General features: G+C 36.7%; 3 protein-coding genes and 2 non-coding genes across 5 annotated transcripts; all 5 read left to right on the forward strand.

The window, feature by feature from the left end:
- Nucleotides 1-12247: 12247 nt before the first annotated feature.
- LOC111878830 (uncharacterized) lies at nt 12248-12868 on the forward strand. Its single transcript, XM_023875322.1, has 2 exons — nt 12248-12258; nt 12346-12868. The coding sequence occupies exons 1-2, from the start codon at nt 12248-12250 to the stop codon at nt 12866-12868; spliced, it is 534 nt and encodes a 177-aa protein (XP_023731090.1).
- On the forward strand, nt 12865-13323 carry LOC111878831 (uncharacterized). Its single transcript, XM_023875323.1, has one exon. It carries the CDS (start codon nt 12865-12867, stop codon nt 13321-13323), a length of 459 nt encoding a protein of 152 aa, XP_023731091.1.
- A 4077-nt stretch (nt 13324-17400) lies between these two features.
- TRNAF-GAA (transfer RNA phenylalanine (anticodon GAA)) lies at nt 17401-17473 on the forward strand. Its single transcript has one exon. It is a non-coding gene; the product is annotated as a tRNA-Phe (tRNA).
- A 6012-nt stretch (nt 17474-23485) lies between these two features.
- On the forward strand, nt 23486-23558 carry TRNAF-GAA (transfer RNA phenylalanine (anticodon GAA)). The gene has a single exon. It is a non-coding gene; the product is annotated as a tRNA-Phe (tRNA).
- Nucleotides 23559-26032: 2474 nt separating this feature from the next.
- Nucleotides 26033-30412, forward strand: LOC111878832 (UDP-glucose flavonoid 3-O-glucosyltransferase 7). Its single transcript, XM_023875324.2, has 5 exons — nt 26033-26167; nt 26239-26500; nt 26660-26725; nt 27109-27128; nt 29945-30412. Exons 1-5 carry the CDS (start codon nt 26033-26035, stop codon nt 30410-30412), a joined length of 951 nt encoding a protein of 316 aa, XP_023731092.2.
- The last annotated feature ends 41677 nt before the right edge of the window (nt 30413-72089 follow it).

The raw sequence follows: 72089 nt of genomic DNA on the forward strand, positions 1-72089 counted from the left end.
AGTCTTGGTCGTGGATCTAGTGGCATGCATGAGTTATAGTCCCATTATGGAAAGAGAAATGGTGTTTTGAGAACAAAGTGACCTCTACAGCCATGCAAAGGCATAAAGGTCTCGACTTTATGGGTTAAGTCGTATAAAAGGAGTCGGATCTGGAGTTTGGACGAAAGTCTTAACAGATTAAGGTCTGAATGAATGGGATAAGGGAACTGGGTGTTACGCTGGGCGTAATCCCAGTACGCGCGGCGTAGAGTGTCGCGTACCCCGATTATGTGGAAGCTCCGGGTACGCCCAGCGTACATGTTGGTACGCGCAGCGTAACCCGGAGAGGGTTGACTTTTGTTGACTTTTAGGGTTAGGTCAACTCTAGTGTATTTGAGCCAAGCAGGGGGTAAAATGGTCTTTTACCCTTCCTAAGAGTGTTTAGAGAGTTTGGTCTAGCCTTGGGAAATTATGTTGATGACGAGTGTATATTTCATATGATTAGGCGGAGGCTAGGTCCTATTCACCGAGTTCGAAGTTTTCCGAGTCACCGAGTTACGCGAGGTGAGTCTTCTCACTATACGTTACCTTGAGTGGTATTCTAAGTTGACTAGAGGGTCTTATGTGCTATGTATGAGATTATGTGTTATATTAGAGATTGCATGCTATGTGTTATTGTATGCTGTATGATTATATAGACCGAAGTGGAGGGTTCAACGATTCAGACCGGGCCAGAGGGCCCAATGAGCTATGACTGGACCGGAGGGTCCGACAAGCTGCGGGACTGGAGGGTCCCGCTGAGACATCTTGACCAGAGGGTCGGGTTTAGCCTCGAGTGGCGTATTTGTGGTATGTGGTATTTTGGGGAACTCACTAAGCATTTATGCGTACAGTTTTTGTGTTTGATGTCTTAGGTACCAGCGAGGACCGTGGGAAGGCGACGACTTGACTCGTACACACCCACACCGATGGAGTTCACATTAGAGAGATCTTGGGATTTGTTTTGAAAACACTGTTGTTTTGGATTTGAGATTATGATATGATATACATTTTGTGGTTTAAAAATTAAAAATTAAATTGTAAATTTTACGTTGTTACATTATTAGAGTAAGGAAAAGAGGATTTCCCAACCGAATTGACGGAAATAACAACACCATTTCCAACCATAATGAATTTTGAATTGCAAGGCATTAAGGATTGCATTATACCTTTGTTGAAAGACATGTGTGAGGTAGCTCCAGAATCCATGTAGAAGTGATTATCTATAGGCGGTTGCATGAACATTGATTGAAAAACTGAAGCTAGATCCGTGTATGTTTAACTTCCAAGTTGAGAGGCGTAACCACCAAAGGCTGATGTAGAGGGATGTTGTTGAGATTGTGGATGTTGTACTTGAAATGTGCCATAGTAAGGAGAGGGTTGGACGGGCGAAAACTGATGATTTGTGCCAACATAGTGCAACGGGGGTTGCTAGACTAAGGCAACAGCAAAACTACTGGACCGAGGCAGCAATGAAACTGCCAAGTTGTGGCTGTTGGTAACCAAATTGAGGTGGATGTGACTATTGAGAAGCGACAAAAGCTGGAGGTGCACCTGTGTTGCTGTAGGCTACTGGCGAAGCTCCAAGAAGCCCTTGGTGTTGTGGAAGCAATAATCCAAAAGCAGGTTGAGCTCCAAAATGTGCTTGATTGAAACCCGGTGAAGCTTGATTTCCTGAAAAGAGTTAGAACTTAGAGACACGTTAGCATCCCCCCCCCCCCCTTTGGATACTCCCCATCCAGTATTTTTACCCTGATTATATATATTTTTTGATTTCCCATGGGACATAGTGGAGGAGTATAGAGCAGCTGACGTTGTGATGGGTGCATCATTTGTTGATTTTGTTTTCACATCCCTGGACTAATGAATAAGCAACATATTATTTGCTTCAAGAAAATATGGGAACGACTTCGTGTTGGTTATCACATCAACAATATTGTGATAAGATGGAGGAAGCTAACGAAGAATTTGCATTACTAGTTCCACTTCATCAACGTTGGAGTCACAGTCCGCAAGAGCATTAACCAAGTTTTTGAGAGCATGGCAGAATTTTGTGATTGAGTTGGAGCCTTTCTTGGTGTTGCGAAATTGCTCTTGAAGTTGGAGCATGCGGGACATCTTATTGTTGAGAAAGAATTCTTGTAGTTTGTCCCAAAGGTCATTTGAAGTATAATCATCACTAGAGATGATTTGAAGTAGGCTTGTATCACATGTGGTATAAAACAATAACTTGATTTTGGAATCAATAGCATGCCAATCCTCATTAACATCACCTTGTGGTTTAGATTTATCCGTTATGTGACCATGGACCTTTGCACCTTTGCACATATCAAGAAAAATTATCTTCCAAAGTTTTTATTTGGACCCATCAGCTGACATTTTAAAGCTAAACTGAGAGTAAACACTGGTTAGGCCAAACACCAATTGTGCAGCTGTGGGCGTGACAGTGCTGCTACTACCCATGAGAACCACGATTATAAAATTAATTAAAATTTTATAGTAAAAACTCAAAATTATTAATCAATTATTTCATATAAATTATTTTAAATAAATTATTAATTAAGAGATATTTTTTAGTCATATAAAATTATAATCGTTGATTTAAATAAATACATGAAATTATATCACCTTATAATATAGATTAATAAATTTTATTTTTTATTTTAATATTATTAATTAAATATAATTAGAATGTGAAATTTAAAATGAAGAATCATTTATTAATTTAATATAATAGTTTTTTGTTTTTATTTCGTCTTATTTTCCAATTTCTTGTGTAAATAACTTTTGAAAAGTTGTTCTAAATATTTGTTAAATTGATTGGAACATGACATTTTGCTCCCAGCCTCCCAATTCTTATTCAGTAAGCAATAATTAATATTTATAATTAAATGTTTTCATTTATAACTAAATTATGAGAAGCTACTACATAGAAGTAAATAAATTTGCAGCTTTTTAACATACTCCAAAATAAAAGATATTCAAACTATAGCATAGATCTTTTCGGTTATACCGAATGGCTTTTTCTACGATTGTTCTTGAAATGCCGCTATCCCCTATCCTAATAAAACAGTATAATTTATCCTACGTGTCATTTTATCAGCGCTCTACGTATCAAAGTGAATTTCCGAAGTTACCCTTATCTATTATAAACCTCCTGCATTTCGTCTTCTTCGTCCGATTTAAGATTATCTTTTTTTTGAATTTGAATTTGAATAACAATCCAAATAATCCAGGTATCAAATTATATTGACGATCGGTGAGCAGAAAAACCGTCTCCTTCGTCCCGGCCGTTAAAACTCCCTCTTCTTTCAATCTCAGTCGTAATAACTCAAGAACTTCAGTTAATCGGAGGTTCAACCATTTTCAGCTCCTTCTATCCACGTTCCTCTTTCTTCTTCCACAAAGCACGGTTCTCTTCCACAGTTATGTAATTTCCCTTGCCAGCGGTTCTCTATATAAGAGTTCGATTTCATTCTAATTGCTTAAGTCGTTTCAACATTTGCTTTAATTGCTTAAGCCTACGATAATATGGACCACAAATAAATTAAAAACGTTTTTCCGTTCGAAGGAAATCTATCCAAGGTATGTTTTAATTCATGTTTTCACAAATTTCTAAGTTTGTTTTTTTTACATTTGAATTAGAATTTCAGAACTATGATAGTAGATTGAATCGTTAATTTGATTGTAATTTGATTGAATCAGAACTCTGTACCCATGTGAAGCTATTTATAGGATGAACATCCTTAGAGATTCAATGGGAAATGAATCGTTGATTGTAATCTCTATGATCAACGATGACTAGGAATTGACCAAACAGATGGACGACACCCACCCATGTAGTTTGTTCAATTGTCCTTTCACTGTGATGATGTTCATGTCTTTTTGCCTATAAATATATGCAAACCAATTTTCCCTTCACGTTTTTCTTCTTTGAGATTCGACATTACACGTAATTGATTTGGGGGTATTTACATATAGCTCGATTCTCATCTTCTTCCACTGTTCTCTTTGGATTCAGTTTTTGCAAGCAGAGTACCATCATACACCAACATTGTGACCAACATCAGTTAGATAATGCTTTCTGAGAACCACATCAAACACCATTATGCAATTACTGGTTCTTGCACAATCTCTTCATTTCGTTTTGTGGATTCCCACATTCTCATGGGTATGGCTTCCCTTATCTCTAAAAATCATCCCCCCAAGATCAACGATCTCTATCTCTATGTCCTTCAGCACACACGTTTGCTCATTGTTTTCTAACTAGTTTGATTTGGTTTGTTTGTTGGAGCTTTTCAAGCTTAATATTTACTAAATTTCTTCTTCTTAAATGATTTTATGTTATATCAATTATTTTTCAATATGGGTGTATTTCAATCGAATTATAGAGGTTGCTAGGGGAGGATTTCATGGGAAGGACTCTAAAAATTGGATTGTAGAAGATCTTAACATGCTCAAAGAAAGTGCACATAAAGTGTTTGTCGAAATGCCCAAGAGAAGGTAATATTTTTAATTTAGTTGGTTCTTGGTCATGTTTTAGTTACCGTTTTCTAAGAAAAATTTATAAGAGCCTCTTTTGTATTGGGTTATATTAGGTGTTTTAAATGTTTGGTAGCTTCTAAAGAGGGATAGTTCTTGGTAAGGATCTCTCTATATCTTATAAACTGCCACTTTTTTGGATAATATATAAATTAAAAGGACTTGTCTTGCAGATGCATGAGACTATCGAAGAAATCAGAAATAATCTTATTAATATGTCAAAATTGTTTATGTTTTTTTAGCTTTTAAAACTTCATCAGTTAATGATTAATGGTACAGGTAGTAGTAGAAGCACTAGAAATTGAAGCTCTTTATTTTTATGTGAGGCGAAGTCCAGTGCCTAATGCATATACTTTAGCCATTAATGGTAAAAAGCCATTTGTTGTTGTTCATACAAGCCGGGTGGAGCTTCTTTCAAGAAAGGGGGAGTTTGGTTTTTGTTAATTATTATTGTTCTTGATTCTTTTTTACTTTTACTTTTTTAATAAATTTTTCATTTCTTTCTTGATTATTGTAGGCTTCAATGAAGTATGCAGGTTCTCATGATAATTCCTCTGAGGTTAGTTCGTCCTTATTTTTCTTACGTATATGGACATTTTCATTAGCATTTTACAAAAAATATGATAATGTGGTAACTGACAAAAGATTGCAACTTTTTTCCTATCTACAATGCACATTAAACAAAGTTTAACCACACATTGGTTACAGGTGAGATCTCTTTTTTCACAGTTGACAATGAGAAGAATGTTGGTATTGAACAATGCAAAAGAATTCAACATGTGTCAAACATATGCCTATGCCTGAAGTTGTGTAGTGGTGTTGATTATGATGGCATGTGCGGAATTAGGAAAGATCTAGTGATTCATTATACAAATTCAAGAACACAAGGGGTAAATAAATCTTTGTAAGATCTTATTAGATCTAGAAAGATTATACAAATGGGTTTGTATACAATTTCACTTTCTAGTCTAACACTCCAAAATGGACTCTTACATTCTTACATAATGGGAGTCACTCACTTCCTATTTATAGGAAAGACTCAACCCATTTACACATACAAAGAGGAAAGCCTAAACACTACATCCAAGCATGACTTTGCACCCTAACATTCTCCCCCTCAAAGTTAGGATTGGATGTCCGACTTCAATCTCCAACGAGCTAGCGCGATCAAGACCAAACTCCCCCTCGAAGTAACACCGGTCTTCAAATCCTCAAATGAATATTCGACAAACCCGAGAAGCTTCGAATACCTATCATTCTCCCCCTTTTTATAATCAAAAAATGATTATAAAACCCACTAAGGATGAGAAGCGCCCGAGGAATAGTCTTCACAATACTTCCCCTTGATGTGTACCAAAAATGAATCACCAAAAATCTTGCACGGAAAAACAATCACGAAAAGCCACAAAAAATTTTCAATTTATGAAAAGTTTTCACTTTTTGGGTGAAAGTTGCAAGATTTTTCAAAATCTGGGTAGATATTGTCACTTCCTGAAATTTGCAGGGACCCGTTGCGCCAAAAACAATCAAATATGCGAAACTGCAAGGACCAGAACTGAAAATTCTGCATTTTTTCAGCTTTTATTACCCATATGCGAAGTTGGGTATTTGTTGCCAAAAATGCGAAACTGCAGGTACTCGTTTTGAAATTTTCTGCATGTTCTTCAAACTTGCGAAGTTGGGCTACTTTTGTCATTTCGTGGAAAAATCAGGGGTCAAATCTGAAACTTTTTGCTTTCTTCCCCACTCATTAAACTGTAAAAGACTTCGCACAAAATTTCATTTTGTTCGCATTTTGACTCCAAAATTGAACAAAACATCAAATGCGAACTCCATTCACACCAATGCGAATCTGAGTTTGATTCACACAAATGCGAATATGGTTTGGCTTCACATCAAAAAATCAACTGTATCACCAAAAGCGAAATCCAATCCATAAATGCGAACACGATCCATATCTTTGACTCCAAGCTTGCGAAATCAAAAACAATTAACCAGATGCGAACACAACTGTTTTGATCTCATATGCTAACTGATCTCAAATGCGAACCCAACAATTTTGTTATCTGATTTGTTAACTCCATTCTACACCAAAATCACTCCCAATTTCTTCGTTATCATCCAAGCCAAATATGCGAACTTGATTCACATTACCATTCGATTCTAACACAAACAATGTTGGTTCCAAACCACGATTCTTGACATCTCGTTCCATACTCCCAGACCCTTCGCACATTGAAATCAAATTCGCCATATCTATTCACGAAATTTATTTCCAGTAACGTGCGAATCCGTTCACCATTACCAAACTTTCTATTCTTCAATCATCACAAAAACAATTCGAAATCAATTACTCCAAAATCACGAACCAATGAACTTCAGTTCTAAGCAATATACCAACACCGACCCATCACAATTGATTTTCACTTCATCAAATCCTTCATTTTTGATTAATCGATTCAAAGTTCACCTTCAAGCCTTAACTTCACATCGATCAACTCTTGCATTAACGTTGCTTTTTATTTACCACAAAAAGTTTAATTTCCAAGTCTCGTTCAATATGCGAACATGACCTATTCACAGTGTTTGTTCATCACGAAGACAACTCATCCAAATTCGAAATTAACCTCAAAATTGAACTTGATTTCGGCATCCACAACCTCTGTTCAACTTGTATCAACTGATTTCAACTTTCAATTCAGCGATTCATCAATTGAACATCGTCATTGACTTTTTATCAGTTTGACTTTTTAAAGTCAAAGATCAACAAACAAGAAATCGATGATTCAATCAACAAATTTCGGATCAAAACTTATTCAAACAACTGTTCTTCATCGATTACAAGTGTTCTTGATCAACAATTTCATCAAAATCAAATAACCAGTTTCCGATTTCATCACGTTGACTTGATCATAATCGATTTATGTGATTGAACACAATATATAGAATCGATTCACAAGTTGAATTCAACAATAAAAACAAATCATTGATCGACATCGATCCAAAGAAAGAAGGAAAAAATTATCGAGAAATTGAGAAGAGCGTTCAAACGTAGTAGATTGAGAAGCAAGAACAGATGCACGTACAACCATTTTAAGCGTGTGACTAAACCATACGCTGGAATCGAATTTGGGCTCACACAAATAGCGTGAACAGTACCGAATCAATGTAGACTCAAGATGTTTGGATCAAAGTTTTGGACTAGACTCTACAAATGAATCATGAACGGTAACAAGATTTGAAATATTTTGGGCTTGAAATTTCATCGGATGAATAGTAAAAGAAATAGGTGTTTGGGCTTTATGAACAGTGAAAGTTTCGAACAATTGGATCAAAAATTGATGTTTAGTAAATCAAAATTTAATGAAAATTTTGATTTTAGTTTTGGTATTTGATCTAAAAAAATATTGGATCTTCAATGGGGTTGAAACGGATTAGATCTAATGAGGCAAATCGATCAAAAATGAAAAACGTAAAGTACGAATCGAAATCATGGACGTTTTGGAATCCATTTGAGAATTTGAGATACCTTTTTGACGAATCGAGATCCATTTTCAACGAACGAATCAAATTTGGAAGATCTTGGTTCTTTTGTCGGAATGAGAAAATCTCTAAATCGAACATTGTACCACCCATTATGCGAGATGTATAACTCGTTCTTCGTGTTCTTCAACGATCCAAGAACATCTTCAAAAGAACCACCAACACTTTTGGGTTTTGACTTCAAATTCAATGCAACCTTTGGAGATTGTTGCTTTGGAACCCAAATTTGCTTCACGGATTTTGGCTTCACAACATATGACGATTTTTGTGAGTAAACCCGCTTGTTCTTCCGATTCATCTTCTTCTTCTTTTTCTTTCTCATCTTTTTGCATCTTGAAGACTTGACTTCATGAACAAACCCACTTTCAACAACATGAATATTTTGAGTTTGAATCAAATCTTTTGGAGTTTGATATTTGTGAATTTCTTGAATCACCGGCTTCCGATAAGGAATCATTCCTTCAAACGAATCACAAGAACACAAAATATCATCGGTTTGAACTCCAATCGAGCAAAAAACTTTTTCATCATGAGAATCAACTTGAACTCCTTTTTCTTGAACATCAAGAACATCACATTGAACTCCATTGTTTTGAACTTCTTTTCCTTGAACATCATGAACACGATGAACATCATCAAGAACATGTTCTTGAGCTTCACAACAATTTGCATAATATTCAAGTCTATTTCTTCCCGGTTTACAATTAGCAAGAAGAATTCCTTTTATGACTTCACCATTCCTCTTATTTCTTCGTCTTTCTTGATATGTTGTAATCAATCGATCAAACAAATCTTTGTTTTGATAAATTGGATAACCAATGAAATCTCCCTTTCCATCCCTTTCTCCATTTGACATAAGTGCATCTTCACTTTGCAATCCAACAGTCAATTAATAAACAATGCATTCAAAAGAAGTGTATACGTATAGAAAACTTTCATTCCGAACCAACCATTGCTCCATAATTGCTTCTTTTCTTTTGAATCAAATGTTATGAACTTGAGTTTTCTAGAGAGAGAAAGTGTAAATCAAGGAGATCTCTAGAGAGAGAAAGTGAATATGAACCAAATTCTAGTGAGAGAAAGTGGTACAAACAAGTATTCTAGAGAGAGAAAGTCAAATTATGGATCAAATCAAGGAAAAGTTCGACTTCAAGAACACAAAAACACTCTAATCATGAAGATCCATAAGAACATGAAGAATCACCAAATCAAGATAGCCATCAAGGATCAATTCTTGATGAAAATCAAGAACACCCGCTCTGATACCAATTGAAGTGGTGTTGATTATGATGGCATGTGCGGAATTAGAAAGATCTAGTGAATCATCATGTAAAATCAATAACACATGGAGTAAATAAATCTTTGTAAGCTCTTATTAGATCTAAAAAGATTATACAAATGGGTTTGTATACAATTTCTCTTTCTAGTCTAACACTCTAAAATGGACTCTTACATTCTTACATAATGGGAGTCACTCACTTCCTATTTATAGGAAAGACTCAACCCATTTACACATACAAAGAGGAAAGCCTAAACACTACATCCAAGCATGACTTTGCACCCTAACAAGCTGTTTAAAACACATCAGTTGACTAGATCAATAACCGATCTTTGAAAACGCTTGGTTTTTTTTTTGTCTTATGGTCCTTAAACAGTATTTTTTTTATGAATTTGAAAGCTAGCAAGGCAATGCAATGCATAGGGATCCGAGGCCCAAACATCTTCCTTAAAATCTCAGGTTATATAACAGATCTGTAACATTTTCTTCAAGATACATTAATCTTTATATATTATTTTTCTCAAATATCAATGGAACCTATTTTCAACCTCATAAAATTTACATCAATATTAAAAAGTATAATAATAAATATCGTTATGTACCATAAACTGGAATATTTTATTGGTTACTTCGTTTTAACGTATAGTTTGATTATTTGTAAAATAACTAAGATAAGCTAATTTTTGGATAAATCAATGGCATCAATATTCTATACCACATAGATTCATTATTTTTATATTTTTTTATTTAGATGAAAATGTTTTAATGCAAGGATTAAAAATTTAATTTACTTGCTTTGTTTTCTATAACGTCCAACTATCATTTTATTTTTTTTATTCGTAGTTATAAATGTGTGACCGTATCACCCTTTGTTTGACTGTGTGTATTATGAAATGTAATTGATAAACAAGTTAAATGTATGCATAAACAGTTAAACATTAATTGGAGAGATAAAGTGTGATGCCTATTTAAGAAAAAAAAAAATAGAAGTTCAATGCTAAAGTTGGGTAGATTTTTCAAAGTAATAGATTCCTGGTTCTCTTTTTCTCCACATTCAAGGCCTAGCATACGATTCTATCAATTAAATTTAGAATTTAATTTTATAGGTTCTTGCCCTAAGATGGAAATGGATGCCATAATTGTTATTTTGTACATGAGAGGTTGCTTTGACGCTGATTTACCATATGTTTTTTTGTCTAGTTGTTTATAGGAGTTTCTTTGTCTTCTTTATTAATAAAGAGCTCTTTGTAGTTATATTGATATGTGTTACTACTTTTAGTAAAACATGGGTAATAGATAGGTATGATGAGGTTTCTTATATAGTCAGAAATAACAATGTACTACATTTCTATTTGATTTTTTAGTTTTCATTAAATCCTGCATTCAACATTAGACAAATGAAATTATGTTGCTATTTCTTTAATTTTTATTTCTAAAATCTAAGTTATGTTAATTTATCACCCGTGTAGCACACGGGTTTTAACCTAGTTATACATGAAAACTAACCGATATAAACAACAAAATACATTAATGCTGGTGCTTTATCAAGATGAAAAACCTTACATCAATTTCAAATTTACAAATATTAAGACGATTGTTCAACTAAAAAAAGAAAAACAAAAGTTGATAATTTGGTTTGGTTAATTTAAATAAAAGAGAAAGAAGAGTTGATAATGTGTCTTGGTAACCCATCTTCAATACTATTTTTGACTAGTGTAGGTTGCAACAAATGAAATTAGTAGCAAACGTGGTGGCTCAGGCTCGAGTTGGACTCGATTCTCTTAAAAAGATTCGTTGTATGTTCCCAAGATACAACAACCTGAACAATATGGAAACAAATCATGCACAACTTCGTAATCCGCATGTCGTGCCCATGCACAACTTTGTGTGCATGTGGGTAGGAATTGTAGTAAACCATAGACACAAACTTGTATGTTTTTAATGCTTTCAAGCTTATAAATCTTGTTGAGTATGGTCTTTCTATCAATGTGGGACTCATTCCCACATTCATCTCTTTTGGTAAATTTATTCTCAAATACTCATCTTTGATTATCGATATCTCATTCACATATACTCCATTTTGGACATATAATATATCGTTTCAAAGTTCTCATGGAGGAGAACACAAACTCACTTAGAGTTAATTATATATACAACATATGTATATATTTATATATGTCCAAAGTGAGTAAAAATATAAATATTTATCCTAAATTTTCCAACAATACTTGCCTATTTTACAACATAATTAAGGTAATACATTAGTTTTATTAAATTTATAAGAGAGACGGGTGTGGGAAACGGGGGTTCCCGTTATTAGTGACATGGCACCTAATACCGCCGCCATAGCGGGAGGAACACCGCCCCTAGTTGTTATTAGGTGTTATGCTATTACGCGTGATGGCCATAACGGGATGTAGCGTACGTTATTTCTTGTGTTTTTTGCTTCAACGACTATAATTTTGACCGTTTGAAACAAACGGTAACATAAAAAAAATCAAGTTTTATATATACTATCACATAACCTTTATTATTTTTACCTACAAAACACATACTTCTCTACATATTTCTTTCAATATTTCAAAATCAAAATATGGATCAATTTGATCCAGCCCATCCGTACAACAATGATAACGACGAAGACGATTTGTTCGTGAGTATGATGTATCGGTATTATACAGAAGTCTGCTACAGCCAGATCCAGCTCCACTACTCACGCAGTGTGCGGCGTTAAATAGAGATCGTGAGGAAGGGCATAGACGGCTAGTTAACGATTACTTTGCGGAAAATTGTGTCTACCAGCCAAACAATTTCAAAAGAAGATTTTGTTTGCGAAAAAATGTCTTTGAAATGATAGCCAACACTATGGAAGCAAGGTATCGTTTGTTTCAACTTTTATAATTTACAAAATGTCACTTTTAGATAAAATAAATACAATTTTTACATGTTTAATATTTATTTAGGTATGAATTTTTCCAAATGAGATATGATGCTAGAGACAAACGAGGCTTCACAGGGTTTCAAAAATGTGTTGCTACAATTAAACTTATGGCAATGGGGGAGTCGCCCGATTCTGTTGACGATTATATGAGAATGTCTGAGAGGACCGCACGAGAAAGTTTGTATTTATTGGAAAGAGGTGTTGTCGAAACCTTCGGTGACCAATACTTGCGCAAACCTTCGTTTCATGATATGCAACAACTATATGCGGCGCATGAAGAAAGACATGGTTTTCCGGGTATGCTTGGGAGCATTGACTGCACACACTGGAAATTGAGAAATTGCCCCGTGGCATGGAAAGGTCAGTATTCGCGCCGTCATCATGGAACGCCTTCGTTGGTATTAGAGGCTGTTGCTTCACAAGATTTATGGATTTGGCATGCTTTTTACGGGGTTGTTGGTTCTAACAAAGACGTCAACGCGATCAATCACCAATATTTGACGATCTTTTGTCAGGAAAAGCCCCGGATGCTCCTTTCACAATGAATGGAAATGAATATAAGTTTGGGTATTACCTTACAGACGGAATATATCCACAATATTCCACGTTTGTGAAGGCGTTTCGACACCCAATGGATCCAAGGGACAAATATTTCAAGAGACGACAAGAAGGAGCACGTAAGGACGTTGAACGTGCTTTTGGGGTTTTGAAATTAAAATGTCACATAGTTGAACATGCGGCGAGACCTTATGAGTTAGATACTCTGCGATTAATCATGTATGCATGTATCATAATGCATAACATGGTTGTCGAAGATAAAGGATGCAATATTGCAACGTATTCACCTATGGAGCCAAGACATGTGCAATTTCAACCAGGGACATCGAAATATTTACATAGAGTGGTTGATATTCAAGATCAGCAAAAACACAAGCAACTCCGTGAAAACTTGGCGGATTACATCTATGTTGGTCACGAAGATGAAGATGAATGGTTTTAGGCCAAAAAATATAGGTTTTATCATTTTTTTTTTGCTTTTTAAGGTTTTAAATGTTTTTGTGTTTTGTTGTAATTTTTTTAATGTTGTTTTTAATTTAAGTTTTATTAAAATTTTATTTTTACTTTTCAAATATAAATAAATAAATAAAACAAATTCGAAATATAGAAAAAAAAACATAAAAAAAAAGAAAATAATTGGTGTTATCACATGTTATTAGATGTTGCCAATTTCCATCTTGGGTGTTATAACACCCATGTATGAGTAGGATACTGACATGACACCTTTTGGGTATGGTAACATGTAATAATATGTTGCACACACCTAGTAGTCCAAGAAAAATGATATACAAGCTTAATTTTTTATGCAACTAACTACCTCAAATAATTGCTAGATATAATGACGTTGATGCTTTCACCAATAAAGAAAACCAAATACCTCTTAATTTTATGGGATAATGACTTGAAAAGGGTAATGAACTTTTGACTTTTGTCACATTTAGTCACTAAACTTTTTTTCGTTATTTATTTGTCATTGAACTATTGAAACTGTTCACATTTTACCCTTATGAGTTCAATGACTAAATGTGAACAAACTTCCTCTTGTATTATGTTTTAGCAAATTATTTATTTTTGTTAAATTGTAACAACATTTGTTGATAAAGAAATCTATGAAATAAAAAAAAAAACCCTGAAAATATATTTAAAAAAGAACAAAAAACCAAAACCGAAATAAAAAACTAATGGTTTGACATTTTCCAAAATAAAAAATCAAAATTTCCAATCTGATTTTGGTTTTACAAAAAAATGAACCATTCTCACTAATGTGAATTATGACCATTGGTTTGGCATGCAAAATTTGTGACATCCCATGAATATGTAGTTACAACATCGTCTGAACTCGTAATTCATAGTAAGGGGTTAGAGTATCATCACATGAATACGTAGTTACAACATCGCTTGAACTCGTAATTCATCACCTACAGGTTATGGGCCTGCTGGTGTTTCCACTGGGTTGTCTAGAATAGTCCGTGGTCGCCATCTATACTCTGGTAGATGACTACATCGCCACATTGTTGGTTAAGGTTATGGTATCTCCTTTCATCCTACATCACATATTCATCATCATCTATTTACCTAATTATCATCACCTTTCTATCATCACCTATCTCTCATCATTTTGTTTTATCACACACCAACTATTTCATCTACCCATGTTTCATCCGCAACATATTTGTAGATATAAAATAAATATACCGTTTAAATCTTTTAAAACATGTATAAAATCGTTCATCCATCATAGACAACAAGTATTCAAATAATATGCACACATAGCACGTAATTTATATAAAATACTTCATATCTATGTGTAAGATGAAAGTAACTATATATACCACAAAAATCCCATAAATGCTTCCTAACTTCGAACCCCAAGGTTTACTCTACTAAAGCTTCATATTCTCGGCTCTCTGAACCTAGAAGGGTCTAGATCTATCACACCAAAAAGCTCAAGATAGCTCTTCCTCTCACTCTACACACTTAAGCTCACTAGGGTTCTCACTTATTGGAAAGGTAGTCGCAATTGAAGGCCATAAGTGCCTTTAAATATGGCTCGGCCCAAAGATTTTGGGTTTCTGCCAACAGTGCGGACTTGTCGAGTCGCCTCACCGACTCGTCGAGTCCATTCATTAATCCGAGTCATCAGTCGCGACCTTACTCGACGAGTTGAGGCGTCAACTCGTCGAGTCTCTCTTCTTAACTCAAAAGAAAAATAGTTAAATTATGATACCTGGAAATCCGGATGTTACATTTTGTTTTTTTATTTCATAGATTTCTTCATCAACAAATGTTGCTACAATTAAACAAAAATAAATAATTTTGCTAAAACATAATACAATAGGAAGTTTGTTCACATTTAGTCATTGAACTTTTTAGAGGGAAACGAACTTTCGATTTTGTTCACATTTAGTCACTAAACTTTTTTTCGTTATCTATTTGCCACTAAACTATTGAAACTGTTCACATTTTACCCTTATGACCGGTAACAGCCGGTCATAAGGGTAAAATGTGAACAGTTTCAATAGTTCAATGACAAATAGATAACAAAAAAAATTTAGTGACTAAATGTGACAAAAGTCGAAAGTTCGTTACCCTTTCAAGTCATTATCCCTAATTTTATTGTATTAAAGTTCCAAAAAAGGAAAACCAACTCTTTTTTGTGTTCATTCTAAGTTTTTGAAATATCTCATATTGTTGAGGATCTATTCCACCTAAAAAAACATGTAGTTCCATACTAAAATGGGTTCATTGGTAGTTAAATACTTTATAATATGGTATATATAATATAAATGTTCTATATATACCATCTTATAAAAGAAGAATCTTATAAACATCTTTTTAGTTATAAAATCATATTCTTTTTGTCTTCCCACCTATGTATGACAAAACAAAACCCATTTTAAGTTGATAAAGACCACATTCAACCTATTTTTATTTTGAAAGTATACTATAAATGATTTATTAGGAATGACATCTTGAACAATACACAACTATAAAAATTGTTTAACACGACGTTGATATATTATAACCCAAATCAATCTATTTATAAGTAAGGGTGCGTTTAGTTGCGGAAAAATTGGCTGTTTTTCGGAAAAATTTCCAAGAAAAATGAGAATATTGAAAATGCGTTTAATTCATCTATTTTTCTAAAATTTTCACGGAAAATGAAAATTTTCCGTTTTCTAAAATTACAAAGAAGTTGAAATTTTTTGGAAAACCGATAATCATTTTTTTCCACATTTTTCCAATTCAAAATTTTTTCTAAAATATAAACATCCACTCCCACCCCATCCACCTCTACCTACCATCACCTTAACACCCCCAACCCATCATACCCCTACCAACCTACACTCACTCCTAAGCCCCCCCCCCCCCCCCCCACACACACACACCCACCCACCCACCCACATCCCCACAAACACACACACACACAAACCCCCACAAACACACACATGCCCACCGACACACCCACTTCCACCCCCCCCCCCCCCCCACACACACACACACACCACCACCACCCAATACAACAATCACTGACCTACCATCACCATCACCACCACCACCACCCCATCAGTAGCACCACCACCACCACTGTCACAATTGTCGCCGCCACTACCAATGCCTATAATCACCACTACCACCACCACCACCACCATCGTCACCATCATTGACACCACCACTGCCCCCTGCCACTGCCCCCACCACCGCCACCGTCCCCACGCCCATCCTACCACCGCTACCGTTTTCTAAATATGAAAACCAATAGAAAAATACACATCTAAACACGTTTTCTAATTTTCTCAAACTGAAAATGAAAAATGAATAAGTTTTAACTAAACACGTTTTCTAAATTTTCCAATAAAAACCAGAAACGGAAAACGAAATATGAAAAGGGAAAACAAAAAACAGAAAACTGTTTTTTCGTAACTAAACGTAACGTAACGTAAGTTATTTGATTCTCTTTATTTTGTTTTCCTGCATAAGCCTAAAAGTCAAACAGAAAAAGTTGTTTCACAATCATGGGAATCATATATTGTTGCAATCCATTGTACAAAATGTTTAAAAATATGCTGGAAATTGCTTCTGTCGGATGATAAAGATCCCAAAACACATGGCTCCTCATGTTCGAGCAATAGCTAGATGTAGATCACATTATTAACATACATATTATATTTATACTTTTTAAGATATTTGTAATGCCATTATATGATTTATAATAGAAAAACGACTAACAAAAAATGACAATAGCTAGATATCACAAGGCATGAAAAATGACAATAGCTAGATATCACAAGGCATATGGCAGCATGGCACATCGGCATATAGGTTCCCAATCCCACAATAAAATAAAACTTCAAATTCAACCATTTTAGTTTCTTTATTTTGCAAAAATACTTATCGTGGTTTGAGAAAAAAATTAGAGGTGTCAGTCCATTATCCAATTCGGTCCAATAAAAAATAGTTATCTTCCGATTTATTTTGGAATCGTATTTATTATACGCTTTAGTAAAGTAAGCAGTAAGCGGGGATAGCTCAGTTGGGAGAGCGTCAGACTGAAGATCTGAAGGTCAGGTGTTCGATCCACCTTCACCGCATTTTATTATTGTTATTTTTTTTTTGTTATCGGCTGTGTGGCATTGCCGATCGATATACAGTGGCCATGTTGTTAGTAAGCTCACTTGTTACGACATCACACCGACTGCATATATAATCATAAATAAATCTCACGTACTAAATACATAATTTTATTGCGTAAAGATTTGTTTTAACGTTTAGTTGATAATTAAACCATATCATAAAATATTGCGAACCTTTTCAAGTGAAAAATATCATTATCTTAATGAGGGATGATATATAAAATTTAGTCTAAATGAGTTATAAGTATCTTTGAAATGATAAAATGATTCGATAATTTCTAAACTTTTAGAACAAATGCTATTTATACAAACAAATCAGCAAACTTTATTTATACGCTGTTAATGAATTTATTTTTAAGTAAAACGACATATGGTTAGACTTCAATAACTACAACTTCTTTCCTAATAGAGCTGATGGTTTCCTTGATAGATCATATTATCAACGCCCATAATATATTAGGCGTATACCTCAACATTAAAAAAAATATGATTATAAAAAATAATATACTACATATGAACCTATATATTTTAAATATAACTTTAATACGAAACTATTTATAATACTAGGTTACAACCCGTGCAAACCACGGGTAAAAAAATTTATAAAATCTTATTAAATTAATAAGATATAATTTTTATTTAGACTTTTATATTGAATATTTGAAATTAATATATATTTATTTAAATAGCTAATATACGTAATGCAAAAAGACAATCAATCATGGAAATGAAATTGATATACAAAAAATTAAATATAACATAAATGTAATATTAATAAATAAACATGATAAATTACAAATTAAAAACTACAAATTGTTTATAAATTTCTAAAAACTTCCTTATACACATCTTTTTTTTTTATATATAAAACTATCATCCTTATATAAAATTAACAATTTTAATAATTTTTTTATTTTAAACTCTAGATAAGACAACATACAATTGTTCATGTAAAAAAACAGGATTTTTGAAATAAAAACCAACATTTGATAACGACTATCGACTCCTATTAATTATCAATGCAAAACATACAACCAATGGAAATTTTCTTCTTTAAAATTTGAAGAGATTTTTTTTTCTAGAATGACTTAAAGACATTCTTGGAATAAATTTATGTGTGATAACCGCTTTAATAACACATTTAAAAAAAAAAATCAGAAAATCACGGATACAAACCTATTACAAACCATGGTTAAAATTTATTAATTTAGAAAGATAAAACTTAGAAATTCAATTTTCTATAATAATAAAAAATGTTATGAAAAAATAAAAAAAAATATTTGATCTTGCTCTACAATAATGGATTTTGAGCTACATGAAACCCTTCAAATATATGAATGTACATTTTTTTTTAAACTAATGATATGTTTATATATTTAAAGTCAACATTATATAATTACGGAGTTTCTATTTCAGATTTTAATGAAACTAAATAAAATTTATTAACATTACAGTTATTTTTATAAATATTTAAAACTTAAATCATATAATATTAATTAGTAACCTTGTTTATTAATAATTCTTTATACCAAATCTATACTTCTATACTACCTAATACATAAAAATATTTATGTGCTACATGTCATTTTTTTTCAGAATTTATATTTAATAATGTATTCCTATCTCATTCTTTAATTAACTCAAATACAAAAGTAACTTCATTTTCTAAAACATCAACCATATTATTGTGAGCACCATATTTTATTTGCGATTATTTAACCGCTTTCTTATTGGAAAAAGACAAGAATGGGAACCTAGAAAGCATATATATCTTCTTTCATTCTAATAGAGTTGATAATGTTTACTATTACCTATTCAACAAAATTCTCAAAACTCATGTTCAAAGATAAGTTTTTGGGTTGTCATCTCCAAAAAGAAACTGTGTTATTAATTTAGGTTCACAAGATCCTCTTATTTTGTTATCATCAAAAACAAAATTCCAACATTTTACAAACAATAAGGAGTTTTAAGTTAGGATGAGATTCTCATACATACCAGTTAAGTTCATGGAACCAAAACATATGCGCTCTCTAAATTTTTAAAAAATCTGGGCAAATCTAAAAGGAAATTGTAAACGCTCTAATAAAACATCATAATAATAGCTTGCCTCATGAAACAATTCCATTTTTCAACAACTTCAAGTGAGCTTTCAGATTCATCTGCATCAAACAAACGATAAATTATTAAGTTATTGTTGCAATTTCAAAAAAAAAATTGATTTATCAATCAATTACACAAAAGAAACCATCAACAATTCACAATTTATTGTTGCAATTTCAGTTAAAGCTAAAATTGCGTCAAATAATTAAAAAGGGTATATGAGATTAACATTCAAAAAAATTTAGATGAGGTTTCTAATAGATCATTATCAGTTCCATAAGTCCATACCACCCAATTGATGCCATTTGCAGTTTCTATTGATCAAATTTAGTTAATCGAATATCCATACCTACCAATGTCATCACTAAACATAAAGAACATCAAAATTAAACATAAAACGACATTTACATACATGCACACACATAGATGTTGATAGAGAAACTTTAATGATCAATAAAAAAATCCAAATTAATTCAGTCTTTTAGCACTATTTAGGAAGAAGACACAATTACAAATGCTAACCGCTAACCTGGTGTTCCTTTTTATATTTGGTTCTTTCTTTTCGTGGCTGTTGGAAGTTGTGCAAAAAAAAATACTTGCGATTTCTTGTGGCTGATAGCTTGTGTCTTGGGTGAAATACAGAAGATCAAAAGATACATGGAAAATGTGTTATTAGAAGTATATATGCATCATATCTAAGCCTTAGCCAGCTTGTCTTCAAATTTGGAGAAGATTACATGTTGATTTCTTGTATCTACATCGATTGAAAAAAGGGTTTTTGAAAGTAAATCAATAAATTTGTCCATGATTTTTCGAGATACAGAAGATCAAAAGAAATATACTATTATTTTTATGAATGAACATTTAAAAGCATGTGGAGGTAGATCATCCACACGGACACGGAGCAATAGATACGTATATGAAAATCGATTTGAGTTAATAACTGCTCATCATGATTAAAAAAAAACAGTTAAGGGGAATTCAAATTTAAAATATTGAATCCTACAAATCAGGACCGGACCTGATAAGGAAACAACTAAGGTAAAAAAATTAGGAAGACAATTAACATCGGATTTAATGTATTGGGAAGCAAGGTTAAAATAGGTATTTTACTTTGAATGAAATGAATGCTTTTGAAGGGACATGTGGCAAATTAGTTTTGTTTATTAGATAGGGAGATTATCACCGCAATGCATATTATCTATCAATAATAATATTTACGCCACAAAACTTGAACAGCAAAACATAATCTCATGTTCAACGTGATAATATAACTAACATCAATAATACATTAATAATATCTAATAGTACAGTCAAAATAAAGCATACATATAATAATACAAATGTCATATGTGAATATCGTATTATTGTAGATGAACTTTAATAAATCTTATTTGGCATAGAAAATACAATATAAAAAATTCCACATGATATAAAAAATAAATAACAATAGGTTTTGTTTCATGTATTATTTTCAGATAATAGAAACAAAAACTATTGATCCTTTTTATACTAATAAAATATATACATACGTAGGAAAACAAAAACTTATGAGAAGTTTATAACTATTGTAATAATTATCATTAATTTAGAAAATTAAAAAAGGCATAGGTTTCAAATCCATATGGTTTGTTATAACACTTTATCTCTAATCATATGATTTTGGTATAGAAAATACAATATAGGAGATTTCGCATGGTAGATTAAAAAAAATAACAATAAATTTTGTTTCATATTATTTTTAAACAATAGAAACAAAAACTATTGATCCTTTTTATACTAATAAAATATATACATAAGTATGAATATAAAAACTTATTAGAAGTTTATAAATATTGTAATAATTGTCATTAATATAGGAAATATGATAAGTCATAGGTTTCAAATCGATATAGTTTGAGATAACAATTTATTTTTAACCACATGATTTTGAATAAACTTCTTTATAATAGATAATAGATTTATCCTTTTTCAGGTAGTTGTAATCTCATTACATGATTTAATAGAAAAATGACTAATGAAAAAAATCCAATGTCCCTTCCAGAGTCAGGCAAAATCTCTTTTTGTTTTTATTTCGTCTTATTTCCAGTTTCGTATCATATATCATCATATGTAAATAAGTTTTGAAAAAGTTATTCTAAATATTTGTTAAATTTATTAGAACATGACATTTTGCTCCTAGGCTCCTAGCCTCTCAATTCTTATTCGGTAAGCAATAATTAACTTTTATAATGGAGTATATATTTTCATTTATAACTAAATTATGAATAGTTAATACGTAGGAGTAAATATGCCGTTTTTTAACATACTCCAAAATAAAACATATTCAAACCAGAGTAAATTACACGAATGGTCCCTATGATTTAAGGTAATTTGTACGTTTGGTCCCTAATTAATTTTTTAACTCGGAAGGTTCTATTATTTGTTTTTGTTACGCGCTCCGTGTCTTACCTACAAAGATTATTTTTCCATTGATTTTTTAATTTATTAAAATAAACACACCCACAACCTCACTCTCTCACCTTACCTTACCTACCATACCATTTTTTCCTATTTAAATAATGGTATTTTTAGGTAAGACAAGGACCAAACACGTAATAAAAATCAAACAGTAGAGACCAATTGCGTAACAAAAAAAATAGTGTTGACCTTCCGAGTTGAAAAAAGAAGTTAAAGACCAAATACGTAAATTACCTCACCATAGGGACTATTCATGTAATTTACTCTTCAAACTATAACATAGATCTTTTCAGTTATACCAAATGGCTTTTTCTACGATCGTATTGTTCTTGAAATGCGGCTAATAGTGATATAACTTCAAACTAGTATAACATAGATACATGAAAACTAACCGATATAAACAACAAAATATACATTAATTTTGGTGCTTTATCAAGATGAAAAACCTCAAAGTTCAATTTCAAATTTACAAATATTAAGACGATTGTTCAACTAAAAAAAAAACAAAAGCTCATAATTTGGTTTGTTCAATTAAATAAAAGAGAAAGAAGAGTTGATAATGTACAAAATGTTTGAAAATATGCTGGAAATTGCTTATGTTGGATGATAAAGATCCCAAAACACATGGCTCCTAATGTTCGAGCAATAGCTAGATGTAGATCACATTATCAACATACATATTATATTTATACTTTTTAAGATATTTGCAATGCCATTATATATATATATATATATATATATATATATATATATATATATATATATATATATATATATATATATATATATATATATATATATAAAATAGAAAAACGACTATCGAAAAATGACAATAGCTAGATTTCAGAAGTCATATTACAGTATGACACATCGGCATATAGGTTCTCAGTCCCAGAATAAGCCTCTTTTATCTCTATAAACTTCAAATTCAACCATTTACTGAAATCGTCCCTATGGTTTGGTCAAAATTGCATGTTTGGCCCGTAACTTTTCTTTTTTGCATTCGGATCGTCCCTATCGTTTGATTTTGTTGTATTTTTTGTCCCTATGGTTTGGTCAAAATTTCACGTTTGGTTCTAACTTTATGTATGTAAGGGACGAAAAACGCAACAAAATCAAACCATAAGGACGATCCAAGTGCCAAAAAAAAATTAAGAACCAAACGTATAATTTTGACAAAAACATAGGGACGATTTTAATAATTTACTCTAGTTTCTTTATTTTGCAAAAATAATTATCGTGGTTTGAGAAAAAAATTAGAGGTGCAAACTGCCAACACCCAAAAAGACTGTGTTATGGTCAAAATAGTCCAAGAAAGCCCATTATCCAATTCGGTCCAATCAAAAATATTTATCTTCCGATTTATTTTGGAATCGTATTTATAATATCGTTTGGTAAAACGAACGGTAAGCGGGGATAGCTCAGTTGGGAGAGCGTCAGACTGAAGATCTGAAGGTCAGGTGTTCGATCCACCTTCACCGCATTTCGTTTACTTTTTATTTATTTTGATTATTGGCGATGTTTGTAAATACGATCTTTTTCGTTGCCAGTGAAAAATAGCATTTATCTTAATGAGGGAGGATATAATTTAGTTTCGATTATTAACTAAATAATATGTAGTGTAAATGAATTATAAGTATCTTTGAAATGAAAAAATGATTTGATGTTTTTTCTAAACTAATGTTTTTTAAACAATTAAATGAGCAAAGTTTAGTTCTATTAATGAATTTCTTTTAAGTTAAACGACATATGGCACATCAGATTTCAGTAAATACATTTTCCTTCGTAATAGAGCTGATGGTTTCCTTAAAGACAGAATATTAGCCTATATATTATATTTATCCTCTTTCAGGTATTTGCAATGCCATTATATAATTTATAATAGAAGGATAAATAATGAAAAAGATCCAATTATTTTCTTTTCTTTCGATCTTATTTTCCGGTTTCAATTATAAGTAACTTTGAAAAAGTTGTACTAAATATTTGTTAAATTTAATGGAACATGACGTTTTTCTTCTAGCCTTCCAATTCTTATTTAGTAGTAGTAAGCAATAATTAATTTTTAGCATTATATATTTTCATTTATAACTAAATTATGATAAACTAATTATACATAGGAGTAAATCAAATTTGCAGCTTCTAAACATACTCCAGAAACCAAAAAAATTCAATTATAACATAAACCTTTTCATTTATACTCAATGGGTTTTTCTGGTAACCTATCAAAAAAAAAGCTCAAATTATACTCCAAATTTACAAATATTAAGATTAATGAACATATTCTCTTAAAAATTAAAGATCACACACATATTTTCCTAAAACTCATTTTGAGTTAATAAAGATCACACACATATTTTCTTAAAAATTAAAAGTATATAATAAATGATTTATTAGGGATGGCATCTTGAGCAATGTAGGTGTAAGGGGTTGTTTGATTGGGTTGTTTGATTGCGTGTTTAACTGGGTCCAAAGAGGGACTAGGTCCATAAAATACCAATTGGCATGTTTGATAGAAATTATAGATGTTTGGAGTCGGTCCAATACGTGGACTCGGTCCATAAAATACACCTAACTCGGTCCTTGTTTTTTATTTGATGGACCGAGAAAAAAAAACAAATATCGACGTTGCCCTACCACACTTGCAATCGAGGATTGATTTCATCATCTCCCTCCGATAACCTCCCCTTACGAAGCAGAGAGAGTTCCAGTCACGATCAAAAACAAAAGAGTAGCAATCGTGATCAACAACAACATCATCAACAGGTATCTGTTATATTTTTCTGTCCTTATTTTTCTCAATTCATCAACAGCATGCATGTTATTTCTAATTCAGTTTCTATGTTCTTGATTCATCAACGTGTGATTGAGGTTTTACTTTTTTTTATTCTTAAAATCTTGGCTTTAAGCTTTCATGAGAGCATGCATGTTGTTTTTGTCATTACCCCCATTATAAACTTGTAAATTGTAGCAATATCATATGTATTTATGTATGTAGTATGTAATGTATGCATGTATATATGCTTATATGTTTTATAATATTTGGTGGTTTTAATGAAAAAAATGACAACCTTATCATTGTCAATTTAGAAATTACAATAGAATTTCTTTTTCAAAATATGGAGGTTCAAATGAAAAAACGCAAATATAAATGCTTAAACAACAAAACTAGGAAAATATAATGATTTCTATGTATTTTACCCATTTTGGTTCTTGAAAACAAGAAGTAAAAATGAGCTGTCATGGAGCTTGTAATATGAAGTTTTTTTAAGCTGCTTTTATGTATTATAATATTTGGTTCATGAATTCTTAAAGCTGAAATGGGAAGGTTGTAATGTGAAATTAATATGTAGAAAGTGAATGTTGGAATTGCAGGAAGAAATAGTAGAAAAGTAATGATATTTTTGTTATATAATTTTTGTTCACTGTTGTTGTTACTTTTAAAAATATATAATTTTTATTTATCTTTTAAATATTTCTTGAAACATTCAAGAGTGTGGTATTTTTGTAACTATAGATTAACAATTTATTATTTTTAATGAATTATTTATTTATTGTTTTATCATTTTGTATCTTTCATCTTAATAACATTTTTTTATCTCTTAATAATTTTAATAATTTTTATATTTATAAATATGACATATTTACTAATTATATATATATATATATATATATATATATGTGTGTGTGTGTGTGTGTGTGTGTATTTGTGTTTATGTGTGTAAATATGTGTATATATTTGTGTAACATGTTTATCATTCATCTATTCTTTAGACATGACTGAAAAGAGAAGTAGAACTAGTTGGTCTTCAGATTTTGTGTACAAAACTTTTCTTGATGCATGTATAAAAGAACTAACAAATAACGGTCCAGAGGGTAGTGGTCTCAAAGGTACCTAATGGAATACAATAGCTAAAAAAACTAAAAAAAGAACATGACTTTGTTGTTGACAAAAACCAAATGAAATATCGTTATGACTACTTGAAAAGCAAGTATGCCGTTTGGTTGAAATTAAAAAACAAAACCGGAAATGTCTATAATTCTATCACAAACACGTTTCAAATGACGGATGAAGAGTGGAAAGCGGAGGCGAAGGTAATCTTTTAATTTAAAACACATTATTATTTTTTAAAAAGTTTAATAATAAAATCATTTTTTTCAAACAGTTGAACAAGATGGTTGAGAAATTAAGAAATGCACCCCTCCTTTACCCTTATCTATGCACCCAGTTGTTTGACGGTGCGACCTCGACTGGTGCTGCTAGTTGGGGACCATCTTCGACACTCCCTCACCTTGCAGAAGTCTTTACTACACAAGATTATGAGGATATTGAGATGGTAGATACACCATCTCAAATGGATATCCCAGCCTCAGCTTCAACAGTACCCCCACCTACAAGTGCATCACATGCAAGTGGAGATTCGTCTGGTCGGTCCAAAAATGAAAGAGGAAAACGAAATGCACCCACATACTCACTTGATGATGACATAAGATAGGTTGGCAAGGAAATTATGAAGGCGACTCAGGCGTTCGTGCAAACTAATAATCTTGACAAGGAGATGGATTAATGTATTGAAAAACTGAAAGGCTTGGAGTGGGGAAATTCTGATCTGAAATACATCACTGCTCTTATGTTGTTCGCTGAAAATGCTGGTAACAGGAAAATTTGGTTACGCCTCGAGTCTTCGATTTGTGAGTTGTGGGTGAAAAGTGCGGGAAAGAATTTTGGATTATAATTGGTTGACTTTAGTATGACTTTAGGATGTTTATGGCTTTATGCTTTATGGATTTATATTATGGTACATGTTATGGATTTTTATGTGTAGGGTTGTTATGTGTTATGTTTAGGATTTTTAAGTTTAGGTTGTTTATGTGTTATGTTTAGGATTGTTATTTGGTATTGACTTTTATGTTATGAAAATTTTATGTGATGGATTGTTAGGTTATAGAGTTATATGGCATCCATTTTAATGTTATTGATTAACTTTATGGTTTATGTTATAGAACTTATTTGATTTGTATTTAACATGAAACAGGTTACTTATGGATAAGGAAGGTGAGTTTTTAGGTTTCCTTATACTCTCATGCTATTGGTTGATGTTGGTTTGAAAAAGGAAAAAAATAATTAGAAGAATAAAAGCTAACGAATCGGAAGAAACCGGGCATGCATATACACAAGATTTGATATACGGATGTCATATACAATGTTTTGATATGATGCGTCTTTCACAAGATGCATTTGTATTATTATGCAATCATTTTACTCAAAGAAATTAGTTGCAACATAGTAGGACAATAAGCGTTGAAGAGAAGATGTCTATATTTTTACATGTTATAGGACAGAATGAACGTTTTCGAGTTGTTAAAGAAAGGTTTCACCACTCCATACAAACGATTCATCAATGTTTTCATGAAGTGCTAAAAGCAATGATGTGTTTTGCAAGAGAAATTATTGTACCAACATCGTCTAATACAACAAGAAATACCTCGGAACGACATAGACAACTAAAAAACATATTTCCTGGAGCATTAGGTGCACTAGATGGAACACTTGTACATGCAGTTGTGCCCATTGATGAACAAACTCGCTATAGGGGAAGAGGAAAAGGTGAATGTTATCAAAACGTAATAGGAATTTGTGATTTTGATATGATATTCACATTTGTATGGGCTGGATGGGAGGGCATAGCACACGATTCTAAAGTTTTGAAAGAAGTTGCATTTAATTCGACTTCTGGATTTCCATTCCCTCCACCAGGTTTGTCATTTTTCTATAAGTTTTATTATCTATATTATTTATATGATTAATTTGTCACCCATCTACAGATAAATATTACCTTTGTGATGACGCATACACCAACACCCGTGGATTTATGGCTCCTTACCACAATACTAGGTATTGGTTAGCCGATTTTTGAAGAAACAGAGCTTTAACTAAGGAAGAAAAGTTCAATCAGGCTCATGCACAACTTAGAAATATCATTGAACGTGCTTATGGTATATTGAAGGTGGGATTTCCAATTTTAAAACGTATGGCTCCTTATCCTTTTCCAGTGTAAAGAGACATAGTCATTGCCTGTGTCACAGTCTATAATTTTATAAAGAAATACGATATTCAAGATGACCTATTTACGAACTTTGAACAAAACACTATAGTTAATCCTAATGTGGGAGGTGGAGGAAGTGAGGGCCAAAACATACAAGACATAGAATGGGGTTCAGAAGCCGTTGAGTATATGACTACTTTGCGTGACCAGATTGCTACTCAGTTGCTTTCAAATAATTCATGTTAAATTTTTTTGGAAATGGCAAACGAATTAAGTGGAGCCTACTCACAATATTTCAACGAGCACCCCGGGTTCGAGCTCCTTTACAGGGCAAACCCAGTCCCCATAGGGATTTCCAAAGAAAAATTCCCAATATGTGGCACCACAAGAGGTAGTTTAAGGGAATAGAACTCCCGACCTCACGTTAAATGATACAGTTTTTTTATTATGTATGAAAATGTGTATTTGGGTTTTGTATTACACCTTGTAATTGGATTTTAAATTATGTATGTTTAATCTGGATTTTATGTGATAATTTTTATTTTTATAATTATGTTATCCAGTACAAAATGACAACATAAGAATAATATGATCATTTTTATCATTCAACACAATCAGTCAGATTAATAATCAAACATCATAAATTCAGTCAGATGTGGACTCAGTCAACATTTCTAACTCAGTCAGCTCTAACCCAATCAGCAACTATCAAACGACCCATAAGGCTTGTTTAACGTGATGATGATATATTATAACCCAATTCGATCTATTTCTAAGTAAATGGGTCGAACTTCTCACTTGTTTCCGGTTAAATAACCCACCTTACATTAAAGTTTAAGAACGAGTTATTTGATTCTTTTTATTTTGTTTACCTACATGAGCTTATAAGTCAAGCAACAAGAAGCGGCTTCACATTCATGGGAATCATATATTGTTGCGATCCATTGTACAAAATGTTTGAAAATATGATGTTAATTGCTTTTGTTCGATGATAAATATGTCAAAACACATGGTTCCTCTTGTTAACGTACATATTATATTTATTCAATTATCCTTTTTTAAGTATTAGCAACGCCATCATATTATTCAATAGAAAATATCTAAAATGACAAGACCTAGATATCATAACGCATGGTACATTCGCATATAGGTTCTCGAGCCCACAACAAACATCTTGTCTCTTTAAACACTTAAATCAAACACACTGTATTATCATCATAGTTGTCGTCATCGTCGTCGTCGTCAACCCACACCCAAAACGTCTTTTAAGGTCAAAGTCAGTACTCCAAAAAAAGCCCATTCTAGCTTGGTCTGATCCAAAGGCATGAAGAATTAGAGTCACAGACTCGACCTTTCCATGGTCTATGCTCTACTCGGTAAGATCCCGTCTCGTTTGAATTATTTCTATTTTTTTAAAACAAAAAATATTAATGAAAAAAAAACCTTAGAATGAGGAAAAGAAAAAAAAGGGTCAAACCATTCTTGTCCAAAAAGTTTCTAGCTTGTTTCTAACTTCTTTGGTGACCATCTTGGTTACTTCAGTGGGTTTGATTTTGCTCCTAGCCTCCCAATACTTATTTATAGACACGAACAAACCGGTTTTGTTCCAAACTAGTTCAATTCAAATCAAACAAGTGAACCCCAAGGCTAAACCGGTTCGGTCTCAAACCGTTCTTCATTAAAAAGATATTAGATATGAACATTTGCAAACCGTTCAATTCGTCGCAGACCGGTTCCTCAAACCGGCTCCAAAAAAAAACTTGGAGTATCATGCTTTTTTTCATTTGGCTTTTGTTTTTCCAAAAATGTTTCATCTAATTCGGAGCTTTTTGTCGTCCCTCATCTTCCCCATGACATAAAGTTCACTAGAAAGCAACTGCTTCAGTTGGACTCAGAAGCGTTTAAAGGTTTTGTGAATGTGTTTATCGAAGCAATAAAAGCAGAGATTAAGAACTACAGAGTGATTTTTAACAGCTTCTATGAGCTTGAGCCGGAGTACGCTCACCATTATCGTGAAGTAATGAACAGGAAAGGATGGCATATAGGACCAGTTTCGTTATGTAACAAGAACACAAAAGATAAATCCAAAAGAGGGAAGAAATCAGCCATTGATGAACACGAATATCTAAAATGGTTGGAATCCAAGGCACCGGATTCAGTTGTTTACGTAAGCTTTGGAACGATTGTGAAAGTAACTCGCTCTCAATTTTATGAGATCGTTGTGGGGCTTGAAGCCTGCAACCAAGATTTCATTTGGGTCATCAAGAACGAACATGACCGGTGGCTGCCATAATTCAGGGGTAAGTTCAAGAAATGTAAGAACGGAAGGAAACGAAATTAGCAATTCCTTTTGCAACGTTCCTATGACTTTCACACACACACACACACACACACACACAGAGAGAGAGAGAGAGAGAGAGATGGTGGGCCCCAATTTTAATTATTCTTTTATTATTATTAAAAAAATTCAAATAATAAGCCATATTGGCTTTAACGTGGTATATTAGATCACAGTGACCAAAAAAGCAGGTCGACATCAAATTTGTTCCCTTAAATGCACAAAAATAACTTTAGGGACCGAAATGATAAAATCGAAATACATAATAGGGTCGTTGTGTCATTTTCCCTTTGTTTGAAACCATTTTTTACAAGTTCAGTGCAATCTATTCCATCTTACACAACCAAATTAATGAAATGTGCAATACATTGACTACGGAAAAAAAACACAATCGCAAACCGGTTTTTATTTTATAGTTGTGCAATCGCGACGGTGTTGTTCGATGCATTATTAAATGATATAGAAGAAACTTTTCCGTGAAGTTTATCAATTTTGATCACACAATCTAAAATTTCTTATAAATTTCTACCGGTGTGGATATTCAAACAACTCAAACGTAATCGTACACTTCATCATTACCCAAGTTTCAAGATTTACCCAAACCTTTTTTATGGACGTCCACATAATTAGTAAGATCTTTTAATTTTTATAATTATATATTTTCACTTATAACTAAATTATGAGAAGCTTATACATAAGAGTGAATAAAATTTGCACCTTCTAAACATAGAAGCCAAAGAGATTAAGTAATGGCCTTTTCTGTCATTTTAGGGGTTGTTTGACAAGATCTGAATTTTTAAGAGGTCTGAATTTCTAAGAGGATCTGAATTTTTAAGATCCGAGTTTTGAAATGATGTTTGGTTGGAATCTCTGAATTACAATATTGAATGATAAAAATGACCATTTTACCATTTTATATTATTTTTTGTTGAATTCAAGATTTTTGTTTATAAAATAATTGAATCAACTTCATGAATAATTATAAAAATAATAATAATAATAATTGAATCAACTTCATGAATAATTATAAAAAAAATATAAACACTGCAAAAAATCCAAATTAAACATAAATCAAAATTGAACATAAATTCAAATCAAACATAAATGTATGAATAATTTTTTTTTGTGTAGATCTATAATTGTATTTAGGCATGCATGTTTTGTATCTCTCTAATTACATACAAACAGAAACTCTTACAAGTGGGAAAACATGTTTTCTCCTCCTTCATCACATTTCACCAATTCCCTCACTTCATTCCAACTTTCTCTAGTCATTTTTCTCCCTTTTAACCCAATGTCATTTTGGGAAAACATGTTTTTCACTTCCTTCCTCCTATTTTTGTAAACATCGAAACCATACCTTAAAGTCATATGTGAAGAAACCGTAAAAAATTGGCAAACATGATCTTGAACCATCATCTTACCCACTAATCATTAATCATAACCTATTTTTTTTTAAAAATACCCAAATTAACAAAGCCCATAACAAATAAATTCAACAAATGAATTCAATTTCAGCAAATTAATTCAATTTCAGCTATACATACACATATATTTGATTTCATAATTCCATTTTAGCAAATGAATTCAACAATAATTCAGTACAAATCAGCAATATCAACAAAAGATTTCAGCTATATAGTTCAGCAAATAAACACAAACTCAAGATATTTCAGCAACAGATTTCAACTATACATACACATACATTTCATAAATCAATAAAATCAACAAGATCATCAACTTATATTTCAGAAATCAAGCCATAACATCATTTAAGGTTTATCAGTTTTCAGATTTGTCAAATATCATATACCATAGCATCATTTTTCAGAAAAAGGGAACATGGGAGGCAAAGTTGCCAGAGGCACAGTAGTTGCTGGAGGTAAAGAAGACACTGAAAATCAACAATATATTCTAGAAAAAATAAAAAAACCAAGTTCATATCTATTGATACACGATTTTCAGGGCAAAAAAATGACAAAAACCTTACCACAATCAGAGGTTGGCATCGTTGTAAATAGGTGGAAGGCTATGTTGCTGCAACAGTTGGCGAAGGCGCGGGGGGGGGGGGGGGGGGGGGCACGAAATTGCCAGCAACAGTGTTGTAGATCGGAGGAAGCGGATGATTATTGGAGATCGGCGAGGGAGAAGAAGCGGGTGAGAAGGAAGAGAAGGGGGCGAGAAAGAGAGAACGTGTTTTGGGGTTAAGGGCATAACACATCTTTTATTTTTTCAGATGGAGTTTCAAATCTAATTCGGTAAGTGTTAAATATCAGATTCATACCAAAACGTAAGAGGTAAACAAACTGTCTGAATCTTAAATATTCAGACATACCCCTTATTAAGAGGTATTAAGATGCAAACTAACAAGCCCTTAGTGTTCTTGCAAGCCGCAACTTAAATTTAAACTATAACATAGATAACTGAGAACTAACCGATATAAACAACAAAAATATATTAATTTTGTAACTTATCAAAATGAAAAAAAAATCCAAGTTAAATTCCAAATTTATAATTATTTAGGGTGTGTTCGATAAAAATAGTTGGAAGCCGGTACCTTGTAGCTGAAACCGGTATATGGTAACTAGAAGTTGTAACTTTTATTTGTAAAGAGTGTCGACACAAGTATTGAAAGTTTTTTTAATTATATAAAATTACATAAAAGGGCTTATAGATATAAACTAAAATTGAAATATAATGATGTTAAGTTAATTTTTCGAAGTGTAAATTATGTGATTTGTCCATGGTTTGAGTGTCAAATTATGTGTTTAGTCCCAATTTTTAAAAATTAACGCAGACCGTCTTTTATATTGTTAAAATTTACACGCTTCATCTCTAAAATCATTTACCATACATAAAATGTGTATTTTGCCCATTTTCTATTTATTTTGAATATATTTTTAGATTTTTATTTTTTATTAGTTATATTTAAAAAATCATTAAATAATTGGGTCCCACGCTCATATACCTATCTTCTTCTCTGTGTCTCATGTAAAACACTTTATTTTTCTTCATCTTTTTTCTTTCAAAAACCTAAACCACCACCCCTCCTGCTCACAAGCTTTGCGGTACTATCACTCTTGTCACTATCAGCTTCTTCTTCTTCTCTATCTCTAGTGAAAGAATTGTTGGATTAGTGTCTAAGTCCATAACTATTTTTATATGTACTTGACCCGATGGTGCATGGTCCTTTTGGGTTGCCTTCACCAAAACAACTTGATAGGATGAATTATGGAGAGAAAGGATTAAATATGATTTATTAATATGTTATGAGAATAATATATTAAAGGAGAAATTATATTGTTTAATTAATATTAGTCAAGAATTAATTAGTAATTAGTTTTGTGACTAAAAGAGATTAATTAAACTTAAGGGACTGGAATTGTAATTATAAGATAATTGCAATTTGGGCCATGGATTGTCTTATATTAAGGAGTGGACGAATTCTATGGGGAATCCCATAAGAAATCGTCCAAGGCCTTAAGGAAAGGGATCCATGGGTTGCTTAGGGCTTAAGCATCCAAATTAGGGTTTCCTTGTTAGATAACCCTAATAGCCTAACTATATATACATCCCTTATGACCCAAAAACATAGCTAAGCATCCTTCTAGGGTTTCACACGTTTTAGGGCAGCCTCCTTCCTCTCTCCTCTTCATCCTCTTGCTCTTGGTGTTTGTGAACCATTAGAGGAGTGACATTTGTGACTCTAAGCTTTCTAAAGTCAATACAAGAAGGATTTGGGATTGTTATTGCTACATAACAATCAAGGTATGATCTAAACCCTTATTATATGTTATATTGATTACCATATGCTAGATCTAGGGTTTATAGTATTGGATAACTTGCATGTACAATAGAGAAACCTAGATCCAAGCATTAGGGTTTGTATGAGCACATAGGATGTTCTTATGACCAAAACCCATCAGTGGTATCAAAGCCTAGATTGGTTTCTATTGTATTGATGCCTTGTATGTTAAAAAAATTCATTTTTTGTGGTTCTGCTTGCTGAACTCGCCGAGTCCATGCTGACTCGACGAGTTCATGCCTGACTCGACGAGTCGGCTAGTCAGAATGAGGGAAAACCGGGATTTCTTGCTGTTTTTGCTTGAGGATACTTGCCTTATCATATTAGATCAATATAAATCCAATTTTTTGATATACATGACTATATTCTTGATCTAATTGAAGATATTTATCAATTAATAAAATATTTGTTTCCTTATGTGATAATTGATTAATTATTTTGATTAAATTGGTAAATTGTTTTGCAAGAAATCATTAAATAAATCAAATATGGATAATTATGTGATTAAATGTTAATTTAGATTATTTGTTATTTGATCCTTGTGTTATTAAATGTTTCATATTTTCCCCTTTAGGTTTTATAGTTTAAATTTGACCTCAAAGGTTTTGTTGTTTTGAAATTTAAATAGTTGAAACCCTAATGTTTTGAAAAAGGTTTCAAAACTTGCCCTCAAGTTTTGGAATTTAAATTTTGATTAATTGTTTAATTTTGATGTATATTTAAATTCTAAACCCTAATGTTTTGAAATGTTTCAAAACTTGCCCTCAAGTTTTGGAATTTAAAAATTGATTAAAAGTTTAATTAGGAATGTTAAATTCTAAAACCCTAGTACTGTTTTGAAAAAGTTCAAATCACACCCTTATGATTTTATTAATTAATTAAGGTGTATAATTAAAAGAGGTTTAATAAATCCATAAAAGTTTTGGTTTACAATTTAATTAAACTAAAAGTATGATTATTAAATTTGACCACCTAGTATTTTAAAAGTTGTAAAATACACCCTATACTATATATAACATTAAAAGTCTAACATTATATATATATATATATATATATATATATATATATATATATATATATATATATATATATATATATATATATATATATCAGTAAAAGTCAGTCTTACCGTTAGTAGGCCTTATTCACGAAGCTGGTCTATAAGGGGTGTTTAAGGAAATTGCCTATAAAATGGCGATGGAATGGGTATCCACTCTTACCCACCGCACTCTTGACTAGTGGAGGGTCGTTAACCGAACGGGTAGGATAGGAAGAAACCTTCCATTATAAGTATAGTGAAGTATAAAAGTAACTAAATGTTTTTCAAATTCCCAATCTTAGTTACTTAGGCAAAGTGAATTGATGCAATTCCATGAAATTACACTTTGTGCCCTTGCGAAGACGTTAGTGGAGCGTGTGTGGTTTACCGGCACACTAAATGGTTCTAAGCAAAGGTAGCAAAGGGTGACTCAATGTTTTTCATAGTTCGGTGGAGCGTGTGTGGTTTACCGGCACATCGAATAGGTGATTGTAACATGTGAGGGCACCATGTAAGTTTGCATGGTTATTCACACCCGCTTTGTGATCCTCGGCATCCCGGTCACAAACAAGAGGGGAATATCGAGATTTAAACATGCCATTGAAATGTTCAATGAATCTCAAAGGATCTAGGAGTTTTCATAGATTTAAAACTTAAATTTCTTTTTTCGTTTTTCATGGTGGAAATTAGTGAATCGTCATTCACTTACCTTCAAATGTTCTGCAACTTGGGTTACGGCATCCCTCTCCCGAGTTGTAGAATATTGTGTTGGGTCCTAGCCTTAATATCTCATTTGGGTGATTTATTAAGGACTCAATCAATCAACTAACTTGAATTCGTTTTCTCCCATTTTGTAGATGTCAAGGTACGACAACTATGGTCTTCCCAAATCCCGTGGGACAAGCATTGTGCATGAAGATGATATTCCACGATTCGATCGAGGAACAAGAAATCATGATTCACTTCCTCCACCTCCTCCAATTATTCTCCCTAACCCTCAAGTTGAAAGGCTTGAAAAGTTCAAGATCGCTCAAGCCCTTTTGGCAAGTAAACATAAAGAAGGAAAGCCGGTGTGTGCACACGTCCTAGGGATGAAGTCACACATTGATAGGTTAAGAATGTTGGGATCCGTTGTCTGTGAGGAAATGGCTGTTGATTGGGTTCTTTAGTCACTTCCTAACTCAAATAGTGAGTTCTTAAGAGAGTACTATATGATGAACCGCGACGTGACTCTTATAGATCTCACCTATATGCTTATTGCTGCTGAATCAACAATGGTTTGGCGCAATAGAAAAGCAAAGTTAATTGGTGAATCTGCCTTCAAGACCTCTATAGATATAGACAATGGCAATGAAAGACATGATGGGTTTTGAGCATTCTAACACTTCCTAAGTGTACATGCAACCCTAATAACCTTGAATCTATGTTTTCTCTATATACATGCAAATTTCTTTTTCAAGGTTATTTTCTAACTACCATGGCATGGGAATATATAAAACATAAGAACTAGTAGAAATACATACCTTGTTGTTGCTTGGATTCCTTTGAGACTTTGTGAGCCTAGCACCCCAAATGTTGTGCCTCAAATGCTTCACACAACACTACAAAACTTGGAATAACTTGAAAGAATACTTCTAGCACTCAAAATCGGTTATGCCCTCTCTAGTAACCTTACTAGGTCTGATTTTACTAGCCAAAGGGTTCCTTTTATAGTGGTGTCACAATTAGGGTTTCATTAAGAAGACCCATAATTGTCATGACTCTTCATTTCTCATGACCCATGGGTTTGTAACTCCCATGGACTATCCATGGAGCTCCAAATGGTTACATCCATAACCCATAAACCATGGATCATTAATCCACCATAAAACAATTGATGATTGTCATAATCAACCCTTATATATTTAATTAGTCTCACTTTGATCACCAAATTAATACTATATTAATACTTGATCAATACTAATTAAATAACACTATTATTAATATATTAGAACTTATAATATATTAATAATCATAAGTGCCATATTCTCTCATTTAGTCTATCCAAGTATTGCAATGCCATGCAACCCAAATGGACCATGCCGGGTCGGGTCAAGTACATACCAAATAAAGTTATGGACTTAGACACTATATCCAACAGTCTCCCACTTGGATAAGTCTAATAACTATATTTGCAAATATGACTTCAAAATCCGACTAGCAATCGTAGCTCTTTCAAAGGCTCTCGGAACTGAGATGATGATGATACGCCATTTAAGATAAGTGATCATATAATCCTCTGCTCTCATGATATCAGCCGGACAAACACATGGAACATGGTCTTACTTATTGTCCAACATTTGTTTCTCGATCTCCGATTTGTTTCGACATAGAACTAAATTGAACACATCAATTAGGTTCTGACCGGGCCCGGTACATAGGTCAAAACCAAATCATAGAGGGGCCCAGATATCGCTTCTATTTCTAGAAGGAACAGATAAACTTCGACTGATATGCTTGTACTAACTGCTCGTTGAATTACTCACAAAGGCACGTTTTATAACATCGAGTTACCAATGCGTTTTCGTACAATCAATGAATAACCAACTCATAGTCAACAACTCATATCTCTAGGTTTGAAGATTTATATGATATTACCGTCTCACGATCACTCGAGATAAATTCCATGAAGTGATGCAAGTGAGCGTGGGTTGAATCCAATACTCAGCCCTTATGAGTACTCATGAATGTTGTAGCAACCATTGCATTGTCTAAAGTACTTCAGACAAATCATACAAGCCAAATTCATGACAGTCTTGAATCAATACTTACTTCCAAAGTTTGACCGACTGTGGATGGTTTGACTAATATGATATATACCATAACATAATTATTCTGGAAGTAAAAACATGCAAAATTTGAAACATAGTAAACAATCAACACAAGATAGTAACACCTTACTCATAAATAAATAACAACTTTTATTTATCATCAAATGTCAATTACATTTTACAAGTCTCAGGAATCTAATTATTGAAACTAATATCATCCTTCAGCGCAATGCGCCTTTGTCACACCCCCGAACCAGGCGGCGGAAACGTTCGGGGGCTGTCGTGACTCAATTGAATACCATAACATTGAATATATATGAAACGTAACAACATTCGTCACCATGCATTAATATAGTACAACCAGTAGAGTTTACATGTAATACATTGTTTAAACATTACATTACCAAAAATAAATTGTTCAGTTCGTTAATAAATAAACGGCAAGCCATCACTGAGTATGATTTCCTTGAATTCACTGGTTCCCTGAGAATACAAGTATTTTGAAAAACGTCAACATGTGAAATGTTGGTGAGTTCATAAGCAGTATTTGAAAAAAAAACAATGTTTCGTATCGTTTGAAAACCACCAGAAAATCCGATATTTTCTGAAAAGTAAAGCTTTTGAAAACGTTTGTGAAGATCCATAGGTATGCTTGTTTGTTTCTATACTTGTAAAAATTGTTCATTTGAGTTGTATGCATTTCGAATTTGTATGTATTGAAAACCCTAGGAAAACCCGATGTTTTCCTAATTCCTTGAATTCCATGAAGTCACATTGAAACCATTGCATAGCGCGTAGTGTCAGTCCCAGGCGACGTTGGATTATTTTTGAGCATGATTATTTGCTACAAACACGCATTACACAAACGACCAGTTTATAGCTATACTAACGATCCCGTAGGCGTCGTCCGTATTAATCACGTTATCCAATCGCCCTGACTATGTGTAGTCCCACATCCGAAGAGAAAGAGGACACGAAGACCTCGATGACTCCATTAACCGGTTGGGGATAAAAATGTACGAGGGGTCCCAGACCCGCCTCGCATGAAATGTAGACTTTACTAGCAATACCAAAGGACCCTTGGGGACCAGTAGTATACAAGCCATTGAAAGTCCTTTTACGTTGTGTCAGGTCGGTAAAACCCAACACTTCGTAAGATAGAGGTCTTCGGGCCTTAAGATCAGGTCATTGGGCTAGCTAGGCCCAACAAACAAGATTTTACACTTTTGGGGCCCAAAGATGGTGCGTAGACGTCTGTGCACACTCGCATGTATATTGAATTCCCAAACGTTACTTGTATGAATCGTAGTGTCGTAGTGTCGTCGTGTTAGTAGTTTCGGATTTTTATTGGTTCGAGACCGAACCAATTCGTTTCACAACTACTTTTGGTATTGTAGTGTATTGTATTTCGTCGATAGTCGCGGTGCCATTATTTGATCAATTTGCGTGTATTGAATTAGCCTTGAAAGTTTTCTATTTTCAGCCCCTCATTGTTTGTAAAATTTACTTTTTCAACCCTTTAATTAAATATTTTCCGGTTTGGTCCTTAAATCAATTTTCTTGACATTTTAACACCAAAAATTATTGAAATTGATATTTTTCAGCATATTTTTCAATGAAAACAGTTTAAGTCCCTGAAATTGCAGTTTTCTTGGTAATAGCCCTTCTTTTTCGCAACTTTGACGTTTTTGGCCCAAATTGTAAAATTTTTGCAACTTTGGTCCTTTTTAAATTTAGAAAGCATTTTAAACCTTTGAAAAGGACTTGGAACACTTATAGTCCACTGTTTTACAGAAAAACACAGTTTTGGCCCTCCAAAACAGAAAATCTCGCATAATGGGCCTCATTGGGCCGAAAATGTCATTTTTAGCCCATTAAGCTTGAAATCTATGTTTTTAATCCTCTAAATGAGTATATTTCCAGAAATTGTTTTATTGAAACTGTTTTGACACACCTCATCCATCAGAATTCGTGATATGTCAATTTGGGCCCTTACTTTTGTATTTTTCACATTTTAGGTCCAAAAATTGTGTTTTTAGCCCAAAGAAATTGTTACTAAGCCATTTAGCTATTTTTCTAGAAACACTTTGCATGTAGAACTATATTTGATGCTAAAATCATTTAACATAAGGTATATCTCGGTTTTGAGGGGTTTCATGGCTAGATCCAACATTATAACACACAAAAGCACACATATAAGCATGGAAATCATACAAAGCATACAAAACACATATAGATCTACACTTTCACTTGTATTCCCCCCCCCCCCCCCACAAAACTCATAAAAACAGAAAATAGGGGGTATGAAGCTCACCTTGGGTGTGGTTTCGGTTTTGAAGAGAAAATGGAAGAAAAATGGAGTGATTTTCGGCCTTAGCACCTCTCCTTGGTAGATCTCGAGTTTGGTGACTTCTAAGGTGCATAATCACAAGTTGGAATAGATTTAGAAGAGGTTTTTGATGGAATGAAATAGCTAGATCATGGATATACGTAAAAACTTACCTAAGATGATGATTAACTTGCAAGATCTTCTTGAAAGCTTCTTAGAATCTCGAAATTATGGAGAGGAAATGAGAGAGTTTCTTTGAGAGAAGAATGAGTAAATTTTTGTGTGTGTGTTTGAATGTGGCCGAGAGTGAGAGAGGGGAGAGAAGAGAAGTGATCTTTGATGAGATAGGTGCTTGGAAGTATGAGTTCCATGCATAGATATCCTTTGGTTAATAATGAGGTGGCATGAGAAAGTCAAACCCTCCTCTTGGGCTTGATTTGGGCCGAAAACATGGAAGGAAAAAGGAAATTTGGGCTTTTTGCTCCTAAGCCCAATATTAGAGTTAGTTTGGGTAAATTTTAACATAAAAGAATATAACATGATTTTTCCATTTTTGTTGGACTAGTTTAGGGTATTCATGGATCAAAGCTTTAATTCATTCCATTCTAGGCCCAACATGGCCCAAAATGTTGAAATAAATTAGTGTGGGTCCAATTAGAGCCCAATTAGGGTTCTAAGCCCATGATAGTCTAATTGGAAGCTTATTGGTCCATTTGGATCCAATAAGGAAGTCCTAATCCAAAATGGACTTAAACAAGGACTTCTAGGGTCTCCAATTGTTTGATGACTATTTGAAGTACTTGTATGATGTATTTGATTGAAGTTCTTGAAGTCATAATCATAGGTGTTACACATGTTCTTAAGTTTTTGATTCACATTAGCTTGAGTGTATAGATTACATGACACAAAATTTCCAGTTGTGACATCATCCCCCCGTTAGAGGGAATTTCGTCCCGAAATTCTGTTTGAAAGCTAGATTTGAGAATGCTAGAATAGGTGAGGGTACTTTTGCTTCATTTGATCTTCGCGTTCCCACGTGAATTCTGGCCCACGCTTTGCGTTCCACCGTACCTTCACGATCGGGATGCGACTCTGCTTGGTACGCTTCACCTCCCTGTCCATGATTTCGATTGGTTCTTCGACGAACAGGAGATTCTCATTGATTTCGATTTCGTCAAGAGGAATGACAAGGGTTTCGTCTGATAGGCACTTCTTCAGATTAGAGACATGAAACACGGGGTGTACACCGTTTAGCTCCGCGGGTAGTTGTAGTCTGTATGCTACTGGACCTATTCGGGCGACGATTTCGAAAGGTCCAATGTATCGTGGGTTCAACTTTCCCCGTTTTCCGAAACGTATAAACCCTTTCCAGGGTGAGACTTTCAACAGTACTCGATCACCGACCTGGAATTCTAAGGGCTTTCGCCGTTTATCGGCGTAGCTCTTTTGTCGGTCACGCGATGCTTGTAATCGAGCTCTGATCTGGACGATCTTTTCTGTGGTTTCGCGAATGATCTCCGGTCCTGTTAGTGCCTTGTCCGACATATGCGTTCTTGCTAGCTGGGTGTCACCTACTTCAGCCCAACATAACGGTGATCTACATTTACGCCCATACAGCGCTTCGAAAGGAGCCACCTTGATGCTCGAATGGTAACTATTGTTATATGAGAACTCGATCAATGGTAGGTGGGTATCCCAAGACTTCCCAAAGTCTATCACACATGCACGAAGCATGTCTTCAAGCGTTTGAATGGTTCGTTCACTTTGACCGTCCGTTTGTGGGTGATATGCGGTGCTCATATCGAGATGAGTTCCCATTGCCTTGTGGAGTGATTGCCAAAAGCGCGATGTGAACCTACTGTCCCTATCCGAGATAATAGATTTTGGCACTCCATGGAGTCTTACGATTTCTCGTAGGTACAAATGTGTCAGTCTCTCCATCTTGTAGGATTCTTTGATTGGCAGGAAATTGGCAGATTTCGTCAGTTGGTCGACTATTACCCATATGGTGTCCAGTCCGTCCGACGTCTTGGGCAGCTTGGTCACGAAATCCATAGAAATCCCCTCCCATTTCCACTCAGGGATTGCCGGTTGCTGTAACAATCCGGAAGGTTTCTGGTACTCCACCTTTACTTTGGCGCACGTAAGGCACTTACTAACATAGGTCGCGATTTCCGCCTTCATGTTAGGCCACCAATAGTGTTGTTTAATGTCCAAATACATCTTGTCCGAACCGGGATGAATGGAGTATCGTGTCTTGTGGGCTTCCTTCATAACGGCCTCCCTAAATCCTCCGATTTTTGGGACCCAAATACGGTTCATGAAGTAGTATACCCCATCCTCTCTTGCTTCTAGGTTCTTTTCCATCCCGCGCAATGCCTCACTAATTCTATTTTCCGTTTTCATAGCCTCCGACTGGACTGATGCAATTTGAGTGGCCAGATGAGATTGAATGGTTATCGAGTGCGTTTTCGTACGGAGATTAGAGTACTCCTTTCGACTTAATGCATCAGCTACCACGTTGGCCTTGCCTGGATGGTACTTGATCTCGCATTCGTAGTCGTTTAGCAATTCCACCCATCTTCGTTGTCTCATGTTCAGCTCCTTCTGATTCAAGATGTGCTGGAGGCTCTTGTGATCCGTGAAGATTTGCTTCGAGAATAGACGAGGATGTCATCGATAAACACAATGACGAAGTTGTCAAGGAACGGTCGACAGATTCGATTCATTAGGTCCATAAATGCGGCAGGTGCATTTGTTAGACCGAAGGGCATTACGACGAATTCATAATGTCCGTAGCGGGTTCGGAAAGCGGTTTTAGGAATATCCTCTTCCCGGACTTTGAGTTGGTGGTATCCGGACCGTAGATCTATTTTAGAAAAATAACTAGCTCCTTGGAGCTGGTCGAATAGATCATCGATTCGTGGGAGTGGGTAACGGTTTTTAACAGTGAGTTTATTTAACTCTCTGTAATCGATGCACATTCTGAAAGATCCGTCCTTCTTTTTGACAAAGAGCACCGGAGCTCCCCATGGCGAGTAGCTAGGTCGGATAAATCCCTTGTCCAGAAGCTCACTGAGTTGGCTGGACAATTCCTGCATTTCAGCAGGATCCAACCGATATGGTGATTTAGCGAGAGGAGTTGCTCCTGGAACGAGGTCGATTCGGAATTCAACCTGTCTCTCTGGGGGTACTCCTGGAAGATCTTCAGGAAACACGTCTGGAAATTCACACGCTACCGGAATATCTTGGATGTTAGTTTCTTCTTTGGTCTGGTCCACTATGTGAGCCAAGAACGCCAAATTGTTCTTTCGCAGATGTTTTTGTGCTTTGATGCACGAGATGAGACGAAGATTCGTACTGGGTTTGTCTCCATAAATTACTAGGGTTTCGTGATTTGGGAGGCGTAGGCGAACGGCCTTCTCATGGCACATAATCTCAGCCTGGTGGGGGCTTAACCAATCCATGCCGATAATCACATCGAAACTCCTAATTGATACCGACATTAGGTCTATTCGAAAGACGTGTTGGTTAAGGGTTAGGTTACATCCGATGTAGATCTCCCCAGTGGATTCGGTTTTCCCATTGGCCATCTCCACCGTATAGGTTTCATTTAGCTTCTGGGGTTGTTGTTTTAATAAATGTTTAAACTTCTCGCTTACGAAACTTCGCTCCGCTCCGGTATCAAATAAGATGCATGCATAAGTGTGGTTTAGAAGGAACGTACCGGTCACAACTGCGGGATCCTGAACTGCATCACTCTGACCCATAGTCAGCATTCTTCTTGCTCCTCTGTTTCCTGAGTTGTTGTTAGGGCAATCTCGGCGGAAATGCCCCGTCCTTCCACACCCGAAGCAGGTGTGGCTAGCCCCTGCATTGTTGCCGCCGGCATTGGTGTTGTTTGTAACAACTCAAATTTTGCAACAAATTTTTCATTTTTAAAACATAATATTTTCCATTAAAAACAAGGCATAAATAGTTTAATTATTCAGTCAATACATTTATTCAAACTCCCAAGATCCTAAAACGATCTTCAGTGTGTATCGATCATGCCGGCGCCTTCCCACGGTCCTCGCTAGTACCTGAAATACATACATCCACAACAACTGTAAGCATAAATGCTTAGTGAGTTCCCCAATATACAACTTACGCACATACGCCTTCCGGCCCGGACCATTCGGTCCACATAACATTGCCTTCCGGCCCGACCTTCCGGTCCATGTGTCTCTGGGGACTTCCGTCCCTGCTGGGTAAACCTTCCGGCCTTACCCACGCCGACCTTCCGGTCCATCACACATCATATCGCCTTCCGGCCCATAACATACATAGCACGTATAACATATAACATACCACATATAGCATACATATCACATATCATATCCGACCTTCCGGTCACACAGTCAAACCCTTCCGGGTACAGTATAGTGAGAAGACTCACCTCGTAAGTGCTGAAAGCTAGCAACTCCTGAAATCACTCGCGCACAACCAACGAGCTACAACCCTCCTATAACATTACATAACTCATTAACACTCATATCATCTAAGTGTGACTATCCCTAAGAAGTCAGACTTAGGTCAACTCTGGTCAACGGTCAACGGTCAACTCGACTGGACTCGGCGAGTACCATGGCGACTCGGCGAGTCTAGTCGTCCTCACAGATTCCTGAATATTCCCTTTTTACTCGTCGAGTATCCCTCTTGACTCGACGAGGTCCTCGTGGAAGAATCGCGGGGCCACCCCGACTCCACTCGCCGAGTCTGATGAACAACTCGGCGAGTCCCAGCAAATCTTCAAGCTACTCGCCGAGTCTGAAGAACAACTCGGCGAGTCCATGCCATGCAGACGAGAAACTGCTTCCTGAGATAGGTCTCGTCCCGAAGTACACATTCATGGGACCTTCTGGACCTCTAAAGGTCCTAATACAAGACTAAAGTCGTGGGGTAACAAGGCATTACTTCATCAAATCACTAAATGGGTTCTATAAACCCTAATTTCACAATTACATCAAAATAACAGAGCAAACACGAGTTCTTACCTGGATGATGTGTTCTCTGTATTCCCAACCTCAGAATGTGACCCCCTTGCTGCTCTTTTAGCCAATCCTCCCTCTTCCTTGCACACCCACTCTTCTATAACCAACAATGGCCTAAGATCCTTGCTCCTGCTGCACTTAATCGGTTTAGGGTTCTTCTCAGAAGGCAAAAACGAACAATGACGGCCAATGGACCCCTTTTATACGTCCCAACCCTGAACGGTTAGGGTTTCTGCTGAACAGCGTCGACTCGCCGAGTCCATATCTGGACTCGTCGAGTCCAGTCGCGGACCCGCGATCAAGTCCGCGATCCTACTCGGCGAGTCTAGGCTCCAACTCGCCGTGTCCCCTTTTAAACCACCCCAAAAACATAATTTTAATAATACCTGAGATTCCGGGCTGTTACAATTCTCCCCCACTTGGATTAGACTTCGCCCTCGAAGTCTCATTCTGCAAATAGTTCCGGATGCTGCTCCCGCATTTCGCGCTCCAGTTCCCAAGTCATTTCTGATCCCTTACGGTGTTGCCATTGAACCAACACCAGAGGTACTTCCTTGTTCCTCAGAACCTTGATCTTCCGATCCCTGATAGTCACTGGTCTCTCCGCGTAATTCAGGCTCGCATCCACCTGAATATCCTCCAATGGAACCACTGCCGACTCATCGGCTATGCACTTCCTCAACTGCGACACATGAAAAGTGTCATGGATCTGACCCAACTCCGCTGGCAACTCCAACCGGTAGGCTACCCGACCTACCCTTGCAATCACACGAAATGGCCCAATATACCGGGGCCCCAACTTGCCTCTCTTTCTGAACCGAATCACTCCTTTCCAAGGAGAGACCTTCAGGAGAACGAAGTCGCCGACCTGAAATTCAAGCTCGGATCGGCGCCTGTCTGCATAACTTTTCTGTCGGCTCTGGGCAGTCAATAACCTTTGTCTCACTTGTTGAATCTGCTCTGTCGTCTGGAGTATGATCTCCGTGCTGCCCATCACTCTCTGTCCCACCTCTCCCCAGCAAATGGGAGTCCGACACCTCCTACCATACAACAGCTCGAAAGGCGGCATACCAATGCTCGAATGATGGCTGTTGTTGTAGGAAAACTCTGCCAATGGTAAATACGCATCCCAACTACCCCCGAAGTCTAATACACACGCTCGAAGCATGTCCTCCAGTGTCTGAATTGTCCGCTCGCTCTGACCGTCTGTCTGGGGATGGTATGCGGTACTAAAATGCAATTTAGTACCCAGCTCCTCATGGAATTTCTTCCAGAATCTGGAAGTAAAGCGCACATCACGGTCTGACACAATCGAGATCGGCACCCCGTGCCGAGACACCACCTCTCTCACGTATATCTCCGCCAATTTCTCCGCCGAAGAACTCTCACTGATGGCAAGGAAGTGTGCACTCTTTGTCAACCTATCCACGATCACCCAAATTGCGTCTACTCCCCTAGCAGTCCTTGGCAATTTGGTGATAAAATCCATGGTGATCTGTTCCCACTTCCACTCGGGGATCTCCAATGGCTGTAACTTGCCATGCGGTCTCTGGTGCTCAGCCTTAACCCTACGACAGGTCAAGCACCTCTCAACGAACCATGCCACGTCCCTCTTCATACAGGGCCACCAATATTCCTTCCTTAAGTCCAAATACATCTTTGTAGCGCCGGGATGGATCGAGAATTTCGATCTATGAGCCTCTTCCATCAACGTAATACGCGTACCGCCCACGAACGGTACCCAAATCCGACCCTGAAACGTCATAAGGCCTCGACTATCCTTGACAAACTCTGAGATTAACCCCACAACCCGCTCTTTCTTCTGCATTTCTGGTCGCACAGCCTCTGCCTGGGCCCCACGAATAGCGTCTAATACTGGAGTCATCACGGTCAGTCTCAAGCACACATCTCGCAATGGAGTGCTCTCCGCCCTGCGGCTCAATGCATCGGCTACCACATTAGCCTTGCCTGGGTGGTACAGGATCTCACAATCATAATCCTTGACCACATCCAACCACCTCCTCTGACGCATATTTAGGTTGGGTTGATCCATCAAATACTTCAAACTCTTATGGTCCGTGTATATCGTACATCGAACCCCATACAAGTAGTGACGCCAAATCTTGAGAGCGAACACTACTGCCCCCAACTCTAAATCATGCGTGGGATATCTCGCCTCATGAGGCTTCAGCTGCCTCGATGCATAAGCTATCACATGACCCCTCTGCATCAACACTGCCCCCAATCCCGAAATCGATGCGTCGCAATATACCACGAAATCTTCCATCCCTTCTGGGAGAGCTAATACCGGGGCTTCGCACAATCTCTGGCGAAGTGTCTCAAAGGAGGTCTGCTGCTCGGGCCCCCATGAGAACGTAACACCCTTCCGGGTCAATCTTGTGAGTGGCACTGCGATCTTGGAGAAATCCTTGATAAATCTTCGATAATACCCTGCCAACCCAAGGAAACTTCTGATCTCAGAGGGTGACTTCGGCACCTCCCAACTCATCACCGCCTCCACCTTGGCCGGATCGACCAATATCCCTTTCTGATTAACCACATGTCCTAGAAACTGGACCTCCCGCAACCAGAAGTCACATTTGGAGAACTTTGCATAAAGTTTCTCCGACCTCAATACCTCAAGGACCTCCCTCAAATGCTCCTCATGCTGCTCTTTCGATCTCGAATACACCAGAATGTCGTCGATAAATACGATCACCGACCGATCCAACATCGGCCTGCATACCCTGTTCATGAGATCCATGAACACAGCCGGGGCATTGGTGAGTCCAAAAGGCATCACCACAAACTCATAATGTCCATATCGCGTCCTAAACGCTGTCTTCTGGACGTCTTCATCCCGTACTCTCACCTGATGGTATCCTGACCTCAGATCGATCTTGGAAAACCAAGATGCTCCCTGCAACTGATCGAATAAATCATCGATCCTCGGCAACGGGTAACGGTTCTTGACCGTTAGCTTGTTCAACTCCCGGTAATCAATGCACATCCGGTGTGAACCATCCTTCTTTTTGACGAATAGAATAGGTGCTCCCCATGGCGAGCTGCTCGGCCGAATGAATCCCTTTCCCAGCAACTCCTGGAGTTGCGAGGACAACTCTTGCATCTCTGGAGGTGCAAGACGATAGGGCACCTTGGCAATAGGCGCTGCCCCCGGAACCAGATCGATACTAAACTCTACTTGCCTCACAGGCGGTACTCCCGGCAACTCCTCGGGAAAGACATCTGAAAACTCGCGCACCACCGGAACTTCCTCAACTGACTTCGGTTTCTCAGAAACCTCCCGCGTATCCATCACATACGCCACAAAACCTTTACAGCCCTGCCGTAAACACTGCCTCGCCCTAGCGGCCGAACAAAAAGCTAATCCCGAACGGGTACCCTCGCCGTACACCGAAAGAACTCCCCCTCTAGGGTCTCGTATAGTCACCAACTGACGCTCACAGTCGATGACAGCGCCGAACCGGCTCAGCCAGTCCATGCCCACGATGACACAGACATCCCCCATCGCGATAGGAATCAGATCAATCGGGAATCCAACCCCGAAAATCTCTAGTACACATCCCCGAAGAACCTCCGTAGCACAAATCACCTTCTCGTCAGCTATAGAGACTCTCAAAGGTCGACTCAACGACTCACGACTAACGCCAATATGCTGACTAAAAGCCAAGGACACAAAGGACCTACTCGCACCCGAGTCAAATAACACTAAGGCAGGCACAGAGTTCACAAGGAAAGTACCTACGCGCATAACAACATAAGCATAACATATCGACATTTAAAATAATTACATGAATTACAACATACCTGCCACCACATCGGGCGCAGCGCGGACCTCTTCCGCAGTCAGCTGAAAGGCTCTTCCCCGAGCCCTCGGGGCCTCGGCCTTCACCGGTCGAGTCGCAGTAACTCCGGCAGCAGGTGCAGATCCCTGAAGAAGCTGAGGGCACTCGGCCTTCCTATGGCCAGTCTGGTTGCAATGAAAGCAAACCGAAAATCCCTTGGGGCACTCCCTAGCAATGTGCCCCTCCTTGCCACACTTGTAGCAAGCACCAGATCGACATACTCCATCATGACTCTTGCCGCACTTTCCGCAAGTGCGACCCTTCGAACCTCCTGTCCTCGAATCAGCGGACTTAGCCCGCTTGGCTGCCGGCTGGAACTGGGCCGGTCGCCGATCCACCCGCTGAGACTCGGCCTCCTCCCTAGCCTGAGTCTCCAACTCGATCTCGCGCTTCCTGGCATTCGCCTGAAGCTCAGCAAAAGTATGGTAAGTGGAGTTCGACACAAACTCCCGAATATCCCTCCTCAAGACACCCAAGTATCGGCTCATCCGAGCCTGCTCTGAGGACACCAGCTCAGGGCAAAACATCGCCCTCTCATGGAACTTCCGTGTAATCACCGCAACAGAATCGGTACCCTGCTTGAGGGTCAAGAACTCCTGCACCAATCGTTCCCTCTCCACCGGGGGAACGTACTCATCCCTGAACATGGCAGTAAACCCCTCCCATGTCACCGTTGTAGTCTCGGCCAACGTGAAATTCGCTGTCACGAACTTCCACCAGTCCTTCGCTCCCAGACGGAGCTGGTTCAAAGCGAACCGTACCCTCAGGTGCTCCGGGCATGAACAAGTATAGAAGCACCCCTCTATATCTGCGATCCACCTCATCGCAGCAATCGGATCCTGCGTCCCATCGAACTCTGGTGGCTTCGTGTTGCTGAACTCTCGGAACAGCAATGAGTCACCTCCCTGTGGCCTAGCAGCGGCCACAGCTGCGGTAGCTGCAGCGGTTGCAGCCTCAGTCAATGCGGCGTACCGCTCGTCGAACGTCTCCATAAGGGTGGTCTTGATAGACCCAAACATCTCCGGGATCTCAGCCCGGATCGCCGCCGCCACCTCCTCGTGGATCATCTGACGAATATCCTCGTCACTCATACCGCTCGAACTTGCCCCGTGCCGCGGTCTAACCATGATATCTCTGAAATACAACATAAAACTATCAGAGATTCTACCGAGCATAATCGTACTCGACACGCAACCCTACTCAATCCCAGATATCCAGGGATTCTTACTTGGGCCTCCCACTGACCCGGTGTCCTCGGTAGTACGGGCCCAATACTACCGACCACACCGCATCAACGTTCATCCCAAGTCCTCCTCCCCAGACTCCAGATAGTGAGTACTCTACTTCTGATACGCTCTATCTACCCGCATACTAGCAAGGCATCTCATATAAGCAACTTCCCTAGACTAAGGCATCACAAATCAGGCCACTCTAGTCCTATCATGAATACCTAGTCTTCTAGCATGCATAACAATTCATATCATATAATATTGTAAGGTATTTTGGGGATCTTTACCGTTCGGGCGCTGACTGATCGTACACACTGCTTCTTTCTTACTTACCACAAAACCATTTACAAAAGTTTATGCCTTTATGTGAAAAGTTCTCTCAAATCCTCGATTTGAGTTCAGTTACCCCCGAAGGTGCACCCGAATCTCTCAAACCAAGGCTCTGATACCAATTGTAACAACTCAAATTTTGCAACAAATTTTTCATTTTTAAAACATAATATTTTCCATTAAAAACAAGGCATAAATAGTTTAATTATTCAGTCAATACATTTATTCAAACTCCCAAGATCCTAAAACGATCTTCAGTGTGTATCGATCATGCCGGCGCCTTCCCACGGTCCTCGCTAGTACCTGAAATACATACATCCACAACAACTGTAAGCATAAATGCTTAGTGAGTTCCCCAATATACAACTTACGCACATACGCCTTCCGGCCCGGACCATTCGGTCCACATAACATTGCCTTCCGGCCCGACCTTCCGGTCCATGTGTCTCTGGGGACTTCCGTCCCTGCTGGGTAAACCTTCCGGCCTTACCCACGCCGACCTTCCGGTCCATCACACATCATATCGCCTTCCGGCCCATAACATACATAGCACGTATAACATATAACATACCACATATAGCATACATATCACATATCATATCCGACCTTCCGGTCACACAGTCAAACCCTTCCGGGTACAGTATAGTGAGAAGACTCACCTCGTAAGTGCTGAAAGCTAGCAACTCCTGAAATCACTCGCGCACAACCAACGAGCTACAACCCTCCTATAACATTACATAACTCATTAACACTCATATCATCTAAGTGTGACTATCCCTAAGAAGTCAGACTTAGGTCAACTCTGGTCAACGGTCAACGGTCAACTCGACTGGACTCGGCGAGTACCATGGCGACTCGGCGAGTCTAGTCGTCCTCACAGATTCCTGAATATTCCCTTTTTACTCGTCGAGTATCCCTCTTGACTCGACGAGGTCCTCGTGGAAGAATCGCGGGGCCACCCCGACTCCACTCGCCGAGTCTGATGAACAACTCGGCGAGTCCCAGCAAATCTTCAAGCTACTCGCCGAGTCTGAAGAACAACTCGGCGAGTCCATGCCATGCAGACGAGAAACTGCTTCCTGAGATAGGTCTCGTCCCGAAGTACACATTCATGGGACCTTCTGGACCTCTAAAGGTCCTAATACAAGACTAAAGTCGTGGGGTAACAAGGCATTACTTCATCAAATCACTAAATGGGTTCTATAAACCCTAATTTCACAATTACATCAAAATAACAGAGCAAACACGAGTTCTTACCTGGATGATGTGTTCTCTGTATTCCCAACCTCAGAATGTGACCCCCTTGCTGCTCTTTTAGCCAATCCTCCCTCTTCCTTGCACACCCACTCTTCTATAACCAACAATGGCCTAAGATCCTTGCTCCTGCTGCACTTAATCGGTTTAGGGTTCTTCTCAGAAGGCAAAAACGAACAATGACGGCCAATGGACCCCTTTTATACGTCCCAACCCTGAACGGTTAGGGTTTCTGCTGAACAGCGTCGACTCGCCGAGTCCATATCTGGACTCGTCGAGTCCAGTCGCGGACCCGCGATCAAGTCCGCGATCCTACTCGGCGAGTCTAGGCTCCAACTCGCCGAGTCCCCTTTTAAACCACCCCAAAAACATAATTTTAATAATACCTGAGATTCCGGGCTGTTACATTGTTGTTATTGCAGTGGTTGTTGTTGTTGTTGTGGTTGTTTCCCTGACTTTGGTTCTGAGGAGGGTAAGCCCTGCAGAACCTTGCGGTGTGTCCCCTTCGGTTGCAATTGGTGCAATGGAATTCCCTGCACTCGCCAAGATGGTGGAAACCGCACTTATTGCATTTGGGAAGATTACCGGAATAGGGTCTTGAAGCATTTGAAGCAGCTGAGGCTGGAGCATGTGGTGTGGCTGAAACCGGTGCGGTGACAGCGTTAACTGCCACTGTTTGCTGCTTTTTAGAGGTCTCGGGGCCCTGACGCCCCTTCCTCTTGTTGTTCTTCCCTTTCCTGCCATCACTCTCCTTTTTCTTCTCAGTCTCCACTGGCTTCTCGCCCTTCTTGTTGTTATGATCATATAACCTCTTTGCCAATCTATTCGCACTGTCAAACGTTTCAGGGTTCGCAGCTATCACATTCCCTTGAATGGGGGATGTCAGTCCCCAGATGAATCGCTCAATCTTCTTTCCGTCGGTTGTGATCATACCCGGGCACAGTAGAGATAGTTCGCTAAATCTCGATATGTAGGCATTGATGTTCGCATTCTGCACAGTGAGATTCCATAGCTCTTGCTCCATCTTCTGTATTTCGCCTCGGGGACAGTACTCAGCCATTAACATTTCTTTCATTTCTGTCCATGGGATAGAGTTGGCGACAGGGAGCGTCATAGCTTCCACGTGTCCGTTCCACCAAGTGAGTGCTTGGTCCACAAAAGTACAGGCCGCGAACTTCACCTTCATCTGCTCGGGGCAATCACATATCTCGAATACCGACTCTACCTTCTCGATCCATCGCTTCAGAGTGATCACCCCTCCAGTGTCGTTGAAAGTCCGTGGTTTAGCGTTTGTGAAGTCCTTGTAGGTGCACGTTTTAGTGGGTCCTTGATTCGTCCCGTTGTTCGAACTTCCGGATCCTTGCCCGTTGCCTCCTCCGTTGTTCCCTCGGTGAAGTTGTGCCATAGCTGCTGTGACCGCAGCAGACACGGCTGCCTGGAAAGTCGTGTCTAAGACAAGGTTTTAAAAGGATAGTGATTGTGAAAATTGTATTCTCGAATTCGATTATGGTTACGGTATCCCTTTCCATAATTTGAATTGTGAGGTTTGGAAATTAGTCTGAATTGTTTAGACACACATATGAGCTATCTAAGACAAGGGTGTATAAGTTCAAGAAGCCTTGATAAGAGATTATCAAAACATTAAGTATTAGAAACATGAACTTAAGAAATTCAATAAGTATTGATTTTCTAGAAGTTAAGCTGATTTCTGAATACATGTCAAAGCTAGTGGGAGCATAAGTGTTATGTTTATAATAATCATCATGATAGTGGGAGCATAAATGTTATGATTGTATGATTATTAAGGATAGTATTGCAAGTTAGCAATATTTATCTATAGAAAACAAGAGTCACACTTTGCAAAGTTGTAAGAGTTGAAAAGTTGTTTTGCTATAATTAAGGGAGAGAATATTATGCTTCATTTCAAATCTAAAGGCTTAGGTTGTGGAATGTTAATAAAATCTAGTCAAAGGTATATAGTGTGTTCTTAAAATTTCGATTATGATTACGGCATTTCTCTTCACAATTCGAATTTTGAGAGCATAGCAAATAAAATATTATGGCAGAAGATTGATAAAGTATCAAATCTTTATGTAAGACATTATGCATTATGTCCCATACGCTTCGGGTATAGGATCGATTGCAAATGCTATAATATTTGACCATTCTAAAATTTTTCCAAAAATGTCTAGCGCATTTAGAGGAAAAAGGACAAGAATCGGTTTTGACTAAAATAAACAACTATCAAAGGACAATCCAAAGTTCGCCGAGGATTAGTCGCTTGTGAGTAGTTGGAAGTATAGTATTGGAAAATATGGAAATGTTTCCATATTGGATGGACCATATCGACACTATTATGAATAGAAAAGATTCTATTAAGAATGAGTTTTCATATGGTAAATATGGAAACGTTTCCATATTGGGAATTGAATATTGAAAATCTATGACTAGATTAGAAACTTTTATGCAAAAGGATGTTCAAAGAATGTACTTTGAGTGAGAGACATCACGTCTATGGAATTATCTTGTAACAATCTCCGATAGAGGACTTTGTAATTTCATTGGCAATAGTCATTGTGACTTTTGTGCTATGACATTGCGAAAGGGTCATTGCATAAAATGTTAGAATCTAACATATTCTATAAGTGGCAAGAATTTGATATTCTTACACTTATGAAAAAGGATTTGGAGTTGTGAAATGAGTATGATTGGAAATGTGTTCAATGTGATCTATTTCGCAAAGTAAGAACCATAGGTAAACATTGTGTGCATGCTATGAGCATAGGACGAGTGTAATAATTCAAGTAAGAAGTTGATTACCCGAAACGACAAAGAATGAGTAATCGATATGGTGATAAATAAAAGGTGTTTTATTTATGCTCAAAGGGTTAAGGCCATATGGGATTAGTATTATTCTTGTGTTTCACTTTGCATGTTTTGACTTCCTGAATAATTAAATTGGTTAAGAACAGTCAAATTATTCGAACGGGCCACAGTCGTTCATATGTTGGAAGTAGGTATGAATGAAGACTGTCATGAATTGGTATGTGGAATGTCTAAAAGAGTATTAGACATAAGCAAATGTTTGCTGCAACGTTCATGAGTGCTTAAGAATATGAATTTGAGCATTGGATTAAACCCACGCTCACTTGGATCACTCCATGAATTGTATCACGAGTGATTGGTGAGACGATAACATCTTATATTCTTGAAACCGAGATGTGTGAGTTGTATCTTCTAAATCGGTTGCACATTGGTAATATGTAAATGCACTAGTAACTTGGTGTCATAAAACATATTGTTGTGTGTAATTCGGTGAGTGAGTGCAAGCAAGCATCGTATCAAAGTTTATCCGTTCCTTTTATCCGAAGTAGGATAAAAGCAATATCTTTGGGCCCCTCGATGATTTAGTGATGACAAACGTAAATGCTCGGCCGGGCTAGGGCTAATTTGATTTGTTCAATTAGTCAGTCTTCATAAATCAGAAGTCGAGAAATAGTACAAAGAGAATGATTTGAAATCATGTCTCATACGATATCTAGAATGGAGGAATATATGATCCCTTATCTAAAGGACAGGCGTATCTGATAGGATCAGAGTTGACACCGGCTTTGGAAAGCTACGATTGCAGATCGGGATCTGAAGTTATACGCATAATAGTTATTAGACTTATCCAAGTGGGAGACTGTTGGATTAGTGTCTAAGTCCATAACTATTTTGGTATGTACTTGACCCAATGGTGCATGGTCCTTTTAGGTTGCCTTCACCAAAGCAACTTGATAGGATGAATTATGGAGAGAAATGATTAAATATGATTTATTAATATGTTATGAGAATAATATATTAAAGGAGAAATTATATTGTTTAATTAATATTAGTCAAGAATTAATTAGTAATTAGTTTTGTGACTAAAAGAGATTAATTAAACTTATGGGACTGGAATTGTAATTATAAGATAATTGCAATTTGGGCCATGGATTGCCTTATATTAAGGAGTGGACGAATTCTATGGGGAAGCCCATAAGAAATCGTCCAAGGCCTTAAGGAAAGGGATCCATGGGTTGCTTAGGGCTTAAGCATCCAAATTAGGGTTTCCTTGTTAGATAACCCTAATAGCTTAACTATATATACATCCCTTATGACCCAAAAACGTGGCTAAGCATCCTTCTAGGGTTTCACACGTTTTAGGGCAACCTCCTTCCTCTCTCCTCTTCATCCTCTTGCTCTTGGTGTTTGTGAACCATTAAAGGCGTGACATTTGTGACTCTAAGCTTTCTAAAGTCAATACAAGAAGGATTTGGGATTGTTATTGCTACATAACAATCAAGGTATGATCTAAACCCTTATTATATGTTATATTGATTATCATATGCTAGATCTAGGGTTTATAGTCTTGGATAACTTGCATGTACAATAGAGAAACCTAGATCCAAGCATTAGGGTTTGTATGAGCACATAGGATGTTCTTATGACCAAAACCCATCAAGAATACCATCAGTTTTGGAGCTACACACGTCGCTGGAGCTACAAACACACACACACACACACACATACAAAGAATACCATCATTATCACCACCGTCGTCGCCGCCTGTTCACCATCACTGTGAGCTCCCTCTCAGCCCAAGTTCCGTACATGTGCACCATTGATGTAAATCTACAATTTGACAACAAATGGATGGTTTGACATCTACACCACCATCATCTTTGACTCCACTAGATCATCTTAGAATTACAGGCCCGCCTACTACCATCTGCAACATCACATTTGAAAGACATCGTCTCTAATCTAAACCTCATATTCTTATATGTGTAAACCTTTCCTCTTCTCCGTTGTTTGTCATACCATCAAATGAATTTTCAGGTTTTCAAAGAGTTGTGATATAGAGAAAGGGGAAGGGAGTCATCTTTGATGGATAGGATTTAATCACCACTGAAAAAGTGGGCGTTAGTGGTGCCGGAAATGGTGTTTGGTTAAGAAAGGGATGGAGGGGAAGGGAGAAGGGGAGTGTGAGAGGTGTCTAGGTTTTATTGGTGTCAGTGGAGGTCATTTTAGGGGTAGTGGTAGCTCGTAGTTTTAGCGACGGTGGTAGCTGGTCGGAGATGGTTAACGGGCGACGGCGGTGGCTCCGATGACCCATTCCCCCCCCCCCCCCCCCTCTCTAGCTCCAATATGACTCAAACATAAGATGTACTAATGAATGATAGAAAGATGTGGGTGGGGTTAGGGTAGAGAATAAGAGATTGTGGTAGTGATAATTATTTTTTGTTTTTTAATTGTTAATAAGAAAAATATATCAAAAAAGAAATAAAAATGGTAAAATAGTCATTTTATCTTCATCGGGGACGGTGCAAGTGAGAAAAAAAACGTTACAGGGATAGTCCGATTTAATTTTTGAAAATAGGAACTAAATCCACAATTTGACACATGAACGAGAGACAAATCGTGTAATTTACTCTTTTTCTAAATTATAATTATCAAAAGTTAAAAATTCTCTAAATTTTAATACCAAGTGTACCGGTTAAGTTTTTCAATCGGTAAAAATGTTTTTTTATGCATATTAGTAACTAATGGATTTTTTACAACTATAGCAATTAAGACTTTTCAATTTTGTAAGAAATCAAACCAAATAATTTTTTTACATATTACAAGTGTTTCGGTGTTCTAAAAAACAATATTATTGTATGAATTAATTTTGATTTATAGTTAAATATAACAAATATCAATTATTGTGTAAATTGTAGAAGTCATTGATATGTTATAAATAAAAACACCATAATTGTTAAAATTATATGTATATTTAATCATATATAATAATTACCAAAAGTATGGATATGATTAAAGGGTACTTAAGTCGATTTGTTCAAATTTAACAGAAAAGGTTTTTGCTAAATGCTGGTTAAAATAATTTTTGGATTTAGAGTTTTTTGTTTACAAAAAAAAGCTAAAAGCTTCTGCTGTCGAACGATTTTTTGTTTTTTTGAGTTTTTTCTTAAAAACTAGAAACTAAAAACTCCCAAAAGTTATGTAGCAAATACTCCTTATAACCCTTGATATGCTCAATTAAAAAAGAGAAATAAATGTTGATAATTTGGCTTATTCAATTAAATAAAAGAAAAATAAGAGTTGATAATGAAATTTAGTATACATGTCTATTTTTTAGCATAAACCACTAATTTAGTTTTATGAAATTTATAAGTAGGGATGGCAAAAAACCTCATACCTGACAGGGAACCCGAAACTCGTACTCATTTTGACTATTGAATCCCTAAGTTGACCGGGGATGGGATAGGAATCGAGAATCTCCGAATAAAAAAAGTGGGGATGGAGATGAGGATAGGGATACCCCTAATCCCTTACCCTGGATCCACCCCTGATATATAGATGCTGCTTATTGGAGGATCGCGGTCTGAGTTAAGCAATCGACTGAAAGATGAGGTGTCATCTTCGTTGGCAAGAGTTGCATTGTCCCCATTTCCTGGGAAAAAAACAAAAGAGATGATGAGATTTCGATTTTCATAGTATGAGGGTAAACCCCGTGGGGTAGCATAGGGTTGCAGCCTTTTCACCAAAGTATTTTGGGCAATATGTTTGCTGCCAGGTATTTCTTATACCATGAGAAATTCATTATGGGTCTATGATGGAAGAGAACAGGGAGGTGCCTTTTGGGGAGGCATACTTTTAGCGGAGGTTTCAGGTGGTTAAGAGGAGTTTATCAGGGTGATGACCCTCATTGTATTTGTTGTGTATCGACTGTGAGAGTGGGATCACTTGCTTTTATGATGATTTTCGCGATGGTAGGCTGGCCAAGGAGTCAAAGACGAAGTGTGTGATAAGTGCATTATTTCCAGACCGAGAGTTAGGACTAATTCAGAACAATTGGGGTATTCGGCGGTATATCAATATGAGGCTTCGAGATGACCAGAGGCAGTCACGTTGAGAGGATTCCGAGATTCTTGTCTGAGTTATAGGATATTTGGAGTTGCTTGGTTCCATCGGGAAGATCGTTGAAGTGATTATATGGTACATTCCAAGAGTCAAGTGTGATATACCTGGCGAAACAGTCTATGGAGTAAATTATTGGTATACCAATTGGTGATGGTTCGAACCTCGAGTGGGGGGAGAACTGAGTATTCTATTGAGAGGATCAACGATCCGTTCAAAGTGCGGTTAGAGAACTGGTTGTGGAGATTCGTGGTGCGGACACATGAGACTTGGGTTATTGGTCGTTGAAGCGAGGTGCAAGGCGGGGTGATGTATGGGTATGTGCTTAAGGAAGGATGATTGAATCCATGGCATGTGGCCATTGGCCAGAGAATTTATTATGGCTAGGGATTTTTTTCGGGTTTGCAATTGTCGAGTTCGAGGCGGTTGGGTCGCCGAGTTCAGGGTGGAATAACTGAGATTTGCAGGTATAGGTATAGATTGTGATCTATACTCCAGGAGGGGGAGCAGTTGATTTATCAACTAATTTCAGAGTTGGTGTGATTAGTTCATGCGGGCGGTGATCATTAGAGGGTGAAGCTTCGGATTTCATCAACGTGTTTTCAGTCATTAACGATTCCTCTGTGTTTCAATTTGTAAGATGGGAATATTCTGAAGTCACAAGTTGTGAGAGAAGAAGATCGGTTGTGATATTCTGAGAGGGTACATTGCGGTATCTGAGTATGATGTCGTGATTATAAGATCGGTGGGTGAGGTATGATATCATGAGGTTCTGTGATGTTGTACCAAGGTATCCGAGTATGATGTCCTAAATTTCGGAGTATTTTGAGTCTGATTTTGAGATGGCAAGTGGTGTATCAAGTTTCTATGGTTCCAATGGGAGCCCTTCGGTTAATTGACATCAAGCGAGATTATCTAAAAATGTGAATTGCAGCAAGAAAAGGAGTTTTGTCATGGCGGTTGCCGTCGGGAGGAGTGATGCTTATTTTGGATGGGTGTGTGCACCTATCTATGCAGGGACACGAAGCATGAGTTAGTAAACGCAGTGTGGCATCGAGTTGAGGATGAGATCGTGGGGTGGTAAGAGAAAGTGTTGTAACTCTACGGGGAGTTGTAGCATCCATGAGTTAGTGCGAGAGAGTATGGTGATACTGCGGGAAGCCGTAGTATTTAGCAGTCAGTGAGAGGGTGTGGTGATATTGCGGGGAGCCGTAGTATTCACCAAACAATGAGCGAACGTTGTGAAACTGCGGGGAGCCGTAACTTTCACTAATCATAGGGAGAGCGTTGTGAAACTACAGGGAGCCATAGTTTTTACTAGTTAGTGGAAGAGTATTGTGGAACTGTGGGGGAACCGTAGCTTTCACTAGCTAGCGAGCAAGAGAGAAGCATTGTGAATCTACAGGGAGCTGTAGTATTCACTAGTCATAATATGACGTTGAGGAGTTCGTAGGCCTAGGTAGCCTTACCACTTGAGTCTTCTGGAACCTGATTGTCGGACCAAGGGCGAGACTGGGGTCTCTGTACCGGTCGAGAACTGTTGTATCCTGGGTTGGGGAGGGATTATCATAAGCAAAAGGAATTTGAGAGAGGGTGTGGGCATAAATTCGCAAATCGCGGGTACAGGTCGAGTATCAGATTGGAAATAGTGGTTCCAATTATGCGTCGGGCCAGACTCTCGAGTTTGAGTTGGCTCTAGTGGTGTATTGAGGAGGCAAAATGAGATTCCGGAATTAGAGGTGGGTTCTATTTTGAGGGGTATTGTGTGTTATCTGATGTCTTAGACATGTGTAGGTCAGTTCGTTTGTATGGAAAGGACCGCGAGACGTGTGGAGCTAATGAGCAATAGACGATAGAGGTCGAGGGTGAGACGATTTCAGTTTGGGTTGTAGTATTCGCTTGGGGTAAAGTGAACTTCGTGACTTTTGTGTCACACTGGGCTGAGATAGTTAGTGTGAGAAGGAAGTTAGTGAGACGTTTTGGGGTATGCAATGGGAAACCTTTGGAGGTTCAACTATAGGGTCGGGAGTTGACCCGATGCTCAGTTTTGAAAGAGATATTTGAGAAAGGAGCTGGGGCTTTTGATTGTTAGATGTCAGAGGATACTTCTGAGAAAGCATGATCATTTTCTTGTGTCTGAGGACAGGGTGTTGAGAGTTCATTGTTCAGATGGGTTTTGATTGCAGTACGTGATGGGTTTTATACAAACAATCCTATGTGTGCATGCAACCCTAGATACGGATCTATGTTTTCACTATTAGTTATACAACATTATGAACACAAGAAGAAATCTAATATGCTCCTAGTAATTTCGAAAATCATAAGGAAGAATGGAATACATAGCTCTTGTTGTTATGTTGTAATAAAAACTTGTATCTTGAATTTTCTTGTCTTTGAAAGCAAGTACCACAAGTGTAGTACCTCTAATGGCTCACAAACACCAAGAGAAAATGGAGAGGCAAGAGAGAGAGAGAGAGAGCGACAGAGAGAGAGAGAGAGAGAGAAAGAGAGAGAGAGGGAGAGAGGAGGTATGGAATTTGGCTCTAGGAACCCTTAGGTATCAAGTGGCCAAATTTCTTATGCCAAGGGGTCTTTATATAGGTGTAGAAATTAGAGTTTCACTCCTTATCCTTATCTGGTTGCTTAGCCACCAAGCAGCCTAAAGGATAATTCTAAAAGCCTTATCTTGGACGAATTCTAAGTCGTTTAACCCCTTGAATTCTTCCACTCTATCCCATAGGGTTTCCTTGCCCAACTTGTTAACTATCACATAATTACAGGTCAGTCCCCCTAGTTCAATTAACTTCTTTTGATCACAAAATTAATTCTTAATTGATTCTTGACCAATCCTAATTAAACAAATATGATTTCTCTTTTAATAAATTATTCTTATAATATATTAATAAACCATAATAACCGCTTTCTCTATTATTTCTCCAAAAAAGTTGCTTTAGTGAAGGCAACCCAAAAGGACCAAGCACAACCAGGTCAAGTACTTACCAAATATGGTTACGGGCTTAGACACTAATCCAACGATCTCCCACTTGGATAAGTCTAGTAACCATAAATGCAAATAGAATCCGATTAGCAATCGTAGCTCTCAAAGACGTTGTCGAACTCTGATCTTATCAGTAACCTATCCTTTAGATAAGGGATCGTATGATCCTCTGTTCTTGATATCATGCGGAAAATCACATGGAACATAATCATACTTATTGTCCAACAGTTTGTTTCTCGATCTCAAATTCGTTTGACATAGAACTTAATTGAAAACATCAATTCAGTCGTGATCGGGCCCGACACATAAGTCAAACCAAATCATCGAGGGGCCCTGATATCACTTTTACCCTCTTAGGATAAAAGGAACAAATAAACTTCGACTTATATGCATTTACTATTCACTAATAAAATCATACACAACAATGTGTTTTATAACATCAAGTTACTTATGCGTTTTCGCATTATCAATGCATAACCAATTACCAAACAGTAAACCATATATCTAGGTTTTAAGACCATATGATATTATCGTCTTGTGATCACTCGTGATAAATTCCATGAAGTGATTCCAACAAGCGTGGGTTTATTCCAATTCTTAAATCTTATTCATAAGCACACATGAACGTTGTAGCAAAATTTTGCTATGTCTAATACTCTTTAGACAATCTACACAACAATTCATGACACTCTTCATTCATACCTACTTCCAACATATGAATGACTGTGGACCGTTTGAATAATCTTATTATTCAGGAAGTCAAAACATGCAAAATTAAACAATAGGTAAACAATCAACATAAGACAGTAACTTTACTCATAAATAACACTCATTTATTTAATCATCAAATGTGAATTACATTTATCTATTACACGTTTCTAAACTATCTAATCCAAACTAATATTTTCTTTCAGCCCAATGCTCCTAGTATGCTGCAAGTGCTTAACCCTACTCAGTCCCTTCGTAAGCGGATGTCTTGGGTTATCCTCCGACAATACCCTCTTTACTACGAGAAGTCCTTCTTCTACCCGATGTCGAATAAAGTGATATTTTCTGTCTATATGTCGAGATCTACCACGGTCCCTCAGTTCCTTGGTCAAGGCAACCGCTCCTTCATTATCACAGAAAATTTCCATAGGCTCCTGTATGGCTGGCACAACTCCAAGGTCTCCAATGAAATTCTTCAGCCATATTGTCTCTTTTGAAGCTTCGCTCGCTGCAATGTACTTTGATTCGCACGTTGAATCAGCTACGGTCTTTTGCTTGGAACTTTTCCATGTCACTGCTCCTCCATTGAGGGTAAAGACCCAACCCGACTGCAAACGGTAGTTGTCCCTATACCCTCGCACCTTTATGTCATCACTCCCACTGAGGACTAGAAACCATTCCTTGGTCCTCCGAAGGTACTTAAGAATATTCTTGACTGCGGTCCAGTGTGCTTTGCCAGGGTTCCCTTGATATCTGTTGACCATGCTCAAAGCGAAGGCCACTTCATGGCGAGTACAAGTCATAGCATACATGATCACTCATGAGGTGTTTTGGCAAACTTTTTGATATGGACTAAGTTAAGGATATGGGCAGCAGTCTCTAAGGCATACCCCCAAAATGACATAGGTAGTGAAGCATGACTCATCATGGAACGAAACATGTTGAGCAAGGTTCGATTATGCCTCTCAGCTACACCATTCAGCTGTGGTGTCCTAGGTGGCGTCAATTGCGAAACTATTCCGCATTCCTTGAGGTAGTCGTGGAATTCAAGACTTAGGTACTCTCCTCCTCGATCGGATTGAAGAATCTTGATATCCTGCCCAATTGATTCTCTTCTTCTTTTTTAAACTCTTTGAACTTTTCAAAGGTTTCTGACTTGTTCTTGAATAAGTAGATATACCCATATCTGTTATACTCGTCAATGAAAGTCACATAGAAGCAGTTTGCATCCTTTGTGATGGATCTAAAGGTCCCACACACATCAGTGTGTATGAGATCCAATAAACCCTATCCCCTCTCACAAGTGCCAGTGAAGGGTGACTTGGTCATCTTTCCAACTAAACAAGACTCGCACACGTCATCGTCCCTAAGGTCGAATGACTCCAATACTCCATCCTTTTGGAGTTGGGCTATGCGTTTCTTGTTGACATGTCCAAGAGGGCAATGCCACAAGCATGCTTTATCCATACAATTGGAAGAATCAATACACAACACATCATTTCCTAAGTTATCTACAACCATCACAGTCTCATATATTCCATTACAAGGCAATGCTTCAAAATATAAAACATTATTAAAATAAGCATAAATAGAACCCCTTTCATTATCAAATGAATATCTAAAACCTTGTCTATATAAACCGTGAAATGAAATGATGTTTCTTGCCATATCTGGCGAATAGCAACAATTGTTTAAATCTAAACCTAATCCATTACTAAGCACTAAGGAATAAACTCCAATCTTGGTGACAGGTGATGATCTTCTGTTTCCCATGATTTGATTTATCCTTCCATGCTCCACATCCCTATCTTTTCATAGTCCCTGCAAATCAGGACATATGTGAAAACCACATCCTGTATCAAGAACCCAAGAAATATCATGCGATGAATCATTAAATTTAATTTTGTAAATACCTACAAAAGATGGCTTGATCTTCCCATCCTTGATGGCTTGCAGATATTCTGGGCAACTTCTATTCCAATGCCCTATCTTGTGGCAGTGGTGGCACTCTGCCTCCTTAGTGTTGGAGTTGGGTTTAGCAGAACCAACTTTGGTTCCACTAGAATAGGTACCATATTGTGACTTTCCCTTGTGGTGGCCCTTTGAAGGAGCCTTCCTCTTCTTACCCTTCCCTTGACCTATTGCCAAGACAGGCGCAACAGTGGGAGTGGGAGTTGGTGCAATAGACTTATCCTTGAGATTGCTCTCAGCAGTACTTAACAAGCCTTGAAGCTTGCTCAAGGTGACCTCTTCCTTATTCATGTGGTAGGTCATGCGAAACTGGTTGTAGCATGGAGGCAAGGAGTGAAGGATGATGTCGATTTCCAGTTCTTCATCGAATTTAACATTTAACTTTAGCAGGCAATCAACATATCTCTGCATCTTTTGCAGATGGGCGGTAAGGGACTCTCCATTACCTATTTTGGCAATGATCATTGAAGTGATGATCTCGTACCTTTCTTGCATAGCGCTCTGGTGGTACCGGTCCAGCAAGTCTTGATGCATTTTATAGGGGCACATGTCCACATAGGACTTTTGGTGTTCAGCAGTCATGGTCGCCAGCATGATGCAATGGACTTTTGTGGCATCACGCTCGTGGGCCTCAAAGGCAGCAATCTCATCGGGAGAGGCAGTGTTAACATTGATCTCCTTCATCTTCTCATCGAGGTCATATTATTTGTCCTCGGAGAGAGTGACCATTCGAATGTTACGAATCCAATCATTAAAATTGGACCCGTCGAATATCACTCTCCCACATAAATTCATAAGTGAGAATGAGCCTGAGGAGTTGGAGCCGAAAGCATTGTTGTTGACGTTCGACATCTGAAATAGAAAAGGACAAAGTTTGATTAGAAATGAATCCCAAATAAAACACCCAAATGAAAAATTAGGGCTAGGATCGAACAACATTATTTACAAATTAGAAGAGGGATGTCGTAATCTAACATGCAAATAATTTGAAGGTAAGTGAATGACGATTTACTAATTCTCCAGCATGAAAAACGAAAAAAAGATTAAGTTTTAAATGTATTGAAAACTCCTAGATTCCTTTGAGATTCATTGAAATTTTCAATGGCATGTTTAAATCTCGATATGCCCCTCTAGTTTGTGACTGGGATGCCGAGGATCACAAAGTGGGTGTGAATAACCATGCAAATGTACACGGTGTCCTCATTGTTACGATCACCTATTCGATGTGCTGGTTAGCCACACACACTCCATCGAACTAGGACAAACAATGAGTCACCCTTTCCCACCTTTGCTTAGAGCCCAATTAGTGTGCTGGTTAACCACACACACTCCACTAATGTATTATCAAGGGTATAAAGTGTAATTTCATGGAATTGCATCAATTTCACTTTTCCCTAAAGTAACTAAGATTGGGAATTGTTTGAAAAACATTTAGTTACTTTTATAATTCATTATACTTTTAATGAGGGAAGGTTTTCCCTATCCTACCCGTTCGGCTAACGACCCTCCACCAATCAAGGAAGCGGTGGGTGAGAGTGGACACCCATTAAACGGCCATTTTATAGATCATAACCTTATACCCCCCCCCCCCCCCCCCCTTATAGATCGACTTCGTGAATGAGGCCTACTAATAGTAAGACTAGCATTTTAAGTAATACATATATACATATTAATCTTGTAATATTATAATAGTATAAGGTGTATTTTAAATAATTCAAAATACTAGGGTTTTAATCAAATTCAAAATTTCTAAAATTTAAAACCTTTTAATTTTAAATTTTTAAATATTAAAACTTTGATTTAATAATTATTCCAAAATTAAATAATTAATTTGAATTATCAAATGTTGAAGGATTATCTGTTAAATTAAACAATTAATTTAACCTAATTCCTTAAATCCACTAAAATTCGAAAATTGGGATAGGATAATTCAAAATCTTTAATTACCATATTAAACAATTAAAAGTTAATTACAAAATATGACATTATCCAAATCCCTAAGATTTAGGGATCTTATCTTGGGGAGGAGGCAAATTTCAAAACCCTAGGGTTGGATAACCCTAAAATTCAAAATCTTGGAGGCTAAAGAAAGGGTTTGGGAAACCCTATCAAATTTCGAAATCTAGGGTTTATGAACCCTAATTTCGAAAATCATGCATTTAGGGTTTATTGGCTATAAACCCTAATGTGTCGAATTCATACATTTGTATAAAGCTAATTGAAAACAAAACCAAACGCTCTGATACCACTGATGGGTTTTATACAAATAATCCTATGTGTGCATGCAACCCTAGATACGGATCTATGTTTTCACTATTAGTTATACAACATTATGAACACAAGAAGAAACCTTATATGCTCCTAGTAATTTCAAAAATCCTAAGGAAGAATGGAATACATACCTCTTGTTGTTATGTTGTAATAACAACTTGTATCTAGAATCTTCTTGTCTTTGAAAGCAAGTACCACAAGTGTAGTACCTCTAATGGCTCACAAACACCAAGAGCAAATGGAGAGGCAAGAGAGAAAGGGAGGTATGAAATTCAGCTCTAGGAACCCTTAGGTATCAAGTGGCCGAATTTCTTATGCCAAGGGGTCTTTATATAGGTGTAAGAATTAGGGTTTTAGTCCTTATCCTTATCTGGTTGCTTAGCCACCGAGCAACCCAAAGGATAATTCTAGAAGCCTTATCTTAGACGAGTACTAAGACCTTTAACCCCTTAAATTCGTCCACCCTATCCCATAGGGTTTCCTTGCCCAACTTTGTAACTATCATATAATTACAGGTTAGTCCCCCTAGTTCAATTAACTTCTTTTGATTAAAAAATTAATTCTTAATTAATTCTTGACCAATGTTAATTAAACAAATATGATTTCTCTTTTAATATATTATTCTTATAATATATTAAATAAACTATAATAACCTATTTCTCTATTATTTCTCCAGTCATGTTGCCTTGGTGAAGGCAACCCAAAATGACCATGCACAACCGGGTCAAGTACTTACCAAATATGGTTACGGTCTTAGACACTAATCCAACAGTACGGTGGATGGGTCTCTGGTGCGATGTGATCCTTTCGTTCCTTGGAGTTTGATCTAGATTGTTTATTATGTCTGGTAAGAGTGATCGGTAGCCAATTATTGGTCATTGACTTATCTCTATCAGTCGCAACGAGAGAATCAGAGCGACAGTGCGTTCTCGTGGTTTGTTATTCGAGGAGCGAATAACATGGTGATATCTTGAGAGGGCGATCTGGCAGTAAGATAGGCCACTAGAGTTTCCAGATTCTGGAGAGTTAGAAAGGGTATCATAGCGGCAGAGGGATCTGTCCTTTTCCGGGTTTGGGAGTTCCTATTTTGATTCAGGTGTCTATCGAGGAAGATAACTGTGTGGTATGAGATCCTTTCGGTGGTGCTTTTTCGGGTTATTGGGTTCGATCTATGTGTTGTTAAGGAGCGATTTCGAGGGCGAAATCTAATTCAAGTGGAGGAGAATTGTAAGATCTGGACTCCCAGGTATATTATTTCATGTGTCACACCCCCAAACCAGAACGGCGGAAACGTTCGGGGGCGGAGGACGTCATATTCAGTATCATAACAGTTCATAGAAAGGAAAGTACACACCACCATATATATTAAAGTTTCCAAAATGTTTACATAATCGTATTCGTTACTTGTTCAAAAGATAAATACAAAACATCCTTCAAAAGAAGTAATTAACGTCAGCACGTTAATCCCCAAAAGTTGATTTCCAAATCTGCTTAGCGGTTCCCTGAGAATACAAGTTATTTCAAAGAAAAAGTGTCAACAATTAAGTTGGTGAGTTCATAAGTAGTGTTTTGAGAAAATGTACGCCATTCGAAAGTTCGTGTATGTTTTCCAGAAAACGCACTGTTTCAAATGTAAGGAGTTATGATTTGTTGTGTTGAAAATGAATGTATTAGATCCAGAAAATCTCATATTTTCCCTAATGGTTGAGGTATGATTTGTTGTGTTTTCCAAGAAAAACCCTTATTTTCTTATAAAAGTATGAAATGCATATGAATGTTCATGTTATAAGTTGCAACTAATTGTACCGAGAAAATCCCTTATTTTCCTATTAGTTGTTTGGTTTGTATACAGGAAAAACCCTTATTTTCCTGACATAACTGGCAGTCTCTAAGACCGAAAATCGCAAGCAACCGACGTGCTCGAAAGGTGTGGCATAGTTTTATATAATAAAGCTATATGAAGATCGCATTTGTTAGATGAAGAATAGTTTTAATAGCTACTCTTTCATAAAAGCATAATACCATAATAATTGTATATCCGATGAGTTTTATAACCATACTAAACATAATATGCCTGTAGCGACGTTCTTCAGGCGTCGTAGCGTTATGACAACTGTCACCCCAAAAGACGGACTGTAGCTAACAGTCAGGGCGCGGGATCATGACTTCCCGTATAGATCTATACACATTTGACACGTTCTCCGAACGGGAGACTCTGGTTATAGACAGGACTTGCAGCATTATTTTCTAATAAAGAAAGTAACGTTTGAAGATATACACGACTCATGGATTCTCAACTAAGTCCGTAGTAAGGTAGTAGTTTGTATGCAAAGTTTATCCTTTTTCACAATGTTTGACAAAGCATAAATCATAAGTTTTTAGAATGTATAAAGCGGTTTAGCAACGAAGAATACTTTGGAATTTCTAAATACTTTGTATAAATCTAGTGCATGCGAAGTATGACAAGAGTTTTCACATAGTAGTAATAAATCACAAGTGATTCATTTGATAAAAACGAGTAAAGTTAAATTTTTGATGTAGAAGACAAGTTTGTAAACAAAACATATATATGTATATGGTTATATATATGTATAAGTTTTAAAGGATGATTTGGCATGTTTCGTAATTGTTGTTCATATTCTTACGTTTTTATTAGAAACTTTGCATGAAATAATCCTTAAGTTTGATACTAAAGACCTTTTTGTACTTATTACTTTTGTAAAAATGGTCATTAAACATATTTAAATGATTGTGTTTTAACTTCCTTATTGTATAAACATTACTCAAAAATGTTAGAAGGTGTTAATAAATCTATAAACCACTTTTGACAGTTTTACCCTTTACTGTCCCTGTTTTTAGAAAACTCATAGAAAAATCATCGTAAGTCAAAAACTGAATCCGTCACCTCTGAGAGTTTATAAAATAAGTCTACTTTGCTCCTAATTTTTATTATGATTTTTAGTGGTCTCAAACTAGTGTGAAAATGAACATCTTCACAGACTGGTCCGAAATCACTTCTGAAATGACAGGCAGTTTTATAAAAATCGCCATAAATTGTAGAAAAATCGTATGAACGCGTGCGAGTAGTCGTTAGAAAGGTATAAACTTGAACTATTTGCATATTGTACAGTTTTGAAAGATATTAAGTTTAAGATGGTCAAAACAGTCCGTGAACAGGACTCAACTTTTCTGTAGAAAGCTGTCATTTAAATTTGAGTTATATTTAGTGTTCTAACTTGTATTCCCCCCCTTAAAACTTGAATAAAACATGAAAATGTAGGGGTATGAACTCACCTTATGTGAATACTTGAAGAATGGAAAGTTGAAGATGAACTTTTGGTTGTTGGTTTGATGCTCCAAAACAGCCACTCTTTTGGCTATGTTGCTGTCACGAAATTTCACAGCAAAAGTGCAAGAAAAAGGGTAGTTTACTCACTGTTTTGAATCAATAATTTTGAGTATCAAAACAAGTAACTTCCAGGGGTATTTGGTGGTAAAAATATCAAGCAAAAGGAAGGTGTAGATGGGTGAAATGGTGGCTGAAACACAAAAGGGACAGCAACCCTTTAGTTCATGGTTTTGATGGCTTTGGAAGGAAGTTCTTGTGCTTGAAAATGAGATGAAGGTTGAGAGTAATTACTTGGAGTATTGGCTGGTCAAATGAGGGTAAAATGAAGAGGAAATTTCGTGGTTATGAAGGAGGAAGGGTGGAAGAGGATAAGGGGACAAAACCTAGACTAGCTTGTGATGGGATGTGAGTTTAAGTGATGTGATCTTGTCTAGCCACTTGCTTGGGTGGTTGTTTAGAGATAGAGTTAGTTAACTAACTAACTACTAGTTATTTAGTTAGTTAGGAGTTCTAGTTAAGGAGAGGGAAGGTCTTAATCTCGAAAATTAGAAGAGGGATTAATAAGCATTCTTAGTAAAATGTCTTAAGTGATTAAGCACTTATTAGTTAAGTTGGCACTTATCTCCACCAATTCTCTTATCTTAATTGATTTAGACATCATAAAACTTACATGAAATCATTTTAATTCATGACTTATAACTAGTCATTCACTAGATAATAATACATATATACAAATACATACATGTATACTTAGTATAAAATAACAATGTAGTTTTTGTGTATTTGAACTTTAATGTTTATGTTTTATTCTTTTTATTCAAAAACACTTAAATACATTTTAATTATACCTTATAATAATTCATTTTATATTTTAATTTATTTAAATATAAAATTTATTGAGCATGTATAATTTCGTGACATTTAACCGGTTAACCATATCGTTAAACACGTTTTGTCACTTTGGTTCGTATATTTGTCAAATTTAGATCCTTCACATCTATTAAGCAAACGATTTACATAGAACCTAACTTACTTATCAACTAGAGACATGTTGATACAAAAATTAAGTTTGTTGCATTTAAATGATGTTATATGCTAATTTCACAAACCGGTCATGGTTCGATGTCATACATCATAACGAAATTTATCAATAGTTACTTGTTTTATATTTCACAATAACTTATTTAAATAAAAGAGGTTAAATTCCTTCAACCATTCTTAATAAAATACTCATATTGCTTAATAATCAAAAGATAGCATCATACGATCGTTCCTATTTTTACCAATTGTTACATTCTCCCCCCGTTAAAAGAATTTCGCCCCGAAATTCAACTTGTAGACGGGATATCACTAAACAATTGGGGGTGTTTCTTTTTTTTTTTTTATTTTTTTTTTTATTTGATTCGCGCGTTCCCTAGTGAATTCAGGTCCTCGCTTGGCGTTCCAACGGGCGTTCACTATGGGCATGCGACTTTGATGTAAATGTAATAGTTGTTGTATAAGGATTAGATGAATGGTTCTTCCGTTTTGTCTGTCAGTTTGAGGGTGATATTAAGGACTTCTTTAATGACTATTGAAAACACGAGGCGAATCGCCTGTCCCTTATCCAAAATGATAGATAGTGGTATACTATGCAGTCTCGCAATCTTCTTGTGATATGCTCCTATCAGCTTTTCTATTTTTCTTTGTAGCCTT

Source organism: Lactuca sativa, chromosome 1 (assembly GCF_002870075.4).
Source record: "Lactuca sativa cultivar Salinas chromosome 1, Lsat_Salinas_v11, whole genome shotgun sequence".
NCBI lineage: Eukaryota > Viridiplantae > Streptophyta > Magnoliopsida > Asterales > Asteraceae > Lactuca > Lactuca sativa.

Bases quoted from the DNA above. Each gene is read 5' to 3' on its own strand.
- LOC111878831 (XM_023875323.1), top strand. From the start codon at position 12,865: ATGAATGGAAATGAATATAAGTTTGGGTATTACCTTACAGACGGAATA.
- LOC111878832 (XM_023875324.2), top strand. From the start codon at position 26,033: ATGAAATATCGTTATGACTACTTGAAAAGCAAGTATGCCGTTTGGTTG. The intron at 26,501-26,659 runs GTCGGTCCAAAA...AAAAACTGAAAG, and splicing joins TGCAAGTGGAGATTCGTCTG to GCTTGGAGTGGGGAAATTCT. The intron at 27,129-29,944 runs GTGAGTTTTTAG...TCTAATTCGGAG, and splicing joins GTTACTTATGGATAAGGAAG to CTTTTTGTCGTCCCTCATCT.